Source organism: Pinus tabuliformis, chromosome J (assembly GCF_031772625.1).
Source record: "Pinus tabuliformis cultivar Carrire ecotype Pingquan chromosome J, CPIR1, whole genome shotgun sequence".
NCBI lineage: Eukaryota > Viridiplantae > Streptophyta > Pinopsida > Pinales > Pinaceae > Pinus > Pinus tabuliformis.
In genome coordinates this window covers 1389165884-1389237972 of record NC_142295.1, presented here as the reverse complement: position 1 = coordinate 1389237972, position 72089 = coordinate 1389165884, and the positions used below count along the sequence as shown (strand labels likewise).

Sequence of the window (72089 nt, the reverse complement as noted above, 5' to 3'; positions counted from 1 at the left end):
TACTAAGATCTGAACTCCGAAAGTCGCATTGGTTTACTCAAATGTCTTTGAAAATCCTATGTCCTAGTAATTAACTATTCCTAGTGGATTGTTTTCAATTATTGTTAGGCCAACCTTGCATGTTATTCTCTAACAATGGAACTCATCATTTTTCACACTATACTATTCTTTCCACCAGTGGTTTCAGTCTTTGTCAATAACATTATACTATGTATCTCATGCCATGCTTGAGGACTCTTCATTCCCTCAACTTTGATGATCCTTCCTATATTTACTTTAGCATGTGTATTCCATGGGAATTGCCTATAGGGTGTACACTGAATCCATTTTAGTCATTGATGGGTGCCTCAAATAAAGTATAGGAATACCTTGGTTCCCATCAAATTGGTTATTTGTCATGTGCTCAACCTCAACCCATTATAATATGATCAAGAATCATACAGTTAATGATCCATTTCTTCAGTAGACTGTACCAAAATTCACTCAACATGTGTGAGATGTTCGTATACCTGAGTAGGGGTTGGTACTTAGGTAGCCCTTCACATTCGTGACCTTCAACAATTCATGATTGAAGCTTAGATGAAGTTTAGTATATTTGATTGACTCGATATCTATCATTGTTAGTGCCCAAAACATAAGCCTACCTTAGTTGTATTATTCATATTTTTAGAGTCGCTTCCGATTAAACATGGTTTCTGAAGTTAGTATCACCCCCTCCCATTAGCATGGGGACATTTGGTGTTATCCACCCAAATCAATGGCAATTATTGTATTAGTCTTATCGATTTTATTTTAGGCACATGTTTATGGGACTATGTATTTGATTATATTATTTTCTTACCCATTGATGCCAACAAATTGATGTAATATATATTCTTTTATACATACCCATTTTGATAGAAACATCATTATTATTTATATTGAGTTATTGTGGAGGCTATGGGTAGTCCTCCCTTCCTAATTAACACCATGTACATCCAATTTGAGACACTTTTTTCATGAGTGGAAACTTCCTCCTCCTATTGTGGTTTGAATCCTTTAAAATATGCCCCCTGTCTCTCTGCATGATCACCTCTTGTATCTAGTGAAATAACACTGCAATGTTTTTTAGTCATACGGTGTGCTCCCAACACCCATACACTAGGTGGGAATATATTATCACACAAAAAGTGATCACATAGCCAAAATTATTAGGTGGATCAAAATACGTAATGTTACTATGGATTCTACAAATTAAAACCCACTTTCACCTAAGGAAATAGCCCAAGGAACCACTTTTCCTAAGTTATTTCCATTAATTAACACATTTACATTAGAATAACCCATAAATTCCTCAAATTTATATTATTCTCATAATTTTACACACTTAAAGTGAAAATAATTTAATATATTTTCACTCACATTATTGTTTCCTTATAAATAATTTAGTAAATAATTTATTTATTAATTATGTACTAGTCTTTTAAACATTCTTATGGAAACAAATTATTAAATCATTATTTATGAATTATTTCCAACCTATTTTTGCTAATAAAATGGAAATTATCTAACAAATCATTTATTTATGGATTTTTTTCCATTAATTACTTCAATAAATCACTATTTTTTAGTTAGTTACCTAAATAAACAGCAATAAGCATTAAATCTGATTTTTTCCTCTCACAAATAATAATAAGATACCAAATATCTTAATGTGATGTATTTGATAGAAGAATTTTTAAACAAATAGCATTTTATTGTAAATAGATAGGTTTTCTCCTCATCTCACTACAATTAATTTTCATCATCAAACTTTTGATCCTAAGCCATTCAAATCTTCTCCACTAGAAGCTCTTTATTTTTTCTTTCTTTTTCTATTTTGGATCACTTTCGCTTTGGAGAGAAGGAATCATTTTCTACAAAAAAAATATTTCTTACAAACCCTCCCAAGGATGAGGTCCTGAGAATCACAATTTATTCAAACCTTCTGAGAGGTGACAATATAATTAATAAAGCCTTTTCTTAGGATAATTGGAGCATATCATACATTATATTATCTTGTACTTTTTGTTTCGAGTTACTATTATTTTTTTGTATATTTACAAGTATAAATATCAATGAGTGACCATCATAGGGATTGATCATTAATCCTCATAATATTCTTGTTGGAATATTTGCAACCCATATATTAGATCCTTTTTCCTGACCTTTGGTGTAGAGATACATCCAAAATAGACACTACAAAATAATTGAATTTCCACTACACAGAACACACCACTCGAGAAGAATTTATCCCAGAATAGCAAACTCACTAAAGTGATATTGTTTTTCCTGTGGGATTAAAAACCATATTTTTTTCATTGTAAGTGGTGAATTGGTATCTTTGAAGGATTGTTATGGGTAAGTCCCACAATTAAATCACAATGACTACCACTATTCACCTCAATATCAATATATTCAAATTTCCCTACCCCTTTGGATTATGTGAATTACTCGTCATGATTATCAACATGTTTAATTTTTTTCCACACACGGTAACATATCTCCAGAGAATAGGACCCAAGTGGAGTGGGAATTAAATCGCTAGCTACCTTTAAAGCTATTTTCCTATAATAGTATTCAAAACCTTGACCAATAAATCTCTAATTAGTTTTTCACCAATTCAAACTATGATAGTTCCAAATGTCTCCTCTTTAATTCTAGCCAATAATTGACAAGGTATGAGTGACCAATCTTTTTTCAAGTGATTTTATGGTCACGTGATTTCCAAATACTTGTATGCATTACATAAATATTCTTTAAAATATTTGAAAGTGCACCCATGACCAATCTTCTTTTTTTAAGTGATTTTATGGTCACGTGATTTCCAAATCCTTGGATGCATTACATAAATATTCTTTAAAATATTTGAAGGTGCACCCATGACCAATATTCGCCAACCATGCATCACTCAAAGGATATATATCTTTTTCATGATGTATTGATCTACTTTGCACAAACATCTAGGGTTGAATCCCTATGTTGAGAAACTTGGCTACTTTTTGTATATAGTGTTTGGATCTAAATAATTGATATATAGATCCATGTGAGGAAACGTATATAGGAGGAAGGTAGCACTTTAATCAAGAAAAAAGGGCTTATCTACACAACACTACATAGAAGGAAACACCAAAAAGATTTTTTATACCCTTGGGACAATCCACACTTGTGGAAGCCATGTCCTATAGTAGTGATTCACCCAATATCATATGCCAAAGGTAAAAAATCATCATTTTTAGTTATGCCAAATTTACAAATAAAAGAAACATTATTATATTGTTAGTCATGAAAAGGTTTCTATAATTGGTAAATGGTTTCAGGTTGAATGGTTTTATATAAAGCATATCACAATGAAAACATTTTAAGCCCTCTAGAATCAAGTCTAAAAAGAAGACAAAGAATACGAAAAATGGGGCTAAAATTGGTTCAAGGTGTCAAAGAAGGTTGAAGGCTTTGTCAAATTAAGTCAAAGGTATCGTATGAATATCTTTTAAACACACATTGTGTGAAGAGAGGTGGTGGTTTCTTTTTGAATTACAAGTGCAATTTGGAATTGTGATGAAAAAAGCATAATAAGTCATATCTTTATTATACTTGAACAAACACTTTTATTATTACAGAGAGAGTATGATAATAAAATCATATTCTTTCGTTAATATCCCAAAATGCACATAAATTGAATAAAGGGGTCTAAGGTACCTTTTACTTGCTTGTTCAAATTAATTACAAGAAGATTTATCATAAAGTTACATGTTTGAAATTGAATAAGGAATTAAAGTAAGTGAATACATTGTAATAAATCCTTTAGGGTGCATGGTCGATAGTACCAAACACCCTAAGGTGACATTAAAACAAGTAACCATGACACATAAGCATATAATCAAGCAAGCATGGCATGTGAGCATGAGAAAAATGTGTAAGGGAGGAATGTTTTCACAAGAGGCATTTCAGGAAATGAAGGATTTGGGAGAATGAAACTATCAATTGCAAAAACAAATTAAAGCACTTGAGTGGGAATTAAAATAAAGAAAAACAATATTGATCACATGGTTGATATAGTACAATTATCAAATAATATTGAATGTGATTTAGATATGAAAGTTCATCTCATTAATGTTGTTCAGATAAAATTAGGAGAAAAACAAGATCAATTGATATAGCATCGACAACTAAGGTAAATGAAATTTGTGGCAGAAAGGACCTCATACAAAAATCTAATTTAGTTTTCGATACAATAATTTTGGTAATTGGTGTCACAATGAAGGTATCCTCTTGATTGGTGGTATAATAACTCACCGTCCCTAGCTAGCTAGCTAAGAACATATTATTTTAATTATACTCATCCCAAATGTTGATGCAAGTTATGACACAAAGGATTTATTAGAGAATATTGATGCAATGAATTATATAGAGGATCATATTGAAAATTTTGATGTAGCATGCAAAACAAATGAAATCATGCAAATGTTTGACACGAGTTGTGATACATAAGACATAATACAGGTTGTTGATGCTTACTATGATACTAAATATCTAATGTATATGGACTCATATAGTGAAGATGAGTCATCAAATGAATCACATAAAGACATCATGAAAAACAACAAAAGAAACTCTAAACAAATAAACAGGCAATTGAATGGTCCTTCTGTGATTCTTTTCATACCTTGGGAAGAGTTATCATTCAATACAAATTGACATGGCTTGAGATATGTTAAGGAAAAGAACCTACAAATTCCAAATTACTCCAAGTCAATTTATTTCGTGAGAAAATTATTTCTTTAATATGTTCATAATCTTGAAAATGAATGATAAATATTGTCAAATGGAGAGTTAGTGTTTTGATCTACATCATTTTCTTCATTGTGAGAAGAGAAATCACTTATCAAAAAACTGTAGAAAGCATAAGTAGGTTAATAAACTAGTTGATTATGGATCGAGAAATTCTTGGAGATGGAATCTATAGGTAAAGAAGCTTCATAAGTGTTACCACATATTCAAGGCAACGGTAAAGACACTAAAAAAAACAGAAATGGAAATAATAAAAACCTTCAAGCAATTGTTCCATATGATTTTGGGAATGACCTTGTTCTAGCTTTATATGTTCTCTAAAATAAAATATGTTACTCTCCACATCTCAAAGGGGGGTCAAAATGAAAAATGAAACTCCTTGATGCCTTCAGCAGGGGGCGGATAAAATGATCAAGTGAATATGGTTAATGGTAATTTAGAAACCATTGCATTATTCAAATAAAATTGGTTAATGGTCATCTAAACCACCAACTTATTCAGATGAAAATGTTTTGTGGTAATCTAAAACAACCACATTGTTCAAAAAAAATGATTTTTGTTCATCCAAAGCCACCAAAATGTTGAAAGCAAATTGGTTACTGGCCATCCAAAACCATCCCATTCCTCAAGTGAAAATGGTTAGTTGTAAACCATAAACCACAAGTTTCACATGAAGATGGCGAGTGGTAAAAAAACAAAAATACCACCTAAAGAATCCAAATCTCCAACATGGATCCTTTCAACATTTAGCCATTGAAGAAGAGGGGAATCCAAAGCCCAATATTGGATTCCTCAACTAAATTTCTCACCTTGCATGACAAGGGGGGATACTCGGTATTAGGATTCAATATTTGAAGTCCTATTAATTAATGACAAATTCAATGAGAATTACGAATTCTAGCATAACAACTAGTCTACTTAACAACTATTTCAATTTTTCATTGGGAATGTTTAAACATAACAATCATTCAATTCTATATATTGTGTCTTTTGTACATATATTCATGCTTAACTGAGTAGTTTTATATTGAAAATGAAAAAGAAAATGGTACAATTATTTGAACTTGTGATTGAGGAAGGGATGTTTAATTGTGAGTCCCTAGGCAAAAATAAAGTCTGATACCGCATAAACATGAGTTTAAAGCTTATCCTTGTTGAGGTACTTTCATGATCCACTAATGAGTTGTCAATAAGCTCTATGTATAGAATGGTCCAACTCATATACTATAAATTCATATCTTAAGATCAATACAAGGTGTAACAGAATATAGCTTAAATCCTTTTTGGCGAGTTATTCTTGTTTGCTTGCTTCTCCTACATTTATCACTATTTAATTCAATTTGCAAATTGTGTGCATGATAGTCCTTTGGCATCCTATTTGTAGCTGATTTTATATATTTATATATTTTTATTCATCTTTTGCATCTCACTTGTTCCTAACTAATTCCTTTTGAATCTCTTCTACATCCTCTTTGCATTTCTTTTTCTTTTTTTCAATCTTTTTCATGATTTTGTGGCTTATTTGCGTCTATTTTGCATCCTCTTAAATTTTTTTAGTGTTGTTTCGAGGTTGTTTTTACATTTATCTAAGACCATTTTTATGTCCTTTTGAATACTCTCTCGATATCGTGTTTCCTCTCTTAGATATTTTAAGGCATCTTTAATTTTTTCTCTCTATATTCTAGTTAAATTGTTTGTACATTATTTGAGCCACTTTAGCATCATTTAGGGTCATTTTTTATTTTCCTTTCATCCTTTTTACACCATCATATTATAGTGCATGTTGTAAGATTTTCAATTTATATTTAAATTTAAATTCTAAGCTACAAAATAAAAGTTATGGTTTCAAGAAGGTAATTGAATTATATTTCCACTTAAAATCTCACCTTCCTTTCATCATGTTACCATTATCGAGATTGTATATCAGAATTTATGGTTTGAAGTTCTATTAGTGAATGCCTTGGAAATTCTAGCATAGCAACTAGTTTTCTCAACATTAGGAATGTTTAGATGTACCAGTTGTTCACTTATCGATATTTGTGGTTTTTTAGGCATATCTTCATTGAAGCTTTATTGAGTAGTTTCATATTGACAAAAGTTACTGGTACAACTATTCAAACTTGGGATTGAGGGGGGAATGTTAAATTGTGAGTCCCTAGATAATCATAAAGTTTGACACCATATATACATGATTTTAAACCTTATACTTGTTGGGGTTTCAGCTATTTTCATGATCCATTAATGACTTGTCAATAATTTCTAGATCTAGAATGGTCCAATTCACGTATATAAATTCATATCTAGAGATTGATACAAGGTGTAATAGAATATGACCTAAATACATTTTCGCCTATTATTCTTGTTTTCTTGTTTCACCTAAATTTATCACTATTCAATTCAATTTGATTATGGTATGCATGACAGTCCTTTGACATCCTATTTTGTATCTCATTTTATATATTCTTTTCCAATTTTTTTCATCTTTTGCATCTCATTTGGGCCTACCTAATGAAATTTTGAGTCTCTTCTACATCCTCTTTGCATTCCTTTCTCCTTTATGCAATCCTTTTGATCTTTTTGTGTCTCATTTGTCTATTTTGCATTCTCTTTGAGCTTTTTGGGTGTTCTTCTTAGGCCATTTTTACATTCTTCTAAAAACATTTGTATGTACTTTTGAATACTCTTTGCATCTCATTTTTTCTCTCTTAGATATTTTAAGGCATCTTACATTATACTCTATTTTTTTGTTAAATTGTTTCTACATTGCTTGAACCCCTTCAGCATAATTTAGTGTCATTATGCATTTTCTTTCATCCTTTTTATACCTTCATATTGCATGTTATAAGATTTTCAACTTATATATAAATTTACAATTATAAGCTACCAAAAGAAAGTTATGGTTTCAAAAGGGTAATTGAATTATATTTCCACTTAAGTGTACCTTCCATTTATCATGTTACCATAATCACACATGATCTCTTAATGCAAAATTCTATTTCTGAAATTATAGATTGTTAATATTTTCATACTATTAAGATTTTAAGTTTCAATACTATACAACAATAATACCGATAATATTGAATTTTAACGGCGTAAAGAGTAATTTACTAAATTATTATGGCTTCTTATGTACTAATACTAACTCCCTACCACCATAAAGACACACTTTAATTTAATCAAATTAACACAATACAAAATCAAAATTTGAAATATAGATGTGGTATTATAGAAATTTTATCGATCAATACACTAAATATTCAAGCCCATATCATATCACATTAAAAATTATAGCCCGAATCACCTAATGACATAGCCTTAACGCATTTAACCACATCATACCTTGTTGGGTCCCTATAATACTAATGATTACTCCATTACTATTGTAGTTGTATCCCTTATTAATATTGTTGTGCCCCTATTGTCCCCATATTGTTATTACTGTGCCCCATAGAATCCCTCTACTGTTATTTTTGTGGCTTTATATTATTATTGTTAGGTCAACTGGGTTATATTGTGACTCCTTAGACTCCTATATATAGAAAGGAGGTTTTGTCATTTGAATCATCCAAGAATTGTCCATTTATGTAATCTAAAGGAGGTTTCCCCCTCGAAGAGGCTGAATTCTAAGGCGTTGATATATCTTTTCTATCTTTTTCTTGAGCTGGTTTCATAACATTTGGTATCAAAGCTTTGGATTCTAGGGTTTTGCTGCTCCAAACAGGTCATCGTGGAATTTTCGCTATAACTTTTTTCTGTGATGTTTCAGAAGCTAAAAAAAAAACCCATTTGAGAAGAAATCACGTTGAATCTCGGGTCTGAATTTCAGAACATTTCACGCTATATTTGGGGAGATATGATCTGAGGAAGTTGGTCTTTTTACTGACTGCTGATTTACATTCCAAACAGGTGACCTGGGGAAAATCGTCCTAAATTTCTCTCTGAGAATCGGATTGAAATTTCATAAGAAGATATGGAAAGAGGACGGATCTTAGTTTCTTTTAGATATTTTTCAGAGCCAAAGGTCAAAACAGTGACTTGTGGCACGTCATACAAGTTCGCTCTACTGAACTAGTCTATAATCAGGTCACCGTGGGAGATTTCGCATAACTCTTCCTTGGAGAATCCAATTTGGATCACACTGGTGGCATTGGAAAGAGGACATAGAGGGCTACTGCAAGTCGCAATTTCAGAACTGGATGATCCAAAAGTAAAGAGATACATTAGAGGTAATATCGAGCTCCTACAAAGTGAAAAAAAGGTGTGTAGATTTTTTTAAATTTTTTCTTAAGCTTGGTTTGAAAATTTATTTTGAAGGAATTCAAAGGGCATAGTAGAGCATTATTATTGGTAATTGATGCCCTGAGGAAGGAAAATGCAAACACTTAGTAAGAAACCTGAAAGCTCTAGCATGATTCATGAAGAAGAGGAAGAAATGCTACATGATATATCAAAATTACAAGACCAAGTGCAACAAATGTCACTCTCACAAAAGCTAATAGTAGCTAAGCTAAAGGGTGTGGGAGCTAAGATGGATGATTTGAAGATATATCTGAAGACAGATTTGAAGAGAGACATGGCAGATTTGAAGACAAATTTGACAAATTTTCTACAAGAAATACTTACTAATGGTGAAAAGGTAGTAAAGGAAACTCATGATGCGAACAAAAGAAATGTTAATCATGATTTCACAGACTCTAATGTGGGATCAAATACCCACCATATTCCAAAAATCGATATGAGGAAGTTTGATGGCAAGGATCCCGCAACATGGATATTACAGATGGAGCAATTTTTCGATCTCAATAATGTGCAAAACACACAAAAGGTACGTATTGCAACTTTATATTTGGAACCAAATTAGTTTGTATGGTATCAATGGCTTTGCTCTCGTAAACAAATTATCACTTGGGCAATTTTTACAGAATAATTGACAGCACATTATGAGGATACAAAAAGCAACACTTTTTTTAGCCAATTGATAAGTCTCAAACAAAAGGGTTCAATAATGGAGCGCATTGAGGAGTTCCAAAAATTGAACATAAGGTTTAAAAATATTCCAGAGGAGCATAGGATTGATGTGTTCATAGGGACTTTAAAGGATAATATCCAACATGATGTTCACCTTTGGGAACCTAATTCATTAGAGAAGGCATCCAGGTTAGCAAGAAAAATGGAAAGCAAAATTATGGCAACCAGGAAGCATACCACTCACAACTATAAAGATGGAAGTGTTGTTGCCCCTAGTCTTCCACAACCTATAAGGTTGACACCACAACAATTGGAAGAAGAAAGAGAAAAAGGGCTTTGTTACAGTTGTGATAGCAAATACACTAAAGATCATAAGTGTGCTGAGAAGAAATTATTCTACATAGATTGTGAAGAAGAAGAAGAAAATGAGCAAGAAAGGTCAAAAGAAGAGGATATACTCCAGGAACAAAGCCTAGATAAAGAAGAAATGAATCTGACCATATCTTGTAATGCATTGGTGGGAATTACGACTCCTCAAACCATCAAGATAAAAGGACAAATCAATAAGAAAAAGGTAATAGTGTTGATTGATTCAAGAAGTACCCACAATTTTATTCATTGTAAGGTAGCAAAAGAATTGAATTGCTTCTCATATCCAGCACTAGAGTGTCAAGTGATTGTTGCAAATGGAGGAACAATAAATTGCTCTGGAAAGTGCCATAATATCAAGCTATCCATGGGAGAATATGTATTGACTAGCCCAATGCTTTCCATTCCAATGGGAGGCGCTGATGTTGTACTAGGAGTCGAATGGCTACAATCCTTGAGTACTATAGCTTTTAATTTTCAAGAAATTTTCATGAAATTTTCTATGGAAGGAAAGGAAGTTGAATTAAGGGGTATTATAGGGAAATCGGGAAAGATAATCAGCTCTAATGGTATGACAAAGCTTCTAAAAAAGGAACAAAGAGGTGTAATTGCACAATTATGTTCGCTAGATGTTTCCACATTGGAATCATCTATTTCTCCAGATCTCCAAAAAGTCTTGGACAATCATTCCAAGGTATTTGAGATTCCAAAAGGTCTCCCACCTATTCGTGATCATGATCATGCTATTCATATGATTCCAGGAAGTGTTCCTCCAAACATCAGACCGTACAGATATCCCTATGCCCAAAAGAGTGAAATTGAACGTATGCTTGCAGAAATGCTAGAGGCTGGTATAATTCAACCGAGTCAAAGTTCTTTCTCTGCTCCAGTAGTATTGGTGCACAAGAAGGATGGATCATGGCACATGTGTCCAGATTATAGGGAGCTGAACAAGCTCACTATTAAAGATAAGTTTCCCATTCCTATCATTGATGAATTATTGGAGGAATTGCATGGATCAATTTACTTCACCAAGTTGGATCTTCGTTCAGGATATCATCAAATTAGAATGAAGACTAAAGACATTCTGAAAACAACATTTAAAACTCATGAGGGTCATTATGAATTTTTGGTCATGCCTTTTGGTCTTACCAATGCACCTTCAACATTTCAAGGTTTGATGAATTCCATTTTCAAACCATTCCTTAGAAAAATTGTGTTAGTATTTTTTGATGATATACTAATCTACAGCAAGTCTTGGAAGGATCATGTTGAACATGTTGACAGGGTGCTACAACTATTGGAGGAGAAACAATTATAAGCAAAAAGATCCAAATGTTCCGTTAGAGTACAAGAGGTGGAATATCTGGGTCATATTGTATCTCATGAAGGAGTTAAGGTAGACGCTAGCAAAATTAAAGCCATTAAGGAATGGAAAATCCCCACATCCATAAAGCATCTACGAGTATTTCTTGGGTTGACAGGGTATTATCGCAAGTCTGTTAAGAATTATGGGAGAATAACACCACCCCTAACAACATTAGTGAAGAAAGATGCATTCTCATGGACTCCAAAAGCAACAAAGGCCTTCGAACATCTTAAAGAGGCAATGTGCCAAGCACGGGCCTTAGCTACATCGGACTTCACAAAAACCTTTATTGTGGAATGTGATGCTTCAGGAAATGGAATTGGTGCTATTTTAATGCAAGATGAAATAACTATTGCTTTTGAAAGTCGTCCAATCAAGGGAAAGTTTTTACACAAAGCTATTTATGAGAAGGAAATGTTGGTAATACTCCATGCACTTAAGAAATGGCGACCCTACCTAATGGGAAGACACTTCAAGGTAAAAACGGATCATGATAGCCTTAAATACTTTTTAGAACAAAGATTATCCTCTGAAGAGCAACAAAAGTGGGTCACAAAGATGTTGGATTATGACTTTGAAATCATCTACAAAAAAGGGAAGAAAAATGTGGTGGCAGATGCACTCTCAAGAAAGGATGAGGATGTGGAAGCATTGTTGTGCGCCATTTCTATTATCCAACCAGATTGGATAAACGAAGCAAGGGAGGAATGGAAGAATGACGAAGAAGTGTGGGCACTTATTCAAAAGTTACAACAAGATTCCAGTACATCTGATACATTTAGTTGGAAAAATGATTCGTTATGGTACAAAGATCGCATATACCTCTGTGAGAATTCCCAGCTAAAACAAAATATTCTTATGGAATTGCACACTTCTCCCTTAGGAGGGCACTCAGGATTTTTAAAAACTTACCACAGGGTTAAGAAGGAATTTTTTTGGGATGGCCTTAAATCAGATATTCAAAAGTTTGTGGCTGAATGTTTGGTTTGCCAACAAAATAAATTTGAAACAATTAAGACACCAGGTCTATTACAACCTTTATCCATTCCAAGCCAACATTGGGAGGAGGTTTCAATGGATTTTATCACAAGTTTACCCAAGTCTGAGGGAAAGAGTGTTATCATGGTGGTAGTTGACAGACTTACCAAGTATGCAAAATTTTGTGCATTATCACATCCATTTAAGCCAACACAGTTTCTACTACATTTATGGAAACAATTCAAAAGCTACATGGAAACCCAAAGATTATTGTAAGTGACAGAGATCCCATTTTCACTAGAAATGTTTGGACAGAATTATTTTCTTGTCTTGGTACTCAGTTAGCTCATAGCTGATCTTATCATCCTCAATCTGATGGGCAAACTGAGATAGTAAACAAATGTTTGGATGGATATCTTTGTTGCTTTGTATCTAATAAACAGACACAATGGGTCAAATGGTTGCCTCTGGTTGAAAGGTGGTATAACACTTCCTTCCATACAGCAACAAAAATGACCCCATTTATGGCACTTTATGGATATCCGCCACCATCCATCACATCATATTTAAAAGAAAATTCTAAGGTTCAAGCAATGGAACATCACATCGAACATCAACAACAAGTCCTCCAACTCTTAAAGGATAACCTCGTGTTGGCACAGAATAGAATGAAACAACAGGCAGATCAACATTGCAGTGAAACAAGTTTTGATGTAGGTGATTGGGTATTCCTACGACTACAACCATATAAGAAAATGTCCCACAAGCAAGCGAAGAAGGATAATAAATTATCACCAAAGTATTATGGTCCGTACAAGGTGTTGCAAAAGATTGGTACTATGATATACAAATTGGAGCTTCATACAGCTTCTCGATTGCACCGAGTTTTCCATGTTTCATGTTTAAAGAAGGTTATACGCGACAAGCTCCCAGTTCAAACAATATTTCCAAAACTTGAAGAGGAAGGAAAAATTATATTGGAACCAGAAGCAGTCACAGAAACAAGAACTCGATAACTACGAAATCGATCAATTTTGGAGTGTCTTATCAAGTGGAAGAACTTATCCGCTAAGGATTCCACATGGGAGGATGAGAATTTTTTACAGATGCATCCAGAACTACTCAAGCATTGAGGACAACACTTTTTTGAAGGAGAGGGGCATGTTGGGTCCCTATAATACTAGTGATTACCCCATTACTATTGTCGCTGTATCCCTTATTAATATTGTTGTGCCCCTATTGTCCCCATATTGTTATTACTATGCCCCATAGAATCCCTCTATTGTTATTTTTGTGGTTTTATATTATTATTGTTAGGTCGGCTGGGTTATATTGTGACTCCTTAGACTCCTATATATAGAAAGGAGGTTTTTTCATTTGAATCATCCAAGAATTGTTCATTTATGTAATGTAAAGGAGGTTGCCCCCTTGAAGAGGCTGAGTTATAAGGCATTGATCTATCTTTTCTATCTTTTTCTTGAGCTGGTTTCATAACATACCTAATACATAAAACTAACATTAATCATAAATTCATACTATTTAAAATAAAATATAAATTCATATTATTGAAAACAAAATATTAAAATATTTAATGAGTGTCATTCTAAACAGTCAAAATCATTTCAACATTCTAATTCCAAATTTGTTTACATCAAGCATTACAAACCCATGCTACCCTATCCCTAGCTATCATTACCATTTGAGATTAATTAATCTCTTCAATATTTACACTTTTAGTATATTACAAAAACATTGTAAACTAATAAAAATATCATATAAGAATATGAAATCAATATATCTTTTGAAACATTATGAATAATTTTTCAGGATTTAGTGATTATTATATCCCAACACTACCCGTGGCTTTCTCAATGGCGTAACTCTAACCATGAAAACCTTGATCAACCCTCATTCGTTAACTCGATACCACCTACCTAAAATATTATGAAACTAAGAAGAAAAAAAATACAATAATATTATTTAAAATTCACTAATTGTTTTATTAAACCACAATGATAATATAATACGAAATTGATCATGCTATAAAATGAAATAAACTTAACTAGCAATTGCACCAAATGTTGTAAAGGAAACGCGGTAAGTCATCAATTCGAGAAGAATAGTAAGATTCGAGCGGAATGATGATCGAGAAGAATCGTGAGATACACCTTAAGTCATAAATTCGAGAAGAATTGTAAGATTCGAGCAGAATAATGATCAAGAAGAATCGTGAGACAAATCACTGAATATAAAAATTAGTAAAAAAATAAAGAGAAATCACTTACATTATGCCAAATTTGTAGATTCTATAATACAAATTTCCTTCCAATCTTCGAAAAGAATCATGAGATTCGAGCAGGATCATGATCTAATTTCCTCCCAATCTTTAAGAAGAATCATGAGATTCGAGCAGAATCATGATCTAATTTCCTCCCAATCTTTGAGAAGAATAGTGAGATTCTAGCAGAATCATGATCTAATCTCCTCCCAATCTTCGAGAAGAATCATGAGATTCGAGCATATTCGAGGATATTTTGTTTACCATTGATTAAATAATTCTTTTAGCTCACATAGAAACTTTAATTCACTATTTAGAAGTACCATGATGAACTCTTATGGTAGCATCCATGAGCTTTCCTTTATTGAGCATGATATTCTATGAGACTTCTATGTATTTGACCAGGCATGGGCCCATAAATAAACGCAAAAGGCTTTTTATGCCTCATAAAAGTGTACATTTGATGCTGAGATTATTTCCTTCCACTTTCTCCTCTCATAGTTGTTTTTGACCATTTTTCAATATTGAACTGTCTCACTTGATCAAAAGCTTGCAGTCTTTTACATTCTACCTGCACATAATTTGATCATGTACCTGCACATAAATTTAACATGTACCCATTTCATATTTCAAGTCTTCTATGATATCTATTTCCCCTAACTATGCCAAATTCCTACCAGTTACAACTCAAGCTTGTGTACCTATTAAATTATTTTGTGTTAATTTGGATACAACCATCTTATATGCAATTTTATTGAGGAAATAATTTCAAACTTAAGTGAAAATTTTCCTATTAAATTATTTTGTGTTAATTTTGATAAAACCATCTTATATGCAATTTTATTGAGGAAATAATTTCAAACTTAAGTGGAAATTTTCCTATTAAATTATTGTTTAATTTTGATAAAACCATATTATAAGCAATTTTATTGGGGATTTCAAACTTAAGTGGAAATTTTCCTATTAAATTATTTTGTGTTAATTTGGATACAACCATCTTATGTGCAATTCTATTGACGAAATAATTTCAAACTTAAGTAGAAATTTTTCTTCCTATGATATTGATTTTCCCTAACACTGGCAAATTTCTATCAATTATAGCTCAAGCTCATTTTCCCTCCCAAATTCCTATCATTTTTTATTCTGAGTAGGCATTTAAGGTAGGGATAAATAGGTATGAATCAACTAACATATACCCATTTCATATTTCAAGTCTTCTTTGATAATCTATTTCCCCTAACTATGTCAAATTCCTACCAGTTACAACTCAAGCTTGCATACCTATTAAATTATTTTGTGTTAATTTGGATACAACCATCTTATATGAAATTTGATATGATAATGAGATCTTAGTCAATTATTAACGTATTATAGTCTCATGTGAATGGATATGCCTATGTTACTTTGTGCAATGGATCGATAAGATTGCGAAATACATAGACAATGAAGCAGTTAAAGAACATAATAGACAACACACAGACGACACACGTAAACACAATAGTTTAATAAGGAGCTCACCCAACACTCCTAGGCTACGTCTCTTGGTCCAGCCTTTAGTGGTGACCTCTCTATTATGTCTTCAAAAACAGATTTTTACAAAAGTATGAGCTCAATTTGAGTCTCACCACACAACAGTTAAAAAACAAGAGTTTTTCTTGAACCCCTCAAGCCTCTCTCAGTACACAAACTCTCTCTATCACTCTCTGTCTCTGTCTTGGCTCCGTCTTAGCACTACCTACCCCTGTCTTTTGTCTTCTGTGGCTTTAAAGCCAATTGGCGCTGTCTGTTTGTTTCTCCTTCTTGGCTCTCTGACTTCTCGGCCTTTGTCCGCTCAGATCCCCTTCTAAGCATTAGCAATCATTTCTAAATGGTTTCAGGGATGGTGGCCACCTGTTCTATAATGGAATGGGTCATCAGGCCTTTGAAATCCCAAAATTGGTTGTTTTCTATTTACACAGTGAAACACTGCAAAACACGGGAAAATCTGCCAAATCACTATTCATCGGATTTGAAATATTATAACTTCCACCTTATAACTCCTATTTGGTCCACCTGTATATCGACATCGCATCTCCACTGTTGATATGGGAGATCCAGATCCAATGGTTGTGGTTCATTTCGAGTGACTCTTCCATACGGGGGTTAATTGCCCGATGAGGGTGGTTTTCTCTCTCCTTAGCCTGGACACGTGGCAGCCAATATATGGGATCAAGTGGAGCTCGACCCAAACCACTTACTGCCTTTGGTCCTCCCGAAATCCCGCTTGTTTACTTTGTATTAAAAAATACATTAAACACTGAAAAACCCTGTAAAATGGCTTTATCGGACTTGAAATCATATATAACGGCATTAATAAACCCTTTCGAGTCTGGTTTCATAGCATCAACGCTTTTTCCTTTGTATTTCGTTTATTTAACGAAAATGCAAAAATACAATGGAAAACCATGTTTTCCAGATCTCAAAATATATATAATATCATCATCTATATTTTCATCGGGTCTGGCTATCATGAATCATATTTATATCGGCCCCGCTGATGCGATGTTGCGATTGTATTCACATATCACACATATCCCGGGCGATTGTAATCGCTCCTCTGTGTTTGCCAATTGCGATATCGCACATTAACGTGGGCTGTCAATCTGCGTGCTTGATCGATGGTCCTCGTTGACCCGCGCTAATCATGATTGCACTATCATGTGATAGCCTCCGATTGCCTCCGCTTGCCATCGCTGATTGCGATTTGCTGACCGGATCTGGACCGTTGATTGGCCAAATCCGACAGCTCCGATACAAAGTTGTTTTAAGCCTCCGATAAGCCTGTTTTCACTGCTTTCTCCATGTTTTTGCCTCCCGATAGCGTAATACGACTTTTTAATAGGTTCTTCTTCTGTGATAGTTTTGAATGTTTGAAGACTTAGAGGATTTTATAAAATCCATTTGGATCACAATTTTATTGAGGAAATATTTTCAAACCCAAGTGAAAATTTTCCTATTAAATTATTTTGTGTTAATTTTGATAAAACCATTTATATGCAATTTTATTGAGGAAAATAATTTCAAACTTAAGTGGAAATTTTCCTATTAAATTATTTTGAGTTAATTTTGATAAAACCATCTTATATGCAATTTTATTAAGGATTTCAAACTTAAGTGGAAATTTTCCTATTAAATTATTTTGTGTTAATTTGGATACAACCATCTTATGTGCAATTTTATTGAGGAAATACTTTCGAACTTCAGTAAAAAAATTTCTTCCTATGATATTGATTTTCCCTAACACACCCAAATTTATTATAGCTCAAGCTCATTTTCCCTCCCAAATTCCTATCATTTTTCTTTTTATTCTGAGTAGGCATTTAAGGAAGTGATAAATAGGTATGAATCCGCTAACATATACCCATTTCATGCTTCAAGTCTTCTATGATATCTATTTCCCCTAACTATGCCAAATTCCTACCAATTACAACTCAAGCTTGCGTACCTATTAAATTATTTTGTGTTAATTTGGATACAACCATCTTATATGCAACTTTATTGAGGAAATAATTTCAAACTTAAATGGAAATTTTCCTATTAAATTATTTTGTGTTAATTTTAATAAAACCATTTAGATGCAATTTTATTGAGGGAACTAATTTGAAACTTAAGTGGAAAATTTTGGATACAACCATCTTATGTGCAATTTTATTGAGGAAATAATTTCGAGCTTAAGTAGAATTTTTTCTTCCTATGATATCGATTTTCCCTAAGACTCCCAAATTTCTATCAATTATAGCTCAAGCTCATTTTCCCTCCCAAATTACTACCTTTTTATTTTTATTTTGAGGAGGAATTTAAGGAAGGGATAAATAGGTATGAATCCGCTAACATATACCCATTTCATATTTCATGTCTTCTATGATATCTATTTCCCCTAACTATGCCAAATTCCTACAAGTTACAACTCAAGCTTGCGTACCTATTAAATTATTTTGTGTTAGTTTGGATACAACCATCTTATATGCAATTTTATTGAGGAAATAATTTCAAACTTAAGTGAAAAATTTCTTATTAACTTATTTTGTTTTAATTTTGATAAAACCATTTATATGCAATTTTATTAAGGAAAATAATTTCAAACTTAAGTGGAAATTTTCCTATTAAATTATTTTGTGTTAATTTTGATAAAACCATCTTATATGCAATTTTATCGAAGATTTCAAACTTAAGTGGAAATTTCCCTATTAAATTACTTTGCATTAATTTGGATACAACCATCTTATATGCAATTTTATTGAGGAAATAATTTTGAACTTAAGTAGAAATTTTTCTTCCTATGATATCGATTTCCCTAACACTGCCAAATTTCTATCAATTATAGCTCAAGTTCATTTTCCCTCACAAATTCCTATCAAATTTTTTATTCTAATTAGGCATTTAATGAAGGGATAAATAGGTATGAATCCGCTAACATATACCCATTTCATATTTCAAGTGTTCTATGATATCTATTTCCCCTAACTATGCGAAATTCCTACCAGTTACAACTTTAATGAAGGGATAAATAGGTATGAATCTGCTAACATATACCCATTTCATATTTCAAGTGTTTTATGATATCTATTTCCCCTAACTGTGCCAAATTCCTACTAGTTACAACTCAAGTTAGCATACCTATTAACTTATATTGTGTTAATTTGGATACAACAATCTTATATGCAATTTTATTAAGGAAATATTTTCCAACTTAAGTGAAATTTTCCCATTAAATTATTTTGTGTTAATTTTGATAAAACCATTTATATCCAATGTTATTGACGAAAATAATTTCAAAATTAAGTGGAAATTTTCCTATTAAATTATCTTGTGTTAGTTTTGATACTCAAGATCGCGTACCTATTAAATTATTTTCTGTTAATTTGGACACAACCATCTTATATGGAATTTTATTGAGGAAATATTTTCAAACTTAAGTGAAAAATTTCGTATTAAATTATTTTGTGTTAATTTTGATAAAACAATTTATATGAAATTTTATTGAGGAAAATAATTTCAAACTTGAGTCGAAATTTTCCTATCGGATTATTTTGTGTTAATTTTGATAAAACCATCTTATATGTAATTTTATTGAGGATTTCAAACTTAAGTGGAAATTTTCCTAATAAATTATTTTGTGTTAATTTGGATGCAACCATCTTATTCGCAATTTTATTGAGGAAATAATTTCGAACTTAAGTAGACATTTTTCTTCAGCAATTTTATTGAGGAAATATTTTCAAACTTAAGTGAAAAATTTCCTATTAAATTATTTTGTGTTAATTTTGATAAAACCATTTATATGCAATTTTATTGAAGAAAATAATTTCAAACTTAAATGGAAATTTTCCTATTAAATTATTTTGTGTTAATTTTGATAAAACCATCTTATATGCAATTTTATTGAGGAAATAATTTCAAACTTAAATGGAAATTTTCCTATTAAATTATTTTGTGTTAATTTGGATACAACCATCTTATATGCAATTTTATTGAGGAAATAATTTCGAACTTAAGTGGAAATTTTCGAGTCTTCCTATGATATGATATCAGATTTTCCCTAACACTGCCAAATTTCTATCAATTATAGCTCAAGCTCGTTTTCCCTCCCAAATTCCTATCATTTTTTTTATTCGCATTTAAAGGAGGGATAAATAGGTATGAATCAGCTATCCTATACCCATTTCATATTTCAAGTCTTCTATGATATCTATTTCCCCTAACTATGCCAAATTCCTACCAATTACAACTCAAGCTTCGGTACCTATTAGATTATTTCATGTTAATTTGGATACAACCATCTTATATGCAATTTTATTGAGGAAATAATTTCAAATTAAGTGAAAATTTTCCTATTAAATTATTTTTTGTTAATTTCGATAAAACCGTTTATATGCAATTTTATTGAGGAAATAATTTCGAACTTAAGTAGAAATTTTTCTTCCTATGATATTGATTTTCCCTAAGACTACCATATTTTTATCAGTTATAGCTCAAGCTCATGTTCCCTCCCAAATTCCTATCATAGAAATTTTTCTTCCTATGATATCGATCTTCCCTAACACTACCATATTTCTGTTGGAAAGAATACTGAGAGGGGGGGTGAATCAGTATTATCAAGTCACTTATTTTCTTTTTCAAACCCAGATCATATACGCTACTTCAATTAGATAAAACCGCACATATACGCAACTACAGAGAAGGAAACCCGCGCATGCAATGTAGACTTATAATTTAATTTATCTTACAGATGTTGATCATTAATCCGTGTATTAGAATCAGATAAAGAGTAACCAAAAACAGTAAAACGGAGTTGAAGACAATCACACACAAGAACACAAGATATAAGGTGGAAACCCAATGTGGGTGAAAACCACCTGCTGCAATTCGTCTCTATCTTCTTTTAATTAGAAACTTCTTTTTACAATGTACTGGTGCAGTCCTTTACCAGTATGTAGGCTGCAACCTGCAGAGAGATACAACCCTCTCTCGTTCTCCAGCTTCTTCTGGAAGGGAGCTACAACCCCCTTAGCTCTTGCACTAGCCAAGATACTAGTACGTAGGTGCTGGCCTACAGAAGGCTACAACCTTCTCTTTCTTCAAACGACCACGTTTCATAAATTTTCAGACTAGATCCATGAACATCAATCAATCATAAACAATCTCCTGTTCACCAATTAGAACTAAATCAAGTAGATACTTCTTTGACGGTTGTACCAAAATACAGTAACAGTAAACACACACCAAATTTTGAACCCATAACACTACAGCAATAAACAGAAGCAGCTAGATCACAACTCAAAAGATATACACTACTTCAATAACCTGAAACCTGTGTGCATATGCTTCTGTGTTTGCACCAACCTGCGTATACACTGTTTTTATTCACTGAACTAGCATGTATACGGGTCTTCGCTTCACTGAACCTGCATACAGATCTATAAAGGATAATTCACTCTTTCAAATATTCAGACACTAATTAACCCAGATTATCAGATTTATAGATCAAGCATGCACCACATATAACAGATCAAAATCATACAAAGATACTATCATTCAAGCCTAAAGATTATGACCCATCAATAGAACTTATGCTTCTCTTTGTGCTAAGGTTCCTCCTTCATTCAGATCCAGATCTGCACCATAACCCCAATCACCAATACTTCAGATCCAACACTTATTAGATATTCAATTAATTCAGATGATCCTTTGCCAAACGATCTCCTTCCTCATTTATAGTCTTAGGCCTTTCACAATACCACGGTCCAAAACAATACCATGGACCCAATACTTGGGATCAACGCTTCTAACGAGATACCATGGTCCAAAACCATAGGTTCAAATACCAAGGACTAACTACCACGGACCAAAAGTAATTTCTCCAACATATACGCGCTCTTCCTTGCGTAAAAGTGCGTGTATATGCATACGCGCCTTTGTAATGACTAGCCCACATGTATATGCGCCTTCGTCTAGGTGAACTTGCGTATATATCTTTTTCCTTCATTCTGAGAGCCTGTACTTAGATCTGTCACCAAAGTGAGTTGCCATCAAGGACAACACCTGTGCCATAGCTCTAAATCAGTGCCACAATGCCAACAATCTCCCCCTTTGGACTTGATGGCAACCCCAAGATCTTGAAAGTCATTCTCCCCCTTTGTCATCAAGGGCAAAGGGTTGTGCTCCGCCTAAGTACATGCTAAAATCTTTGCTCTGTTGTGCTGACCATGCTCCCCCTGACTGTAGGCAAGATCTGCAAAAAGATGTTCTTCAAGAAGAATCATGACTTATACATCATAAAGGACCTTCCTATCACCAAAAGACTCAATACATACATCCTTCACCCAGCCAAGTGGGGATCATCCATCCAACCAAGTGGGGATACATCAGATATTTTACATATGACAACCAAGTACATTACATCTTCATCCCAGGCATAGTGGGGAAACTAAAATAGGCTGCTACATGACCTTGACACCACAAAAGAGATACATGACATAGAGACAAAATATCTAGAGCAAGACCTATGAAAGTCACCAATAACTGATATCAACAGCATCTGTCAATCACCCTTTAGATCAGCAACCAAGGTTTCCTTCTGTTCTCCCTCTGCCTTTGTTCTACCTGAAACCAACAACAGCTGTGAACTAGAACCAAAAGCTTCTAAGATAATGCCAACAATGCATCATTAGAAGTTTATCCGCTCCCCCTGAACCTGTGCCAGATGGTCTCTGTTAGACCCATATCAGACTATCTTCAACAGAGCCTATCCCTACTGATATCCATCAAGCCTCCATATATGCGACTGTCTCTGCACAAACCAGCGTATGTATGCGGATCCTCCTCAGGAAACTAGCGTACACCCATTTTTCTCAGAAACAGACAAGTTTTAGCGGCAAGATGATACATCAACTACTCCCAGCTTCTGTCTGAGGTATTCAAAAGTTTCCTTGGGTAGTGTTTTGGTGAGTATATCAGCAACTTGTTCCTTGGAGGGAACATACTCCAGCTTGACCTTTTGTTCCAGCACTTGTTCCCGAAGAAAATGATATTTGATAGGTATGTGCTTGGTCTTTGAATGCATGACTGGGTTCTTTGAAATGTTGATTGCACTTGTATTATCACATAAGATGGAGATAGGTTGTGTACAAGTGATTTGAAAATCCTGCAAGGTTTGCATCATCCAAAGGAGTTGAGTGCAGCAAGATGCAGCAGCCACATATTCCGCTTCAGCTGTAGATAAAGCAATCGAACTCTCTTTCTTGCTGAACCAAGATACTAATCTGGAACCCATAAAGAATGCACCACCACTTATGCTCTTTCTGTCATCCATGCTTCTAGCCCAATCTGCATCTGTATAAGCATGAAGAGTGAGATCTGTATCTCTAGGATACCATAAGCCATAGTTTTGAGTTCCTTGAAGATACTTGAAAATTCTCTTCACTGCCTGAAGATGAGTTTCCTTTGGATTTGCCTAAAATATTCCAACCATTCCCACTGCATGCATGATGTCTGGTCAGGTACCTATCAGATAAAGCAGACTTCCAATCATGGATCTATAGGTTCGTTGATGCATTGTTGCTAATTCATCATTTGCACTGAAGCTGCATCCTGTAACCATAGGGGTACATACTGGTTTTGCATCTTCCATGCCATATTTCTTCAAGATCTACTTGAGATACTTGGCTTGAGACAAAAGGATACCACCTTCATTTTGTTGGATTTGCAATCCAAGAAAATATGTCAGTTCTCCAAGCAAAGACATTTTGAATTCTTTCTGCATCACCAAGGCAAAGCTTTGACTCATAGATTCTTCATTGTTGCCAAAGATAATATCATCTACATACACAACAAGTATTAGCAATTTGTCATTTTCAATTTTTATATAAAGATTGCTATCTGCTGATCCTTTTGCAAAACCTTGTTGATGAAGATATTTGTCCAAACGGTAGTACCAAGCCATTGGAGCCTGTTTAAGACCATAGAGAGCCTTTTTTAGTCTGCATACAATATTTGGATCATTCCCAAGAATGAAACCATCTGGTTGCTCAATGTACACTTCTTCTTCTAAGTCTCCATTCAGAAAGGCTGATTTCACGTCCATTTGAAATACTTTGAACTTCTGAAAGCTAGAGAGAGCAAGGAACATTCTGATGGCCTCAAGTCTAGCAACGAGAGAAAAAGTTTCTTCAAAGTCTATTCCTTCTTGTTGAGCATACCCTTTACAGACAAGTTTGGCCTTGTTTCTAATCACTTCCCCATTTTCATTCAACTTTCTTTTAAAGATCCATTTTATCCCTATGACATTCTTATCTTTTGGTCTAGGAACCAACTCCCAAGTGTTATTCTTTTCGATCTGCTCAAGTTCTTCATCCATTGCCTTGACCTAGCATTCATCTTTGCATGCCTCTTTTACATTTTATGGTTCAGTGGAGGAGAGCAAAGCCAAATAGCTTGAGGCTTATGCAATTGTTCTTCTTGTTTGTATACCTGCCTCTTTTTGACCCAAAATTTGAGATTCTGGATGATTCTTCCGAACGTACCTGGATGGAGTCTTATCTTCTATCCTTATTTGTTCTGCTGGTGCCTCTTGAGCTTCTTCTTCATCATAGTTCTGATTTGATGTTGAAGGATAGTCCTCATCATCTTCGAAATCTTCGGAATTCACTTGCCTAGGAATGTTTCCTTCTTCATCAACCACTACATCAATGCTGTCAACAATTCTTCCAAGTCTTTTGTTATAACACTTATATGCTTTTCTGTGGGGAGAATAACCAAGGAGAATGCCTTCATCTTCTCTGGGTTCAAACTTGCCAAGATTTTCATCATTATTTTTAATATAGCATTTGCTTCCAAAAATTTTGAAATATTTTACTGAAGGAGTCTCACCATACCAGAGCTCATGAGGAGTTTGAGTTCTTTTCACCCGGACATTTGTCTTGTTGAGAATAACAACTGCAGCAAATGCGGCTTCACCCCAGAAAGTTGCGGGAGTTCCAGACTCATCAAGCATTGCACGAGCCATTTGTTGAACCATTCTGTTCATCCTTTCCACTACTCCATTTTGCTGAGGAGTCCTAGCTATAGAGAATTCCCTTCTTATTCCATGTTCTTGACAAAAATCGAAAAAGTCATTCGAGGTAAATTCTCCTCCTCGATCAGACCTGAGGCATTTGATTCTGAGATCTGATTTGTTCTCCACCAAGGCTTTTGAATGATTTGAACTTTTCAAAGTCTTCATCTTTGTGCTTCATAAGTCCTATCCAACACATCCTGGAATAGTCATCAATGAATAATATAAAGTATTCTTCTCCTTGAGGTGACCTTTTCCTAGTTGGACCACAAACATCAGTATGGACAAGTTCAAGTGGCCTGCTGGCTGATCCTTCCCTTTCAGGGAAGTTAGTTCTAGTTTGCTTACCAAACTGACATGATTTGCATATTGTATTGTCTGGGATTATGATGTCTCGAAGACCACGAACTTCCTGGTATTTGCATGCTTTCCTTATCTGTGAGAAACTAAGATGCCCCAATCTTCTGTGCCATAGCCAGTGTTCATCATTCTTGCTCAGATAGCATTGATGTTGTCCTTCTTTGAATATGTATAAATTATTTGGAGTCCTTACGCCTTTGATTACTGTTTTTCCTGTATCAAGATCACGAACACTACATCCATTTGATCGAAATATTACCTCAGTTCCTTGATCACACATCTGGCTGACACTTAATAGATTATGCTTTAAGCCATCAACATACATGACATTTCTAGCTTTGACCCTTTCTTTCAACTGAATGGAACCTTTACCTTTTATGAGAGCAGGGATGTCATTTCCAAGAGAAACCTTCTTCTCCTTCTCTAAGGCACTATATGACTGAAGTTTTTCTTTATCACCTGTCATATGTTTCGAACATCCATTGTCGATGTACCATTGATTTTCTTGCCCTTCCACATATAAGGCTATACCACATCTTTCTGGTTGGGGTTCTTTTATTCTCCATGATTTGGCACTTGAGGCTTGCTTCTTCTGAGTTGTCTGTCGAAACTTGCTCCTCCATTCAGAATCTTCATGACCGAAATTGTTACAAATAGAACATTCTATTTCATTTTCAAGAGCAGAGAAGTTGTTGTAAGTTATTTTCATGATCCCAATCATACTCCTCTATTTATGAGCTTCTCTAGTCATGATTGTCTTATAGGCAACACATTGAGTTGCCTTGTGACCAAAGTTATGACAAGAAAAACATTGGCCATTAAAGAAACTCCTGTGATTATCAAATCTACCAGCGAAATTATTATAGTTCCTACTGACATCCATTCCTAAGGAAAATTGAGAAGTTTTTACCTGTGGCTGGTTGTAGCTTCTGTTTTTCCTTAAAGTAGATTGCCCCCGATTTACCTAGTGACTTGCAGCATCAAGATAACTCTTGGAGGTAGATGGTTTCTGCGCTTGAGTTGTTTCTTCATTATATCCCAAACCTGTCTTGATTAGTGGAGAGTGCTGCACTTTGATAATTTGATTTAACGTGTCAGATCCTTTAACAAATCTAAGATTAAGAGCTTTTGTTTTCTCAATCTCTTTTCTCAGTCCCACAATTTCACATTCTAACTTTTCATGATGTTTTTCCTTTTCAGCGAATTGGAATTGTAGAGTATCTATGATCACATTCTTCTCTTCTAAACAAATTTTGAGTCTAGAAATCTCTTCATAAATACTTTCTTCATCTATAGCATCCACAAAATCATCATCTTCAAAAGCCATTAAAAGTTTATATTTATTACCTTATTCATCTCCGTCACTATTTGAAAGTCCATCACTATCTTCATGAGTGCAATAGCTTTTCTTATTTACATTTTGTTTCTTGTTCCATCTAACAGGTTCCTTACCCTTGTCAATCTTATCCTTATGGGGACATTTGGCAGCATAGTGACCGGATCTTCCACAAGCAAAGCATTTGAAAGGTAACTTACCTATGAATCTTCCAGCACCCCGTTGAAGGTTCTTGACAAAATTTGATTCTTCCTCTTCTTCTGACACATTTCCTAACTCATAGTAATCTCCTTTGCCTGAAGCCTTGAAAGCAGTTTCTCTCCTGTCTGATGGTCCTCCTTTCCTCATTTCATAAGCAGTCAGAATTCCATGCAGCTGTGACATGGTAAGGTTTCGTAGATTCTTTTTTTCTTCTATTGCGGAAACTTTAGATTCAAACCTAGGGGACAAAGATCTTAGAACCTTTTCAACCACAACAGCCTCTTTTATTTCTTCACCCAAGTTTTTCATACAATTAACAATCTCATCTACACGAAGGAAATATTTAGCCACACTTTCATCATTGTGCATTCTGAGATTTTCATACTGAATTCCGAGGGTTTGAAGTTTTGCTCGTTTTACCTGTTCATCTCCTTCATAGCTCAGAACAATCTTGTCCCATATTTCTTTTGCAGATTTATACTGCATAACCTTGACGAATTCTGATTCAGATAGACATCCTAATAGAGTATTGACAGCCTTTGCATTTGTGTCATATTGCTTCTTACTAGCCGGATCTGTAGGAGTTGCTAAAGGAAAAGTGTACCTTGTATCTATGATATCCTAGAATTCAGTACCAAGAGATTGAAGATAGGCTGTAACTCTTACCTTCCAATAGACGAAGTTGGTCCCATCAAAAATTGGTGGCATGATTGATGCTTCTCTCTCGTAGTTGCTCATGATGATGGATCTTCCTTCAAGCGATCAAGCTTCTTCAGAAGGACCTGTTCTGATTCCAATTGTTGGAAATAATACTGAGAGGGGGGTTGAATCAGTATTATCAAGTCACTTATTCTCTTTTTCAAACCCAGATCACATACACTACTTCAGTTAGATAAAACTGCGTATATAAGCAACTACAGAGAAGGAAACCCGCGTATGCAATGCAGACTTATAATTTAATTTATCTTCCAGATGTTGATCATTAATTTGTGTATTAGAATCAAATAAACAGTAACCAGAAACAGTAAAATAGAGCTGAAGACAATCACACACAAGAACACAAGATATAACGTGGAAAACCAATGTGGGTGGAAAACACCTGCTGCAATTCATCTCTATCTTCTTTTAATTAGAAACTTATTTTTACAATGTACTGGTGCAGTCCTTTACCATTACGTAGGCTGCAACCTGCAGAGAGCTACAACCCTCTCTCGTTTTCCAGCTTCTCCTGGAAGGGAGCTACAACCCCCTTAGCACTTGCACTAGCCAAGATACTAGTACATAGGTGTTGGCCTACAGAAGGCTACAACCTTCTCCTTCTTCCAGGGACAACGTTTCATAAATTTTCAGACTGGATCCATGAACATCAACCAATCATAAACAATTTCCTTTTCACCAATTAGAACTGAATCAAGTAGATACTTCTCTGATGGTTGTACCCAAAATACAGTAACAGTAACCACACACCAAATTCTGAACCCAGAACACTACAACAATAAACAAAAGCAGCTAGATCACAACTCAAAAGATATACGCTACTTCAATAACCTGAAACCTGCGTGCATACGCTTCTGTGTTTGGACCAACCTGTGTATACATTGTTTTTATTCACTGAACCAGCGTGTATACGCACCTTTGCTTCACTGAACCTGCGTACAGATCTATAAAGGATAATTCACTCTTTCAAATATTCAAACACTAATTAACCCAGATTATCAGATTTATAGATCAAGCATGCACCACATATAACAGATCAAAATCATACAAAGATACTATCATTCAAGCCTAAAGATTATGACCCATCAATAGAACTTATCTTTCTCTTTGTGCTAAGGTTCCTCCTTCATTCAGATCCAGATCTGCACCATAACCCCAATCACCAATATTTCAGATCCAACACTTATTAGATATTCAATTAATTCAGATGATCCTTTGCCAAATGATTTACTTCCTCTTTTATAGTCTTAGGCCTTTCACAATACCACAGTCCAAAACAATATCATGGACCCAATACATAGGATCAACACTTTTGACGAGATACCATGGTCCAAAACCATAGGTTCAAATACCAAGGACTAACTACCACGGACCAAAAGTATGTTCTCCAACATATACGTGCTTTTCCTTGTGTGAAAGTGCGTGTTTACGCATACGCACCTTTGTAACAACTAACCCACGTGTATACGTGCCCTCGTCTAGGTGAACCTGCGTACATATCTTTTTCCTTCATTCTGAGAGCCTGTACTGAGATCTATCACCAAAGTGAGTTGGAAACAAGGACAACACTTGTGCCATAGCTCTAAATCAGTGCCACAATGCCAACAATTTCTATCAATTATAGCTCATGCTCATTTTCCCTCCCAAATTCCTATCATTTTTTTTATTCTCAGTAAACATTTAAGGAAGGGATAAATAGGTATGAATCAGCTAACATCTACCCAATTCATATTTCAAGTCTTCTATGATATTTATTTTCCCTAACTATGCCAAATTCCTACCAATTACGATTCTTATATGCAATGTTATTGAGGAAATATTTTCTAACTTAAGTGAAAATTTTCCTATTAATTTATTTTGTGTTAATTTTGATAAAACCATTTCTATGAAATTTTATTGAGGAAAATAATTTCAAACTTAAGTGGAAATTTTCCTATTAAATTATTGTGTTAATTTCGATAAAACCATCTTATATGCAATTTTATTGAGGATTTCAAATTTAAGTGGAAATTTTCCTATTAGATTATTTTGTGTTAATTTAGATACAACCATCTTATATGGAATTTTATTGAGGAAATAATTTCTAACTTAAGTAGAAATTTTTCTTCCTATGATATCAATTTTCCCTAACACTGCCAAATTTCTATCAATTATAGCTCAAGCTCATTTTACCTCCCTATTATAGCTCAAGCTCATTTTCCCTCCCAAATTCCTATCAATTTTTTTAATTATGAGTAGGCATTTAAGGAAGGGATAAATAGGTATGAATCCCCCTAATAGATTAATTGATCAAGCTCATTTTCCATCCCAAATTCCTATCATTTTCTTATTCTAAGTAGGAATTTAAGGAAGGGATAAATAGGTATGAATCCACCTAATAGATTAATTGATTGGTAGGTCGAGCCAAATTTACAATCTGCCATTGTAATAATAAAAAACACAATTTTGCAGGATTCGCCATTGATTAGATTGATTTAACTCTAGAAACAAACTTGAATTTTAAGAAATATCAAGCTCATTTTCCCTCCCTATCAATTATAGCTCAAGTTCATTTTCCCTACCAAATTCTTATCATTTTTTTTGTTGTGAGTAGGCATTTAAGGAAGGGATAAATAGGTATGAATCCCCATAATAGATTAATTTATTGGCAGGTCTAGCGAATTTTACAATCCGTCATTGTAATAATAAAAAAATACAATTGAAATATCTTACAACACTAAACACAGAAAATACATTGAATCACTCAAAAAGAGTTATTCTTTAGACCTTGAATCAGTCAAAATAAATTATTCTTTAGGCCTTACTACTTAAATGTATAAGGTCAATAATATTCATCTAATACATTAATAATTTAGTACTATCAATTCATAAGGTGAAATGGTACACTCCCATACAAAAATTATATATATAACTAAAACATATTGAATATATATCATATTCATAACATATTGAATTTAAAAATAAAAATAAATAACATATTTTAATAGATAATATAACTATAAATATAAATAAACAACATATTTTAGTAATATAAATAGAGAAGTAAAAATATCAACATTAAATGATTATATAAATTTATTTTAAAAAATTAAAATGATTAATAATATCTTAATGATAATTTTTGAAAAATTAAGATTATATTAAATTTTCCTAATAAAAAAAATAAATACTATTTTAAAAAATAGTATAAATTAAATAGAAAATTAGAAATATCAATATCCAATATAAATGAAAAGATTAAAATGAATTACTTAAGTAATTTTTAGAACATATATTGTTAATATTATATTAACTTTTTATAATAAAAATAAATAAATTATTAATAAATATTATAAATAAGTGAAATTTCAATATTAAAAGATCACATAAAAATATTTTATAATAAAACTAATTGATATTAAATTAAATTAAATATTTTATAATAAACTAATTGATATTTTATAAGCCATATAAATTAAATATTTTTTTTTAAGAAAAATAAATAATTTTATGAAAATGAATAAAAAGATTAAAATAAATTACATAGATCATTTTTAAAACATATATGTTGTTAATATTATATTAATTTTGCCCATGAGGCTTTGGATTGACAGTGAATGGGTGCAATGTTAAGGAACTCTTTACAATAGGTTACTAGTTCAAAATCCCGTGTAGATGATTACCTACCAAAAATATATATTATACTAATTTTTTATAATAAAATATGGGTACTTACCAACCAATATATATATATATATAAATAATAAAATATGGATGCCTACCAACCAAAAATATATATATATATATATATATATATATATATATTAATTTTTTATAATAAAATATTAATAGATATTATAAATTTCAATATTAAAAGATCACATAAAAATGTTTTATAATAAAACTAATTGATATATTTTAATAAGCCATATAAATTAAATACAAAAAATATAAATCTATAGTCATAAATGATATAAACTTAGTTCATTATTTACACCGATAATAAAATAACTTTAATAAAAATCATGGGAGTAATTTTATAATGAGTACCTCGAACTGGAATAGTCGTAGAGCTTCCCGTGGAAGAAAAAGCTAGGGCTATATCGGCTTCACATAGAATCGACAACTCTTGAGCTTTTTCAAACACCCCCCTTGTAAGGACCTGCGGTCCTTGGCGCGTCCGCCCGAAGTGCGACCGCGGGTAGGCAAGGTGCACACACGGTGAAACGACAAATGAGTGATGTGCGAAGTACGGTTGAAGTGTATGCGAAGTTCTCTTCGAGTATTATGCGACATAATGCGACGATATGGAGAGACTTGGCGTATGTATACGCATGAAGCATGGAGCGATATGTTATGGAGGCCGACCTACGGTGGAAGGCAAAGCCGACGGTGTATAGTGGAGCGTTTGCGATGGAGAAAGGGGCGTTGGGCGAGTCGGTTGGGCAGCTGACTACGCCCTACACTTGGTATAAGTTGCAAATGCGTGCAGCTCATTTGGAGCATCATTCGATCACACACATCTTCGCTCTAAGGAAGAAGTGCGCAGTTTTCTAGTGCGCAGTTCAAGAGGGGAGGCGCACATCTCATGTGCCAGTCTTGGGTGAATGCACGGTGAAGGAAAGTCGTACTTGGTGTTGGGCGAAGGTGTGGGCGAGGGTGCGCCCGGTGGTTGGGCAAGGCGTGCACGGTGAACGTGTGGCGCCCATTTTGTGCGACGACTTGGCGTGGGTGTCTTGGCGACTCAGGTGAGCGCCCGCCCACCGTGCAAGTGTGCACGAAGGTGAGACGAAGGTTGGAACCGGAGGTCGTAGAGTTGGGTAGGTGGTACTACGTGCTGTTCACACGATTTGGGCGTTTGCCAAGAGTTGGCAAGTGAGACTGCGTGTGGGCAGGTGTACACGGTTTGGGCGTTTGCGACCAAATGAAGAGCGAACTGGCAAAGATGTGCGACGAGGCGAATGACAGGTTGGTGAGTCGTGCGGAGGCGCCGACGAGATGGGCAACCGAGTTTGCCGAAGTTGTGAAAATTGACTAAGTGTAAATTTGGGGTTTCCCAAGATTTAGCTTGTACATTGTAAAAGTGATGATTATATAATATATTGATTCGGGCAGACTCATATTGCAGGGAGTTGCCCCTCCCCTTTATACTGTGCAATTGTCTTCTTGTCTACAATTGCTGTTGATAATGAATGAGTATGGGTGTTCATTGGTATAAAGGCTAAACACATAATAATACTTAGTTGCGAAACACAAACTAAGTAGGAGAAAGTGAATTAGGCGTAGTCCACGAATATAAGTATTGGTGAAAAAAAAGTGTTTGGTGGTGCCGCACCTCGTTATAAGAGGTTGAAAGACTACCGCAGGTGTAGGGGCGTGACAGTTGGTATCAGAGCTCGGTTGGAGCTGGTGTTAGAGCAGGGTTGCTCGTGACGAAGTGCAGGTGTGGGTACACTTGGAAGCTTGACAGTTGATGACAGTGGAAGCAGGTACTTGCAGGTGAAGGAAGCTAGTTTCACATACAAGTGGAACAAGGGCTAGTTCATGGTTGCAGGGAACTTGGTGAAGTTGGTGAATGGTGAAACAAGTTTAGCAGAGGTGAAGCTTCTTGCTTGGGCCAAGCTGAACGACAAGGCATGGCAGGTTTGGAAGAATGTGAAGGGAAGCTCTTGCTTACCTTATACAGGTTGAAGCGGATGAAAGAAGAGAATCCCCGGATTCGAGAGAAGCTTGAAGTCTTGGAAAATAATGTTGAAGACGAACTTCTTCAACTTGGTTGGACAATGGAGCAAGATGAAGTTGCAGATTGTGCTATCAAGGAAGAGGAAGCCGTGATGATTGAGGATGTTGCAGACATGACCATGATGGAGGATGAACTTGAGACTGATCAAGTTGGACTAGGATCGTGCAGTTTGCAGACATGGATGAATGAGGATACTCATTTGGAGGAACCTCATGATGATGATGAAGAGCAAGGATTGTTGATTGTTGCAGGACTTGTTGGGGTTGTTTGTGGCCTTATGATGAAAGGTGCAAAGGCCCGTGACAAGGGAGGAACATGATGATCGTTGTGGAGGAGTGGGTCATGTTTTAGCCACTTTGGCTAAGTGCCCGACATGACTCATGGACAGATTGAAGGGCACACTCTTGAGGTATGATGATGCTTGGGTGGACTTCTCATGGCCGAGACCAAGAGCAAGTCTTGGTGGAACCTTTAGTGGGGGAGCTATGATGGAAGGGACTCGTGATGATGATGATATGGTTGGGTGACTGAGTTCACTAAACCGAAAATTGCAGACTTGGATGAGGATGACCGATTGTTGTGATGGGTCTACTTGGTTGGACTACATGGGCAACTTAGTCATGGACATCAGGTTGGAGACATGGAGCATGGCAGTCTTATGCAGGGACATTATGCAGGAGCACTTGTAGAGGTGTCACTTATGGGCATCCAATGAGGAGTGCTAAGGTAGGGATGTTGTGCAGATGGATTTGCTGATGTGACATGGAGATGTTTTACTTATGAGCCAATGGAGAGCTTGTGCACTCTTGTACAACAAGACCATGGACTTAGATGGAATTGTGAGCAGACTATGGAGCATTCCTACTACATGGAGAGCTGAGGCATCTTGCAGAGACCTTTGGGCCGAGACTTGTATGCTTGCTGAGATGTTGGTTGGAGATGGCTCATGGAGCTCATGATGACATGAGGTTGTGACTTTTAGGGACTTCATACATGGTGGACTTAGAGGATTTGATGCATTGAGGAGTTGAGGTCAGAGACTTTGATGCAGGATGGGGTGCATACTTTCAAGTACATGTATGGGAATGGCTTGAAAGAGTGACTTGATGTGGAGGATCGATATGAGACACTTTGGAGTGATGGAGTTACGACGATGATGATGCCTTGGTGACTACACTTGGGCATGGGTTGAGCCGAGACTCAACTACCTTTTGACATGGGAGCTAATTGATCTACGATCATGAGTAGCACATGGATAGATGAGACAAGTAGATACTTGTTTCTATGGCAGACTTTAGGGATGACACATTGCAGATATGATGAAGGTTGCTTCATGGACCTGGATGTGGCACACCGAGAGTTGAATATTGATGAGATGATCTCTTCATATGGAGGAGATACACATATGGATGATGTTGGGATAGATATGGCTGATTTCATATAGCACATTGACACCAAACATCATGGACAACATGTTGTAGATGAGATGAGGCCTACTTCATGGAGCTGAGCATGGCTTATACTTATATGGAGATGGATTCTTGATCGAGTTGAGGATGTGACAGGATGTTTTGAGAAACAACTCATGGTGACATGAGGATGTGCATTCTCATGGTTTGGGCATGACAGTTGGACTGATCACCCAACTAGTTCAGACATGGGGGTTAAGAGTGTGTAGAGATGTGTTAGCATTATGTTGGAGCATCATGGAAGCAGTTCACATGATGACACAAGATGAGGTCGACACGGCATGTTGCAGTGGACATATAACTTGATGGAGGGACCAGCGTTCCACGATGAGGAGCAGCATTGTGGAGATTGTGATCATGGATTGAGATGATCTCTGATGGATGGCATATCGATGGGTGTATACCTTGGTATGGTGATCTTGGTGATAGATGGTTGCCGAGGTGAGACATGATGGAGACAGTGGTTCTACATATGTTGCAGAGATGGTTGCAGTATGTGGAGGAGTTGATACCATGGATATTGTTGATCTTGGTGGATGACTACGAGGATGGTATGTTGTCGAGGACGACAACGACTTCAGGTGGAGGAGGATGTAAGGACCTGCGGTCCTTGGCGCGTCCGCCCGAAGTGCGATCGCGGGTAGGCAAGGTGCGCGTGCGGTGAAACGACGAACGAGCGATGTGTGAAGTGCGGTTGGAGTGTATGAGAAGTTCTCTTGGAGTATTATGCGACATAATGCGACGATATGGAGAGACTTGGTGTATGTATACACATGAAGCATGGAGCGATATGTTGTGGAGGCTGACCTACGGTGGAAGGCAAAGCCGACGGTGTATAGTGGAGCATTTGCGATGGAGAAAGGGGTGTTGGGCGACTCGGCTAGGCAGCTGACTACACCCTGCACTTGGTATAAGTTGCAAATGCGTGCAGCTCATTTGGAGCATCATTCGATCACACACATCTTTGCTCTAAGGAAGAAGTGCGCAGTTCAAGAGGGGAGGCGCACATCTCATGCGCCGGTCTTGGGTGAACGCATGGTGAAGGAAAGTCGTACTTGGTGTTGGGCAAAGGTGCGGGCAAGGGTGCGCTCGGTGGTTGGGCAAGGCGCGCACGGTGAACTTGTGGCGCCCGTTTTGTGAGACGAATTGGCGTGGGTGTCTTGGCGACTCGGGTGAGCGCCCGCCCACCGTGCAAGTGTGCACGAAGGTGAGACGAAGGTTGGAACCGGAGGTTGTAGAGTTGGGCAGGCGGTACTACATGTTGTTCACACAATTTGGGCATTTGCCAAGAGTTGGCAAGCGGGACTGCGTGTGGCCATGTGTACACGGTTTGGGCTTTTGCGACCAAACGAAGAGAGAACCAGCGAAGACGTGCGACGAGGCGAACGACGGGTTGGAGAGTCGTGCGGCGACCATGCGGAGGCGCCGACGAACTGGGCAAATGAGTTTGCCGAAGTTGTGAAAATTGACTAAGTGTAAATTTGGGGTTTCCCAAGATTTAGCTTGTACATTGTAAAAGTGATGATTATATAATATATTGATTCGGGCAGAATCATATTGCAGGGAGTTGCCCCTCCCCTTTATACTGTGCAATTGTCTCCTTGTCTATAATTTTTGTTGATAATGAATGAGTATGGGTGTTCATTGGTATAAAGGTTAAACACATAATAATACTTGGTTGCGAAACACAAACTAACTAGGAGAAAGTGAATTAGGCGTAGTCCACGAACATAAGTATTGGTGAAAAGAAAGTGTTCGGTGGTGCCGCACCTCGCTATAAGTGGTTGAAAGACTACCACAGGTATAGGGGCATGACACCCCTCCTCTTCGAAAATGTGACATACACTTTAGCTATTCTCTTAATTTCTATTTTCTAGCGGGCAATGTCACTCCAATTTGAGACTTACAAAAATGGTAAAGTTCTCGCACGATTAACATACAAATCATTGACAGCAAGGGCAAAAACAAAAATTCTGTCATGCAGGCTAGACAATTCAACACGGAACTTGGAGAGTGATATGTGGTGCACAAGTTCGGTATTTGTGTTGTTTAAACAGGAGGAAATAGTTAATTAAACATGCAGAAGGGAAGTTATCTGCAGCGCAGTACATCGGGCCCTAATAATGAAAAGCAAATAGTGTCCTTCCTCGGCTTACACTCCAAATTTCTCAAAGGGCCGCGATTCGGCCGGTAAAAGCAAAGCTCTAAATGGCACAAATCCGATAAGAGCCCTTCAATGTATGGCGAAGACGAGGATGAGGACGGAGATCATTTCTACTTCGCCGAAGTCCATCATTCTGTAATGCAGTTATGCCGCTGTTTAGCACAAAAATAACAGCTCACATGTATGAATTATCTTCATCGTCACCTGTGTGTGGAGACAGCAACTTTTGCATGGCGCATCCTACTTTCCCTGGTTTGGCACAAGCGCGATATCACCTTACCTGCAAAAGGTTTCCAAACTACTAACTTCGCCAGCTACACCCACTTAATGGACAGTGATGCCTATGACGGTGTGCTATAGTCATTGTTAAATCTAGCAAGAGCATGCATATGAAAACATAAACAAAACCAATGAACAAAAATAAGAGAGACAGATTCTCAAATTCTCAATCTATGAGCTGAACTTTTATTGGCATCTCATATCTTCATAGGATCAATGAATACATTATTATATAGCCCACAAATTTCTAATTTCATTATCCATTATCTGACTAATCTACTGTCCCTAATAATTTCCTGAATGATAACTAAGTACATCTATAAATTTGTTGTGCTAATTCTGAGGAACACAAAATTTGCTGACTAATTTGTCAGCAATTAAATAACTTTATTTTAAGCATTATCCTTCATAGGCATAAGCCGCCCAGGACACAAAGAGAGGTTCCAGTTTGCTGCACTAGACTTTTGTTATTCAATCTTATTCCTAATTGTAACTATAATACTGAATTGTAACTGTAATAATTGTTTTCAAACTCATGGTTTAGGTTATTTTAATAGTCTAACACAAAAGTCAATGATACAGAATCGTACAGGTGGCATGGGAGTGGAGTTGATTTCAAAATAGAACGCCTTACGGCGTAAAAATATGAAATAAATAAAATCGACAAATAACGTTCGTAACCTAATTATATATTTACAGTGTGGCATCACACCAAAAAAAATATACATTATCCTAAAAGAATTATGTCCCATCCATAATACTTAGACCGCAAGTACATTGTTATCACTGGAACTACCATGGTCTTCGTAAATAAGCCCATCCTTCCTTGACTGCAGTGTTACCTCGAGCCCATGCTCCATGAACAGAGTGGGTCCAAAATTTGGCTTCACAGGACGCTCAGGGTCGATTCTCACACGATAACGAAGAATAATATGAGCAGCCACACACTTCATGTTCAGGTAAGCCAAATCTCTTCCCAAGCACAACCGAGGGCCAGCATTGGAAACTGTTGAGGTCATAATTCCAACTGTGCAACCGTACATCCCCAAAACCACTCAGCAAAACCATAAACCATTTTATGCATATCGGACCGCTTTTGTGTGAAAGTGGTTTCCGTATTTTTGACTCCGATACGATTTGGTGCAGACACGTGGCTCTCCCCATACGTCATCATCTCTGACATATCGGGACGTAAAGTTCAACCCAAAATTGCCTTCCGATATTCTCCTCCACCGTCAGATCTGCTCTCGAGCTCTCCATCGTCGATTACCTGAAGATGCATACGAGCCAACATTTAATATTTACGTGGATTTGAAGATTGGTTGACTGCGGTAAAATAATTAACGAATTAAATGTTCCCGTAGAAGTATTGGTAGGGGCTTTAAATTTTAATTTTTTTTTATACGCACGAAGGTATGGTGAATTTAAAAGAGGCATGGTCATTTTGTTATTATATTCACGCAATATCCAAAAAATATAGAAGCTCGTACATTATGTAATTTTGTTTGGTTGACTTTTTTTTTGTGAAATGACTCGAGGTTTACATAGTAGTGAATATGAAACTGTTGATGTATTGTAATGTAAGTTTTAATATGTGAGAGCTCGGGGGGCAGCGAAAGAGAAGAGAGAATTTGCACAGAAGTGCATGAAGAAAAGAACAGAGAGGAGCGCATTTGTTTTGTAAGCATGTGTAAATTTTTGTTTTTACAGCAGTATGTAAAAGAAGGTTTTACACCAATAAGTAATATGTTTTCATAGTAGTGAATGTAAATGAGAGTTTTACCCAGCAGAGTAAATTCTCATGTGGAGACAGCGTAAATGTTTTTGCTTGAATGTATTTTTGTGGTGAATCCCTCTCAGCAAAGAGGATGAATATGTATCAGGCATATATTTTAATGAATAGAAATGTTTTTATGGTGGTGAAATACTTTGTTCCTCAGTAAAAAAAAATTTAAGCTTTCCTGTGCAAAAAGATCCTGTGGAGTTGAAACAGAGCATTGCCTCTGTGGTGTTAAATTTTTTTTTGTTTTTGGGATTTTATCAGAAAAATCCCCAACAGTGGTATCGGAGCCAAGTTTAGGCTCTTTGAAGGTGACAAAGAAGCTGAAGGGAGGAGCTTGTTGCAGCAGTAAAACTTCTCAAGCAGAGTGAAGGCTCAGTCAAGAAAATACTCAGGTATTTCACAAAGTTTTTTTTATGTGTTGCTGAAGAAGCAGTCAGTTGTTTTAAAATACACAGTCAAGAAATTGAAGCATAGTTGAGGCTGCAAGAATGGCTGGCACAAGCACCAGTAATAGCATGGGTATGCAGCTCCCATTATTTGATGGTAAAAACTATGACTATTGGGCAATAACAATGAAAGCCTTGTTTGCTTCCCAAGACTTATGGGAAATAGTTGAGGAAGGTTTTGAACAACCAGCAGATGAAAATGAGTTTAATGCATTAACTCAAGGAGAGAAGGATCTATTAAAGAGCTGCAAGAAGAAGGATTCAAAAGCCCTTTTCTTCTTGTATCAAGCAGTGCATGGAAGCATGTTTCTAAGGTTAGCAGCAGCTAAGATATCAAATGAAGCATGGCAAACCCTCAAGATAGCCTATCAAGGCATGGAGAGAGTGAAGACAGCAAAACTACAATTGCTGAGAAAAGATTTTGAGAATCTGTGCATGAGGGAGTCAGACAACATTGACTCATTCTTCACACATGTAATTGGTTTGGTCACACAGATAAGGACTCATGGAGAAACCCTTGAAGATAGGAGGATTGTGGAGAAAATATTGAGGGTCTTACCCTCAAAGTTTGATGTGATTGTCACCACCATTGAAGAGACAAAGGATCTCTCAAAATTTTCAGTTGATGAGCTACATGCATCACTGATAACACATGAGCAGAGGTTGAGTAGGAATGAGAACTCATCTCTAGAGCAAGCCTTCAAGACCTAGATGTCCTTTGGAAGAGGAAGAGGTCAAGGCAGAGGAAACAAAAGAGGAAGAGGCAGAAGCCAGAACAGAGGTGGAAGGAACAGCCCAGCAAATGCACAAGGAAGAGGCAGCAATCCAAATCAGAACCAAGGCCAAGGTAGCAGCCAACAAAGAGGGCAACATCATGCTCAAGGACAAAGGTATGAAAAATCCAATGTCGAATGCTATTATTGTAAAAGATATGGGCATTATGCCTGTGAATGTAGGAAGAAACAACATGATATGAGTAATAGTCAAAATGCAAATGTCACTAGAGAAAACATCAGCCAAAATAATGTGTTGTTAGCTTGTAACATGGCTGAAACAAACAGTGAAGACATATGGTTTTTAGACTCAGGTTGCAACAACCATATGACTGGAAACATAGCCTTCTTTTCTGCCCCAGATAAAAATGTGAAATCAGAAGTCACACTAGGAACTCATAGTAAAATCTCTGTTATGGGAAAAGGAGAGGTAAAAATATTTACAAAGCAAGGAGAAAGGAAAACCATAGCAGATGTCTACTATGTCCCTGGAATGAGATGTAACCTCTTGAGTATTGGACAGCTTGTCCATAAGGGGTACAATGTTTTCTTTAAAAATGATGTATGCACCATCATGGATATAGCACCTAGCAAAAGATGCATTGCTGAAGTAAAAATGACAAGGAACAGGATGTTCCCTCTTAGGATCAGGGCAGATTTGAAAAACAAAAATGAAATTGCAGCAGTCACCCAAGAGGCTTTCCAAAGCGTGCCAAAATATGAGAATTGGTTGTGGCACTTGAGATTTGGACATCTCAATTTCGGAGGTCTAAATTTGTTGAGCAGGAAAGGAATGGTAAGAGGACTACCATTGATAGAGAAACGAGACAGCCTATGTGAAGGTTGCATTTTGGGGAAACAACATAGAGAAAGTTTTCCATCAGGGACGAGTATAAGGGCAAAGACACCCTTAGAGATCATCCACTCAGATTTATGTGGACCAATGCAAGCTCCATCATTAGCAGGCAGCCAATATTTCCTAACATTCATTGATGACTTTACAAGAAAGACTTGGATATATTTCCTTAAAAACAAAAGTGAAGTGTTTGAAAAATTCCAAAATTTCAAGGCATTTGTGGAGAACCAAAGCGGGCTGCATATAAAAGTTTTGAGAACTAATAGAGGAGGTGAGTATATCTCCAAGGAATTCCTAAGATTTTGTAGAGAAAATGGAATTCACAAACAGTTTACAGCAAGGTACACCCCACATCAAAATGGAGTTGCTGAAAGGAAGAACAAGACCATCATGGATATGGCGAGGAGCATGCTGAAAGCAAAGCATTTGCCAAATGATTATTGGGCTAAAGCTGTAAATTGTGCAGTGTATATTTTGAACAGGTGTCCTACAAAAGCAGTGATGAACAAGGTGCCAGAAGAAGCATGGAGTGGGAGAAAGCAAGGAGTCACCCACATGAGAGTTTTTGGATATGTGGCCTATGCACACATACCAGATCAGCTAAGGAGGAAGTTGGACAGCAAAGGGGAGAAATGTCTTTTCATTCGATACAGTGAGGAATCCAAGGCCTACAGGTTGTATATCCCATCCACTAAGAAGTTTTTTGTCAGCAGAGATGTTCAATTCATTGAAGAGGAAGCTTGGGATGGAAGCATAGAGAAAACAGTGAATGTTAAAAGCTGTTTGTCTCATGATGAAGATGAAGAGGAGGTGGCTGAAATGCATCCCCAAACAGCAGCGCCAACACAAGGACAGCAAGGGACACCATTAAGGATAAATGAAAGTGCTTCTCCAAGCACACCACAAGGAGGAAATTCAAGTGCATCATCAAGCACTTGCACACCAAATGAAAGAGGTAAGAAATTTAGAAATCTAAGTGACATTTATGATGAAGGAATGAATTCCTTATTTTCCTTGTATTGTCATGTTGATGATCCTATTCATTTCGAAGATGCAATTAAAGATAAGAAATGGATAGAAGCTATGGATGAGGAAATGAATGCCATAGAGAGAAACAAAACATGGGATTTGGTTGAGCTACCAAAAGGCAAAGAAGTCATTGGAGTCAAATGGGTTTACAAGACCAAGAGCAATGCTGAAGGCAAGATAGAAAGACACAAGGCAAGGCTGGTTGTCAAAGGGTATAAGCAGCAGTATGGGAGAGATTATGAGGAGACCTTCGCACCGGTTGCAAGAATGGAAACCGTGAGAGCAGTGTTGTCCATAGCAGCTCAAAACAAATGGAAAGTCTACCAAATGGACGTGAAGTCAGCATTCCTAAATGGAGTGTTAAAAGAAGAGGTGTACATTGAACAACCTCTAGGCTATGAGAAGAAAGGTGAAGAGCACAAAGTGTGCAAATTGAAGAAGGCTTTTTATGGGCTAAAGCAAGCGCCAAGAGCATGGTACAGCATGATAGATTCTTATCTATTGGATAATGAATTCGACAAGTGTGAAGGAGAACCCACCGTCTACATCAAAGAAAAAGATGGTAAAATTTTGATTGTTGTCTTATATGTTGATGATGTTATTTTCACAGGAAATGATGATCAGCTCATTGAGAATTTTAAATCAGTCATGAAAGAGGAATTTGAAATGACTGACATGGGTTTCTTGAGATACTTCTTAGGCATAGAAGTAGATCAAAATGAAAAAGGAATTTTTATCTCACAAACTAAATATGTAAATCAAGTATTGGGCAGATTTAACATGCAAGAATGCAAAGCAGCGATCACTCCCACAGTAATGGGATTAAAACTCAGCAGAGAGGACAACAGCAAGGATTTTGATCCTAGTTTGTACAAGAGTATTGTTGGCAGCCTTATGTATTTAACAGCAACTAGGCCTGATATTATGTATGCTGTTAGTTTAATTTCCAGATTCATGGAGAGGCCAAAGGAGGCACATTGGCAGGCAGCAAAAAGAATTTTAAGGTATGTCAAAGGTACTAAAATGTTTGGAATTTTATATAATGTCTCAGAATATTCAGATTTGGTTGGATACACAGATAGTGATTGGGCTGGAAGTGTAGATGACCGGAAAAGTACTTCCGGTTATGTTTTTCATATGGGTTCAGGAGCCATTTCATGGGCTTCTAAGAAGCAGTCCATTGTAGCATTGTCTACAGCAGAGGTTGAATATGTGGCAGCTACAGCAGCAGCATGTCAAGCAGTGTGGATGAGAAGGATGCTGAGAAGCTTAGGCCAAGAGCAGGCAAAAGCGACAGTAATTTTTTGTGACAATAGCTCAGCTATTGCATTGTCAAAGAATTCAGTGTTTCATAAGAGAACGAAACACATTGATACAAGGTTTCACTACATCAGAGAATTGGTGAACAATGGAGAAATTGTCATAGAACATTACAGGACTCAAGAACAGGTTGCAGACATCTTGACAAAGCCTTTGGATCAGAAAAGCTTTGAATTTTTGAGGAAGTGTCTGGGTATGACTGAATGCCCAGCAGTTGAAATTAAAGGGGACTGTTGAGGTCATAATTCCAACTGCGCAACCGTACATCCCCAAAACCGCTCAGCAAAACCATAAACCATTTTATGCATATCGGACCGCTTTTGCGTGAAAGTGGTTTCCGTATTTTTGACTCCGATACGATTTGGTGCAGACACGTGGCTCTCCCCATACGTCATCATCTCTGACATATCGGGACGTAAAGTTCAACCCAAAATTGGCTTCCGATATTCTCCTCCACCGTCAGATCTGCTCCCGAGCTCTCCGTCGTCGATTGCCTGAAGATGCATACGAGCCAGCATTTAATATTTACGTGGATTTGAAGATTGGTTGACCGCGGTAAAATAATTAACGAATTAAATGTTCCCGTAGAAGTATTGGTAGGGGCTTTAAATTTTAATTTTTTTTATACGCACGAAGGTATGGTGAATTTAAAAGAGGCATGGTCATTTTGTTATTATATTCACGCAATATCCAAAAATATAGAAGCTCGTACATTATGTAATTTTGTTTGGTTGACTTTTTTTGTGAAATGACTCGAGGTTTACATAGTAGTGAATATGAAACTGTTGATGTATTGTAATGTAAGTTGTAATATGTGAGAGCTCGGGGGGCAGCGAAAGAGAAGAGAGAATTTGCACAGCAGTGCATGAAGAAAAGCACAGAGAGGAGCGCATTTGTTTTGTAAGCATGTGTAAATTTTTGTTTTTACAGCAGTATGTAAAAGAAGGTTTTACACAAGTAAGTAATATGTTTTCACAGCAGTGAATGTAAATGAGAGTTTTACCCAGCAGAGTAAATTCTCATGTGGAGACAGAGTAAATGTTTTTGCTTGAATGTATTTTTGTGGTGAATCCCTCTTAGCAAAAAGGATGAATATGTATCAGGCATATATTTGAATGAATAGAAATGTTTTTATGGTGGTGAAATAGTCTGTTCCTCACTAAATTTTTTTTAAGCTTCCCTGTACAAAAAGATCCTGTGGAGTTGAAATTTTTTTTTGTTTTTGGGATTTTATCAGAAAAATCCCCAACAGAAACAGGATACCTGTAATCAGATTCTTTGATACAAACTCCATATTTGTTAATCCATCTCTCTGGCTTAAACTCTCTGGCATCCTTACCCCACACGCTCTCCAGCCTGTTGGTGGCGTAAATAAGAAACAGAATCTTTGAGCCCCTATTTACAAACGTCCCATCAGGCAAAACGTGGTCTCTTAATGCTTCTTTGTAATTGACAGGGACAGCAAGGTAGAGCCTCAGAGATTCACACAAGGCAGCCTGCAAATACTGCATCAGTTTCAAGTCATCCATACTGAAACGAACAGTATTGACATCAGAGGGCTTGATACCATATTTAGTCTTCAAGATGTGGTACAACTCAGAGAGAATTTTTTGCTCTACATTTGGGTATTGGTCTAGCAGCCAAAAAAGCCATGAAATCTGCAATGCAGTAGTATCTCTGCCTGCTAGAATAATGCTGAGGCTTAAATCCTCCAATGACTTATCAGAAGCATAACGCCCTTCTTCTGCCTCTAGTCTGATCCAAGCAGACATAATATCTGCACACTCTGACCGCTTTTCTTCCTTTATATTTTCTAACTCTGCACGTCTGGCTTTAATTATTTTTGACGCAAATTCACGCACTGTACCCATGACTGTGCTGTGTTTTCGCTCGAAGCTCACGTTGAAAAATTTCATAAGTTTCCATAATATAGGAAAAAAATTCAACCTGTATGTGCACGATTCAATGGCTTCGTCAAAGGCCCTTACGAAGGGTACCTCTGGGAAACCGAGACTCAGGCATCCGGGGTCCCTGCCAGATATGATATAACACACATTATCAAAGCTCAACCGCAGAAACACATCCTGCAGATCTAATGAAGTTGTTAACTTCATGCGCGAGTCCTCCAGCACTGGAATCAGTCTTTCGAGGAATAGTGTTTGAATTGGATTTATATTCTGTCCTCTTGAATTCCCGCTGGCCAGAACCATGGCCACGGCCTTCCTCTGACGCTTCCAGAGCTCTCCATCCACAGTGAATAAACCGTCTCCAAATATGTCGAAGTAGACAGAATTGAAATAACAACCCTTGGGGAAACTAGGGAACTCGGTTTTCAGAATGTACTCTAAATTTTGCGGGCTGCGTGTTGCAATTTCGAACAGAGAATTGCTTCCCCATGGGCCTTTGAATCTGAATGTTCCGTTATTTCGGCTCAGTATGCCCGTTGCCCACTCGTATCTGTTTCTCATATTCCACAGCAACGACGGCAGCATGCCATACACGGTCCAATTCACCGGGTCTCCCTTGGTTCTCTTCAGCTGCGCCAAATACCACGATAGGATGACCGTAACTAATAGTCCCACCAAGCAGATTATCTCCATCTCTACAGTTTTCTCATTCAACCGCAGAGCGAACCATCTAATCGTTTATCAACGTCGGAAAGGATTAAAGTCCTTTGAATATAGATTTCATTCAATCTCATAATTATTATTATTTACAAACAATTTCATGCACAAATCTTCAATTCAACGAATCTCTTATAGTCATTATTTATTAGGCTATATGATATTTAATGCGGTCCCGGTTAAATATTCTATAAACTAATAAATATTGTGCTTGACATACAGTCATCGAGTTTCTTGTCCTACAATGTTCGGTTTCATTCGTTTTGCTATAAAGGTGATTGGTGACATTTTAATTTGTTTGGTCGATGCGAAGCTCTGATTCACCTGAAATGCTAGCTGCCAGCTGACATTTCCGCTGCCCAGGGTTTGCTGAAGGTATGTCATGAGCATGAGCAGGGGAGCTTGGAGATACTTTGGCGTACCCGCAGAACTGTGAGCTCAGATAGCATTTAATATATAGGTGTGGAGTGATCGCTAACATTTAATACAAGTTTCACAAGTTTGTAAAAAAATATATATTTTAATTGTGGGACAGATTGCGTTTTGGTTTCTTTAATGTATTGGTTTTTTTTAATGGTGAAGCTTCACAATCAATCACAAATACTTAGTTAAATAGATTATTCCAAGAACTAGTGGCTAGAATATCTGCATAATTTTCCAAGTTGTCATTGAAATTCTTTAAATTTAAAATGAAATGCTTTTCTGTTTTCCGTTTTAGTGAAGAACAAAAAATACATACTCTTTCTTGGCACACTTCTTTTTGCATTTTGGAGGGCCATGTTTCACAACAGAGTTGATGAGAATTAGTGGTTAACTGACCAATAAGAATTTTGCCTCTCCAAAAAATATTAACCTCTATGTAAGCTTTTTTGTTGACGACTCTAGTGGGATTAAACATTTCAAGAGTAAGAGTAGTTTTACAAGGCCATAATATTGCCCAGAAAATAGTGGAAATTTAGCTAAGATTTTGACCAAAATTCCATACAATTTTTGAGAAATGTAAATCACATCTGTCAAGTTTCAATATGTTCCATGTCTCAAGGGTTTTTGAGTTTTTGTGGTCAATCCATTTACACCATAAAAAACAATTTAAACACTCCTAAAATGTTTCACCCATTTTCAATCATCGAAGATATATAATATATAGGCTTGTTGAATAGTATAAGTCAAAATTTGATAATTATTATAATTCCTTTTTATTAAAATTGTGAAGTTTAAATTTATAATATTTTCTTTACATGAATTAACCTAAATTAAATAAATTCAATTTCTATATAATTTATAGTTTAATTATCTAAATTAAATGTAACTGTCATTTTTCATTTTATTAATTAAATTGATAAAGTAGTAAATAATTTTATTAAATGATTTAAGTGAATGGTTTTATAAAATTTATAATATAATAATAAGTTGAATATAGAGAGTTGTTGCTTAGTACCAGCCTCTTATGCAAAAAATAATTGATAGGAGAAGCATGCAAATCTTAAATTTTTTTTAATTATTAAAACTTATGATTTGCAAGTTCCATTTTGTAAGCAACATTATAATACTTTAGATCTTCTTCAACTATTGAATTTAGGTTTCTAGTTTAGAATATTAAAACAAATTTTCAAAATATTAAAACAAATAAAATTGTTAAAGTTTTTATGTAGGGAGATTTTTATAGTTGAATTCACAAATTTAAGATTCATTAAGTGTTCCATTAAAACAATGAAATTTCTATTTTGCATTAAAATCATTTATAACAAAAAATTACACACCAAATGGCATCAATTGAGTTATGTTTGTTGTTTATATCCGTAGATAACTAATGCATCTACACATGCTAATAAGTCTTTACCTTGCATTATTTGACAACTTGATATTCATGACTCCTACATAAGTTTTCCATAAATTCAAGCTAGCTATTAAATGTAGGTAAAAATGTTTGTAAGAAAAATATTATATAATATTAAAAGAACACATAATTAATTATGAAAAGGCATGTTGGGTTGGGAGCATACCAAAGAACTATAAATATTTATAATGTACTAGCCATTGTTTTTTCTTATCAATACATTATATTATTTCCAAATATGTAGTGTAGTTTAAAATGTTTGAAAAATATTAAATAAACATATAATTAATTATGGAAAGGCATGTTGACTTAAGGGAATACCAAAGAGCTATAAAAAATTATAATAGAGGGGGCATTGTCTTTTTTATCAATATATTATATTATTTTGAAATATGTTGTTAGTAAAGGAGTAGTTAAATTTTAGACATTTTATAATTTTATGAAAAAAAATAGAAAAATATTTATAAGTATTTAGAGACTTTAAGTTAGATAGATGTCTTTTATACATAATCAATATTTGGTTGAGCTTTCGAACCAACTAATGTGGTCCATCTATGATGGACAACATTAGTTGGTGCGAAACGTGCACCAAATTTTGATTATATGATTTATCTCAAAGACATATATCTACATTATGGATCACAAAAGTCTTAGATCTAAAAGACTTTAAGTTATTAATAGATTAGATAGGAAATAAACTTAAAATTTAGACTATAATGGGAAACTTATAAGTATTGAGACTTTAAGTTATTCTTATATTAAGTACATTATATATGTTAATATCATAAATAAAAGTGAATCTATATATAAAGTAATTTCACATATATATATTAAATGACCAAAAGGAATATCATTAAATAAAATGTGTTTGTTAAAAAATTTCAAAAAACTTGAGCAAACTTTGTAAATTATTTTCAAAAATTACACAATAATTAAAAGTCAATTATTTTAAAAAATTACACATTAATTAAAAGTCAATCATGAGTTTGACGCACTTATTTAAAAATAATTTTTTCATAAATATTGAGATTTTATGTGTGTACTATTTTGAATAAATATTGAGATTTAATGTGTGTACTATTTTGACACTTGCTCTCATACAATTTTTTTTTAATAAATAATGATTTTTTCATAAATATTGAGATTTGATGTGTCTACTCTTATGATATGACACGTAGTGGTATATATAATTTTTTTGATTTTTTATTTTTAAAATAATTTTTTTTCTAATAAATTCTATTTATAGCTCCATAAAGTTACTCATTTCAACTCTATGAGCCAATAAGAAAATAGAAATTCAAATTTCAAAAAATAATTTTTATTTTCAAAATATTCATTTTAATAGTTATTTTTTTCAAAACCTTAATAGACTTCATAAAATCCTTTTAAAAATTTTAGAACTAACTGAACGTCAAAGCATTTTGATTATAAAATGATTACAATATAACCTAGTGGGTAACAAAAACAATTTTAAGATTGTTGTCAAACTAAATATCAAACTGGTATATTAGACAAGTTATTTATGGAAAATGGACTCTAAATATTATTTAAATGTAGGGGAGAGATGTCTAATGTTCTGCAAGGACTAGTAATTGATATAGTACTTGCCCCACCAAACCATTAGAATTCGAGACTTGTGCAACCAATATTTAACCAAAAATAAATACCATTAAGTGCAAATATGTTTTAATTTATGTCCGAAATTTTCCAAAACATTAATTGGGCCCACAAGTGTCCATAAATAGTATCTTAATACTTAAGAGTACAAAACATATTGACCCAACTAGAAAACAAATAAAACCATAAATCTTTCCAAAATGGTCTATTCCAGAAGTACAAAGTAGCAATCACTTGAACCCCCACTCATGAGAACTAAAGATATTTAGTCCAAATAAATATTCATACATGCAAATAATAAAAGTGAATCTATGTCATCCATAACTGCTATGTTGTTCAACATTTAAGCCTAATGTGTTCAATAAATGGCACCCATCCCAATAACTTCAATAAATGACACCCAACCCATTCTATTTCTCATTAAAATAGATCAAAGAACATTGATCAACAAATAACAAATTCTGAGCCATTGGATCACATCAAATTAAATCGAGATCACACATTTAAAATGAAACCATTGCAATCCATGCCCATGCTTACCACCATTCAAATTCAAGTGTGAAAAAACTATAAAAGAAGTTCAACCACTCCTGAGGTCGCATGTTATGCATTCAAACTATTCACTAGTCTTGGAGACAAACCGTCACATAACATTTGATAGTATATTCAGGTTGGTTATTTTAATTACAACACACTTTTCTTACAGTTCTATTTTCATTTCTCACTGTTTATTTCATTTCTTACAGTTTCATTTCCATGAAAATATATATTTTTTCATTTTTCTATATTCTCAATCATTTTAAAGTTGATTGGAAAATATGACACAACCATAATGAAGACTATTGGCTAGTATGGCTAGCTACAGATGAAAAAGAAGAGAACAACTGAAATCTTAGTGGAAGTATTCTAACTTTTCTAAGCAACTGCAGTTCTGTCGAGGTGTTGTCCATTGCATACAACGATCTCACTGGTCCAATCCCCTCTCTACCCTAAATCTGGCTGAAAATAGCATGATGGGTACCATACCTGAAGCTATTGGCAATTTGACTTGGCTCATCTACCTAAATATTTATCAAAATAACTCTACTGATAGCGTACATCAGGCCATAATAAAATTGAGACAACTAGCCAGCTTAACTAAATAAGTTCAAACAACGGTGACTACAAGTAATTCAAATGTTCCAAATATTTCTAATTCAGCCTTAGCAACGAAGAGTGGCCCATGCCACAAGTTGTTGAATCAAAAGGTTAGGGAAAATACTATCTTTAAGAAACATAACTAATAAAATGTGTTAGATTGTATTTTACACTAAATGTTTTTATAATAAATTGAGACGTTAATCTTGTGTTGAATATTTGAATGAAATGTTATGTCTTCCTCATAAAATTCTGAAGTATTACAATTAGATTGAACTTGGTCAATTAATGTTCTCATCATTCCCTTCAATATGTTCTCAGGTTGGTTATGGTAACTAAGACCATTATTGTTGGCACAAGATAGAATATATGAAAACACCAAGATAAGCCTACAATATTGACACTAGCAATCTTGGATCAAATCTTGCAGGAGAAACTTCTACTACAATGGAAGTTTCTTCAATAGTCTTTAGACAATCTAATCCTGATTACTCTAATGAACTTTTGAGCCATGAAAAATAGGTAATTTTCTCTTATCCATAGAATTTAATATTGATGGCATTATTCCCATATTCAATAACTATATTGGATATTTCTCTAATCTAATCTCATATCTTGATATTTGAATGGCTAGGAGAATTTTGCAGCTTTTTGAGTTTGTTGACAAGTACTAAGGAAAGTATGACAAATTTATTACAACGGTGAGAGAATATTATGGGTCAATTATTGGATATGATTTAAGTTCTTTTCAACTTGAAAGAAACATAAGGAAAACACTACTTGAACTACATTATTGACAATGCGGGTCCACTTCGTGAGACAATGTGGGCCATGAATGAATTCAATTGCAATAACAAACATGAGTCTAAACAAAATAATTCAAACAAAAACAACTACCATATCAACATCTTAACCAGAAAAGGAACTCGGTGACACTTTTTATAGTTGAAATTCCTCTTATATCTTCCTTCATGTTTGAAGAGTGTTAACTATTGGAATAACAACAGTATTGACATTAGGTCTTGAAGTTGCCAAAGAACAAAAATGAGAATTCAAGGATAGCCACAAAGAAAAAAAGCAATGCAGAAGTACCTAAAGCATTACAATCAACAATAAGTATAGGGGTCTTCTCATAGTACCAGAAGAAGGTGGAAACCTAGGGAAAACAAGCAATGCAGAAGTTTATGAAGCATTACAATCAACAATAAATAGATGGGTATGCTCAGATGACAAGAATGTAGAAACTAAAATGATCTTTTGGGAAAATTAAATACTAAAAGCATGCAAATATGTGAGTAGAGGTAGACATGGCACTTAGAGAGCTAATGAAACTAAACAATATTCACAAACATGAGGATAAACAATTGAATTTAAATAACAGTTTATAAAAAATAGCTAAACTAACTATTTATAAAATAAGAGTTGAAATTCCTAGGATGTATGTGAGTATCTCCAAAATTGTGAGACTTTACATTTTTCAACATTTAAGGATTAAGTTTAATTGAAAAAATAGTAAGCGAGTGCACTTTATAACTAGGTCCAAGAACACAGCTAAGGCTACCCTCAGTGGCCAAACAACTTGCAGAATTACCATGTCTTCCCAATCCAAACCTAGGATGTTTGTGGTCACTATGAATAACAATAAACACAAACATGAGGCTAAACAAATTAATTCAAACAACAATAACTACAAGATCAACATCTTAACCATAAAAGGAACTAGGATAGAGCCAATAGAAAATAATCCTCACTCAGAAATTTATGAAGCATTAGAGTCAACAACAAGTAGAGAGGACTTCTCATAGTACGAGAAGAATGTGGAAACCGAAAGTAGTTTTCCAAGTACAAATACAATCATGGTATTTTAAGTGTAAAAACAAGTTATCAAAACAACAATCACTGATAATTTTGAAGACATAGAACAAAATGATTTTGTAGATTTGATTTTTCAAGGATACTAACATACATGTTGATAATTGCCTATAATAAAGTAAGAGCATTTTTGCCTTGTATGAAAGAATAATTTTCAAATATTCTTAGCTAAATGCATGCAATAATTCTCCAAGTTGTTGCATCTATGGAAAGAGTTAGTAATGTTTCTTGTACAAGGAGAAGTGGCACGAGAGTGACAAGGGGTTCCCTGCTGCGATGCCCATCATCAGATGAGGATAGGATAGGTGATGTGAATGTCAACAATGCCCTAAGAAACATTGTTGAGGATGACCGTGCGACTGAAGCTGATGTTGTCACACCATCACCCACAGAGCCACCGTCAACAATAGTCCAATGGGCATGTTCAACTAAAAAGACCAACGCTATAACAGGATGGAAAAAAGAAGAAATGTTAGTTGCAATTTACAACACAGAGTTTAATGGATACTTAGTTCGGGCATCTGCGAAAGAACATGGTATTCCTCCCTCATCAATACATTACTGGATAAATGGACTCACTCATACAAAACGTAGAGGGCCTCTTACAGTTATGACTGAAGAGGAAGAGGCCAATGTGGTTGAGTGGTGTAAAGAGATGACCCAATTGGGACATGGGCTAGAGTTGATACAACTCAAATCCACAGTTGTTCAAATTTGTCAAGGGAGGCCAAACCCATTCAAAGATGGTTTTTGTTGTAAATCATGGTGGTTTGGGTTTAAAAAAAGGCATCGAGACCTTTTATTGCATACAACTGAGCGCCTTGACAGAGACAGAGCATTAAATTTGCGCGCTGCAGTTGTGTAGCATTTCTGTGACACTCCTTCTAGTGCTTGTGATAAACATTCTTATCATGCAGACCATATATGGAACTATGATGAAACAAGTTTACAGGTAGGGAAAAATTATGGCATGCAGGTAATTGCCAAAAGAGGGAGCTGAAATGTGCCAAAGGTTTTTCCTAAGAGAGAGGAGTGGATAACTATTTTATGTTGTGTCAATACAATTGGTACTTCAATCCCAGGATTTTATCTATTCAAAGGTAAAAATCAAATGAAAAACTATATACAATACTGTGAACCAGGTGCATGCATGGTTGCACATCCCCATGCATGGATGACTAAAGAATTGTTTTTAAATTCGCTTGTCACTTTGTTGCATCTGTACCAAGTGGCATCTCACCTAATAACAAATAGCTATTAATATTAGATGGCCATGGAAGCCACATGGCTGCACAAACAATTAAGGAAGAAATTTTTTTTGGCATTGAACTATTGACATTACCTGTTCATTCCACTGACAAATTACAACCCCTTGATGTCAGTGTGTTTGGCCCTTTCAAAAACTATTTCAGGTCAAAGCGTGTTGCATGGATGACAAAGAATCTAGGGGTTTAGGCGAAAAGGTTTTGAGCTAGCAGAGATTGTAATTAAAGCTTTTAAAAGGGCTCTCACACCATCAAATATCAAGGCTAGCTTTAGGAGGATAGGTTCAATCTGGCCACTAAATTATGCTCTTATGCATGATACTAGTTGTAGTCAAGCATTTCATGTGGATGGTCAGGAAGAAGGGCATGTCCAAACAGGTGTTGAAGTGCAAGAAGTAGATGAACAAGATGATGTGATTGAAGTGGGTAATATGATTTCCCTCTCTCAAGGACACTTATATAATGAACATGATGAAACTATATGTGAAACATGGTATAATAAGGAACAAATTTGCAATAACATCGAGATCGTTCTACCAACTCAAGAACACGAAACTTCTATTGTTGATATTGTTAATGACATTGTTGAACATGTAGTTGACAATGACTAATTGACATTGCCAAGCCAAGTAACCCCACCGTCATGGTTGGCAGAAGCCATGATTAATATGAATGAACATAGTGTCTCAACAACCATTGAACAAAACATGAACATGCTCTCACAATCAACAAAATTGAACAGTGAAACTGTTCATTTTTTTGTGGATAATAGATCAATGGAAGAAGATGAAGCACATAATGACGCATCAAATGAAGATTACAACATAGTTCAATCAGTTGTCTCAGATACTAAAAGGGAAGTACCAAGCAATTGCATGCAAGTGGGAGGGGTGGAGAAGATACTTGGTCAGTTCCCAAAGCTACCAGTAGAGAGAGTATTAATGAAAAAAAACAAGGTACACCGGGTAGCCTTCGTTTGGGTCGAAGTTCATAGTTACTCAACTCAGAAGACTATATAAACCTATTAGTTGAGTCTAAAAAAAAGAAATTTGAAATGCATGAATTAAAATAGAAAAGGAAGGATTGAGACAAGGAGAAGAAGGCATCAAGGATTGTTGCAACACAATGTCAAGTAGATGAAAGGCTTGAAAGAGATAAAGAAAGGCAAGATAAGGACCAACAAAAAAAATTGTGAAGACAAGAAAAGGAATCAAGAAAGGCACAACAAATGGTTGAAAAGGAAAAATGGATAATGTGTGGCCTGAAATTACTACGGGGGTTCAACCTCATTGAATCTCTCGTACATTCTTTACCCCCGCAAATTTTAAAAGAAATAACTTATTTTATTTAATTGACGGCTTTTGAATGTGAGAAACCTGCAAGAAGATCTAGGTCGTCCGATCAACAGGCCACAAATCTGACAACAATCGCATGGAAAATTAGAACAAAGTTTATTTTAGAAATCGAACGTGATAGTGTATCAAATATAGTTTAATTCACTAAAGTCTGGGCCAATCGCAGCCGTTCATCGAAACAGACGAGATCCGACGGATATCGGGTGCAAAAGTAATCGGGTTTTATCTTTGAAATCAGACTCGATAGATCATTAACTGGAAGTTTTTATTTCTTATCGGGTCTATATGGGAGTCAAACAGGCATTAAAAAAGTGGACTCGATAAGGTTTAGTTCAAACAGGTTTAAAGTTTCAGGAGTTCCGAAGGATCTGCCTGTTTATTGAATGAGTGGTCGAACGATGATCACTTACAGCTCAGGTGGACCCGACAGGTTTATGACCTAGACTGTTAATCCTTTTTAGTTCCGTGGTAAACTATGTTCTGCGTAAATTAGCCAATTCCGTTGTTTAATCAAAATAACCAAAGTTAGAGGGATATGATCAAAACTTCAAAAGGATGGTGACTGGTCGGGTTTCATTATGTTTTGGCCAATCAAAACACTCCTGATACATACGTGTGCCCAAGTCCATGCACGGGGTTTTTTCAAATACAATTTGTTATGTTAAAACAGTTTAACCATTATTAAAGAATCTACAGAGAAAATTCATCAACAACCAAGCAACAAATCTGAAAGAGAACAATCATCATCATTTTTCTAAATTCTGTTACTTCTTGTTATTTTATTTATGAGGTGTCTTTTATCCTCTGTGTAATATTCTGTAATAACTTTCACTTTAGACACTTAGGAGAATAGTCAAGTAGTTTGACAGTTTTGGTGATTACCAACTAACTCATAATGTATAAAAAGAGGAATTTTTATAAAGAAGGGGTTCGAATTTTGGAGAACCTGGGAATACTAGGCCACTAAATTCCTGATACAGTTGTTGATTAATGAAAGAATAAGAAGTTTTCCTTACATTTTTGGGTATGATTTTGTGACTTCTTTGTTATGTGTCATCTTATATTTTCTTCCTTTAAGTATGGTAATGAAGTTGCAGGTCTTATTTTCTTATGTAAATGAAGTTAAAATCCCTTAAAAGAGCACTCCTATACTTGAAGTTCCCACCTCTGCAATTCTTCTAAGTTACAGATAGTAGTTTCTGTGTAAGACAACATATTATCTTTAACTTCTCCAAGTGTCACAGATAGTAGATTCTATGTAAAACAACATATTGTCTCTGACTTCTTCAAGATTTCTTCATTCATCATTTATATTCAACAATCAAATGGAATTCTGATGTTTTCATGTCACCTAAGTATTAAGGGTTAAAAACCAAGTCTTTCAGGTCTTTCATTTGAGAATACAACATACAATTAAGTGACAAACAAGTGACAATAATTATAAACATTAATGTCTTAAGCACAATTTCTACACAACCAGGAAATTGGTTTCTTAAGGTAAAACATTAATTGGTGCCATTGCCGGGGAGAGAAGACAATAACACTTTTCCCTAGGTTTTCAATATTTTCCTCTAGTTTTTCAGTGGGGAGGAAATATTTTCCTATTTTGAACAAAAGTAATAACTCTGGCTCCAAAGAGACCCCATACAAGGTCAGATAGCTCACAGCAAAAATTTGAAGCCCTTTTAGACCCTTGTAGCTATTCATCCTTTTTCTTCATAATTTCTTTATTCCTTTGTGCCTCCTCTTCTCTTTCCCATTCTTCTTTTAACCGTTTTTCTCTTAGGGAATCCATCATTCTCTTATGAATCTTGAGTGGAGTCACTCCCTCCTACAGAGAGAGTGCCAACTACTTCCATTTTTACAGGTCTGCCAATAACAACGATTTCTCAGAATGCCATCCTTCAACAGGACCCGACGTTCCCCAGCATGCATCACAAATTAAAGGTGTAGCAGCCTCCTAAGGGCAAAACTCTCTCACCTTAGCTACTGGTTCTTGTGTAAAAAAAACTTCGTCAGTGGGTTTTGTCACAGTTTCTTTGTTTTCCTTGTCAACTTCCATTTTTACTGCTAGTTCTTGTGTGGTAGTAGTAATATCCACAAGCTTTTGTTCATCATTTTCTTTCAGACCAGCTTCAATCTCTGCTGCTGGTTCTTGTGTGACAACAACAGTGACCATCGGCTCATGGATTTTATCTTTTTATTCCTCCTCTTGGTTGATTTCCTCCTCCACTGTTGTTCTTGGTGAAATAGCAGTGTTAACCAAGGGTTCCTGTGTATCCATTGCTTGATCACTCTCTGTGGATTGTCCTGTCTCGGTTGCTTGTTCTTGTGTATGAACAACGTCCTCGACAAGTTCTTGTGTAACAACTTCCCAAATTTCAGTTTGAATCCCCCTCGAGGTAGTGTCTACTGCACAGACTTTGAATCCAGCTTCCACCAACTTCTCAACACAGGCCATGCACAAAGTGCCCAGGATTTATCCCCATCTGGCCCTGTCCACGACTTCTGCCAAAGTATCTAGCCCTGGGGCTTTTGGCTCTACCTTTTCTACTGCTATCTGTTCCCTCAATTCTTTAATTTCCTTTTCTAAAATTTCAATTTTCGATAGCAAAGACTGCATTTTCCTCTTACCAGGTGAAGGAGGTTTTTTTGCCTGAGCTTGCTCGTCGTCCTTCTCCTCGACTGCCTCTTTTTCCTTTCTCGACATGGATTGGGACTATGGGTGCCTACTAATCCTTATTCTTTGCTTTGGCCTTCTGTCACCAATTGGTTTATCAACCGACTTCTTGCTGACCCTCACTGTCGAGGATTGGGGCTGCTCCTTTGTCACCTTTGGAGTTTCCCTAGTCATCTCAGTTTGCCTTCTGCAAGTAGTCCTAGGCCTTTTCCTCATGAACTCTTCCTAATTCTTGCCCTGTCAGCTCAAGGCATCTGGCACAATGAGTTTAATAAGGCCATGGTTCGTAACACACGTTTCTGGATGTGCAACCATTTTGACATCCGTAGTCATGTGCCTAATATTTTCCAGCAAGAAATAAGGAAGGTTGATCATCTGCTAACAGTGGAGATGGTTCAACAATGGGAAATGGTAATTAAACACAATTGTTTCTCTTCCCTCACAAGTAATGTACTTAATGAGGAAGAGAGAAACATCCGCCCATGGCTGGGGGAGTGACAACCTATCAATTCCCCTGCCTTTCTTAACCAACGACTCGCTTTCTTGAAGAAAATCCCCTTTCAGTGAGGGGTCATTAACCTTCCTAGTAAACCATCTCTTACCTTCTGGTAGCAATCCTATTACTTTGGTGATAACTTCTTCCGTGAGCTCCAATTTCAATCGTTTGACTTCTGTCTAGTTTCTTTCCAGGTTCTTTTCAAATTCCATGGCCACAACATTGTCTGATCCTTCCAATCTCTGGAAGAATTCGAACCATACTGCATCTATGAAAACCTGGCATGCTTCAAGGTAATCTTCCAGGGATTTTGTAGACCCTGCCTCGTGCCGTATTGCTGATCCTCCGATTGCCTATGCAATTTAGTGCTATTTCACTTGCTTATCCTTCCCTCCAGCACACACTCTATATGTTTCAGTATGTCCTACTATCTTCCTCCTCTCCAAACACTCTGAATGGGGATTCAGAGCTTCCAACAGGGGTAGATGGTAGGGTGTCAGGGTGGCGCAGGTGAAGATTTTGGATTAGGATTTGGCATGCATGGTTCGTACTGCTCAATGATTTTTTCCTTAATGGTGAGTCATGGGGAGGTCTCGTCAGTGGTGCCCTTACCCTTTTTGGTATGATTCGGTATTAAGTAACAATAACTACCAAGTCACATGCCTTAATTGCTGGATTTTTCAAATAATTACAAATCATGTGATGGTCATGTTGCAATGTGATTCGTTCCCCCCCCCCCCCCCCCCCATCTTAATTATGGCAGTTGTCCTCAGCCATCAATAGGCATGTTAAGTTGCCATAATTACAAAATGAAATGAATTCAATATTACCTTTTTGATGACGTACCTGGGTGACGTGGGACAAATTAATGGGCGACGCGACGTCGACTCATACTCTGGCAAAGAGACGCGCGAACTTAAATCTGATGACGAGGTGCACGATGATGTTTTTGCTGTTTATTACAATAGAATATCTCATTTTATTCTTGAAAGGTCATCGATTGTTACAGGTGTAACAGCCAAGACGACTGATATATATTAATTTAATTTCTTCAAAAAGATAAAGAACAAAAGATCGTGTAACAACATTTATCGCATGATATACTTTGGAATATCAAATTCTGTTACAAAGGTTGTAACAGCCGCCACCAGGTGGTTTTTAATTGCTACTAAAGTTTCTGTTTACACCTGAGAAAGGTTTTCACAACATATTATTGTTATTATTATAATGATTATTATTATTATTATTATTATTATTATTATTTATTTTTATAGTTTGACGGTGTAACAGTTGCCACCATGTGGTTTTCAACTGTTACACTTATTGGAAAAAATAATTTTTTTGTGGCATAGATTGGCTTTCCCCTGTTCCGGTAATCTGTAGATCTGAATTTGTGAAAATGTTGACAAATGAATCCTTTGAGGTAGGTTTGTGATATAATGGAAGATAGTGCCCATTTGCAAGTAATGGTGTCCTTGCACTGTCAACGGTTACCAAATTTATAGTCCCATTGTCAAAGATTGCATCTACCTCATGAGGACCTAGCCATCTGGTGCAGAGGTTACCCTTGAAGTATTTAAACCTTGAGTCGTATAAGAGAACCCAATATCATTTCTGGAAATGTTTCTTCTTTATAAATCTATCATGCCACTTAGCTCTCTGTTGCTAGATAATCTCTGTTTGCTGGATAGCAGCCAACTGTTTCTCCTCCAATTCATTGAGCTGGTTCAATCTCTCCCTTTGCGCTATAGGTGTAGAGAATAGTGTGCACCATGTTGGGTAAGGGGGATATAGTTGTTATAGATTGCTGTAACAACAACCTGTAACAGCATCCAATGTGTAACAACAATCTATAACAGTAGCAACCTGTAACAGCACCTTGTATGTAGCAGCAATTTGTAACAGCACTCAGGGTGTAACAGCGAACCATTCTACCCTCTCCTGTAGTTAATCCATGCTACATGTCTACTCCATAGCTTCATTCTCACGAGCCAACACCTGAAAAAGATGAACTTCCCAACATACTCCTTCAATGCTCTCCAGTTAACCAAAAAAAGGAATAAAGCCTCGTATTATTCGGTAAAATACAACAAAGTAACATGATAGTAAAATGGATTAAAAAGGTAAGAAAATGGAGAGTTTGGTCATATAAGGGCACAGGCTTGGAGGACCGAAATGTCAAAAAATGGGAAAGAATGTGCAGAAAATAGGTAAGAAACCACACCAAACATGGTGCACACTATTCTCTATGCCCATAACACTTTTGGAAGTTTGTCATCCTAATTTCTTTGATGACTAGTCATAGTCTTAGTAAGGATCCCCTCAATGAATTTATTAGTGCTTTCTACTTGGCCATTTACCCGTGGATGGTAAGGCCTTGTTATTCTGTGATGGATTTTATATTTTTCGACCAACTCCTGGATCTTATGAGATGTGAATTGCGGCCCTCTGTCTATGACTATCTCCCTGGGTATGCCAAACTGGACGAAGATGTCTTCAAACAAAAATTCTGAGACAGCTTGCTCCATGTCTATGGTTAGTGCCTTCACCTCGACACATTTGTGACATAGTGAGTATAAAGCAAGATGTAGGATCTCTGTCTAGATGAAGGATTGGTTTGTCCTACAAAATCTAGAGCCGACTTCTCAAAAGGTTTTCTGATGATCTAGGGTTGTAATGACATCTCATCTGAATGCAGTGGTTGGCCCATCCTTTGACAACTATCACATCCCTTCACAAACTTCTTGGCATCTTGAAATATTGTCGGCCAGTAGTACCCTGTTGAAAGGACTTTGTATCCTGTCCGTTTGTCTGTGAAGTGTCCTTCACAAGGTTCCTCATGGCATGCTTTGAGGATATCAAAGACCTCGTCCTCTCTAACACAGTGTCTGATCTAGAAATCAGGTCCAGTGTGATAAAGGTTCCCATCTATCCAAGTATATGTAGCACTTTGTTGTATGATTTTCCTTTTCTCCTTGGAGGACAAATACTGGGGAAACTTCCCTGCAGCAAGATAATTGGCTATATCTACATATAAAGGTGAGTAAGTAGAAATAGAAAAAAGATATTCATCAGGGCAAGAATCTTTAGTAGGAGTGCAATTGTCATCAATAGTTAGCCTAAAAAGAAAGTCAGCTACTACATTCTCTTTTCCAAGATTATCTATAATAGTGATATCAAATTCTTGTAATAAAAATAACCAACATTTAATCCTACCATTTTTAATTGGCTTGTTCATTAAAAAACGAATGGCAGAATGGTCAGTGTGTACAAATACTTAATATCTGGTGGTGTAATGCTGGAATTTATTGATGACGTGCACGAATACTAAGAACTCCTTCTCGGCCACTATGTAGTTGAGCTCAGCATTAGATTTTTACTTATGTAGTAAATAGCGTAAGGTTTCTTATCCTCCAGTTGGCTCGAAACAACACCTACAACAATATCCGATGCATCTGTAGCTATGTGAAACAACAGTTCCCAATTAGGTCCTCGCAAGACTGGAGCTGCTGATACATAACATTTCAGCTTTAAGAAGGCCTACTCACACTTCCCTGTCCACAAGAAATCAACATCCTTCATGAGCAAGGAAAATAATGGCGATGCAATTCTTGAAAAAATTTCTATAAATCTTCTGTAATACCCTGCATGCCCCAAGAAACTACGTACCTCTTTCTGTGTTTTCAGGGTTGGAATTCTTAGAATTACCTCTATTTTTATAGGGTCTACCTTGATTTTGTCAGCAGAAATGTAATTTCCAAGCACGATCCCTTCAGTCATCATCATGTGACATTTCTCAGTGCTCAAGGCAACATTAGTCTATACACATCGTTCTAACACTTTTTCCAGATTAATTAATGTTGCTTCAAAAGCATCTCCATAAGCTGTGAAATCATCCATGAATATTTCTAGATAGTCATTCAATAAGTTAGAAAAAATTCCCAGTATTTCCCTTTGAAAGTTTGTTGGTGCATTACAGAGCCCAAAAGGTAGCACTCTATATGCATAGGTTCCCCAAGGACAAGTAACAATAGTTTTATCCTGGTCTTCCAAGGAAATCTGTATCTGATTGTAGCCACTAAATCCATCCAAAAATGAAAAGTGTTTCTTTCCAGAAAGAGTATCAAGGATCTGCTTTATAAATGGTAATGGAAAATGGTCCTTCTGAGTGGCCTTGTTGAGTTCTTTATAATCAACACAGACTCTCCAATTGTGGTTCTTTTTAGGAACGATGACAAGCAATGACACCCATTGACTATCAGATATTGGGTAAATAAAATTAGCACTTAGGAGTTTTTGGAGTTCTTCTTTCACCACTTCCTTTAGTGCAGGATTCATGCAGCATTGTGGTTGTCTGACAGGTTTACAGCCATCCTTCAAATAAATATGGTGAGTGAATACGTTAGGGTGGATTTCATATCCATATAATCCCATGCAAATGCCTTTTTATACTTTTGTAACAGCTATAACAGCTGTTGATTCTGTTCAACAGTCAAATGGGGATTAACATTCGAAATTTTTCCAGATTCAATCTCAATTGGGCTGTTAGCAATATTTGGAGTGGTTCTCATTTGTTCAAAATCTATATCTTCCACTTCTTCCTCCTCATTTGTATTTTTAATAGAAGAAACAAAAAGTGAATTACTAATAAAACCGTTAAGAACATCATCTTCTGTCTCATCTTTGAAATATTGGGCTTTCCCCAAAGTGAGGAGTGGTAGGGAAAGATCTGACTCAGGCTCAAACTCATCCCACCAAGGGTTGTACACATCCATATTTCGTTTTGGAGGATAAAGATTAAGTTTTTGCATTGCCTGGCCATCCGAGATCACCATGGATCCCGTCCTGCACCCTATAATGCATCTGTAGTGGCTAGCCAAGGTCTCCCTATGATCAAAGGATTCCCCCCCAAATTGGATTTGGGCTGAAGGATAAGGAAATCAGCCAGATATCTCCACGAAGCTATTGTAATCACTATATCTTCTAACATCCCCTTGGGTTTAACACGTGACCTATCTACCAATTCCAGCATAGTAGGAGTGTGTTTGAGTCCCCGTAGCCCGAGAGAAATAAATAGATATTTCATCATTACATTAATAGTAGCCCCAAGATCAATCAATGCATTGGCTATGGGCTGATCATTAATGTAGATGGCGACTGTGGGATTTCTTGGATCATTGTACTTATTAAGGAGAGGCTGAGCAGACATTAATTCAGATAACTTTCCCATCACATGTATGGTGGCAGGGTCTTTAGGCTTCCTCCCAGGATTCTTGATGCACAAATCTCTCATTGTCATGGCATAGATGCGTACTTCTTTAAGGGCTTGCAATAAAGAAATTTGTACATACAAATTTTTCAACTCCCTAAGGAAATCAGATTCAGGCTGTGAAGTCATCCTAGGTTCAGCCAATCTTTGAGGTCATGCGGGATCTTGCGTAACAACAGTTGAATCTGCTATTACAGTTGTATCAACCTTCCCCAAATTAGATGTTATAGATGTAACAATTATTCACGGGTTGGATGTTACAGATGTAACAACTTCCTCTATATTAGCTGTTGTAAATGTAGTAGCTGCCTTAGAGCCTCTGACTTCTCCTCTTGATGGTTCACAATCCTCCTCTGTAATGATAGGGGAGTGACTAGGGTTAATTATTGTGCCTGATCGAAATTGTATTTCATTAAGTTCCATGAGGGTAGTAAGGTAGGTTTGGAAGGTCGTAGGAGCCTCTATGCCCTGAGTTGCTTTATTGTTTGAGTTTGGGTTAGGTTGCATAGGTAGTTGCGGTCGCATAGGTAGTGGAGGAGCAAGAGCTTTGAAAGGAGGTAACTGCAGTTGTTGTTGCATGTGTGGTGCAGGCAGAGCTGAATTCTAGGAATTTCTTCTCCAGTTCTGGTTCCACGGGTGTGGTTGGGGTTGAGGATATTAAGCAGGAGGAGATGGAGACCATTGGTTCTAGGGTTAAGGGAACCGAGCTGAAGGAGGGGAAGAATATTTCCATGCATATGGTTGGTTATTATATGCATTGTTCCATGAATTGAAAGAGGAAAAGTCTTGAGACATACCTGGAGGTCGCGGTTGCCATGTACTCCTTCGTGCGATGAAGTAAGAGGACCGCACCTCTTTGCTTGTTTCTCTGAGCACTGCCTTTAGTCTAGGAAGCTCCAGACACTTCTCCGTTGAATGCTCTAGCTCGCATATGTTACACAGGCTGATGCTATTCAATTCACATTCCCTGTAAGGATGTTTCTTCCAACAAGTTGGAAAGAATACAACTAGGGGTGTATCAGCTTTTTCTTTTGTCTTTTTGATCTGTGATTGTTATATGGGCTGAGAGGGTACTGAGGATATCGGTCTTAAGCTTTTCCAACAAATTTCTGATCTCCACACTGTTTACTCCTCCGTTTGCAGATTTTTGTATGTGAACAGAGGCATCCCGAATTGTACTCCTTCCTCTAGATGATCCTCGAGAGCATCGTAGGCAGAGCTTTATAATTTCAACAAATGGCTCTTGTGATATATCCCCCTTGCCTAATAGGTTCCAGGTGTCTAGCCAGTCATTCCTCATCCCTCTGATGAATATAGTCTTCAAGATTTTCGGGTCTAAATCGTTGTTTTTAGACCTCTGCAGATTGTAGTGGAACCATTCCACATAATCTTTCAGGCCTTCTTCCTCTTTCTGTGCCATTCTAAATATCTCTTCCCTTAAGTCCCTGGTCCTGCAATAGTCCTGGTACTTTGACAAAAATGTCTCCTTCATAGCATTCCATGTTGAAATGGAAGCGGGGCCTAATCCCATGAACCATCTCAAGGCTGCTCCTTTTAAGGTAGCAAGAAATAGCTTTAACTTCTGAGCATCTATTGTATAATCATAACTTCTGCACAAGACATCAAACTCAAATAGAAATGTATCTGGATCTTCCACAGTCATCCCCTAAAAGGATGGTAAGGATGATAGAGGAATATTTTTCATAGGAGCTTCACCTCTGATATTCCCAATTGGGAACTCAAAGGTGGTGGTAGTGGTGTCTGTTTTAGCATTGTTATCATTGTTGTCTCCCATGATTAATTCTTCTAACCCTTTCTGTAGTAGATGTTATTCGAGCTGTGTTTGTGATGGCCCTACAGACATGATTAATGCCTCCGATACCACTGGGGTTGGCTATTTCACCACACTACCTGTATCATGATATTGATAATCAACAAGTGCTTCCTTGCTCAGGTGTCTGTTGTTCCCCCTCGGTTTCCCCTTGACCCTTGGTCCTCAAATTCTGGTTACTGACTTCCCTTTCTTACTCATAAATCAAATTCTTGATCTTGGGGGTATGAGTGCTAGCCTTAGAATGATACGGTCCCATGATGGAGGGACTAGAGGTTTATTCTTTCACTATGGGAGTAACAACCTTCTGCAGCCTTGTTTTCCCTACATTCCTTTGAGAGCTGGACTGTTATTCTTTTGCTTTGTAGATTAATTCCTAGATTGTAGAAATTCTGACTGTAGATTAACCTGATAATTCACTATACTAAAGTAAAATACTTAATCTACTTCTACAATCAAACTTGCGGAAGCTTAATCGATTTGAGAAAGATCAAACAGAACACATATAACATAGAAGAAGAATCAATACACATGAAACATAGAAGAATACTCTGGGGAAAGACTTAGCTAAAAACCTCACCATCTGTATTATCATACAAGTGGAAATATCTCAGGATTACACACAGCTTTAGCTCTCACAGCTATCCAGCTCTTAGTACAATCCCTCACTGCTGCTCATAGATAGAATAGACAGCTCATATGCCTTTCCTCTACCCTCCAAGCCTCCTATTTCCTTGCACAGTTTTCCTTGGGTGTTCTTGTTGTAACCTTGTGTGACACTGATCTCACACATTGCTCCAACACACTGTAAAACTGCACAAATCTCAAGGAATGAATTCCTTCTGCATACAAGAGATTTTCGTTTAGGAAAATTCTTGTAAATGATAGTACATTGTCCCTGCCTTTAATCTCAACAGGGTCTTTGTCTGAACTGACATGCATGAGTTATTTATGAGAGAATATTCAGTTATCTGGAGTACACTAGTTTCATGCATGCATGCATTAACTGACTGAACTCACAATTAGTTCCTCCAACAGTTTGGAACTAATTTAACTGGACTTAAATCAGTTAACTGAGCTAACTAATTACAACTCATCCTTATCTCCTTAATTAAGGGATAATATCCTAAATCAAAGTAATAACTATTGTATGACTTCACAAAGACTTCTAGCTTGAATTTCTCCAACTAATTAATCCATAATGAGCTAATTAATTATTTTTGAAGCAGCTGGTGAGACCAAATTCGAATTTGAATTCTCAATTTTAATTCAAGGAAAAATTAAAATTGGAATATTCTTGTTGCCACATTTCAACACTCCCTCTCAACAAGAAAGGGATTATCTGCCACCTCGATCGTGTCTCTATTGAACTCAAATTTACACTTTGACAGTGCCTAAGTCAAGATGTCAGCATCTTTCTCCTCAATCGAAATATACTGCAACAACATGATCCTCCTTGCCACACAGTCCCTGAGATGATGATATCGAATGTCAATATGCTTGAACCTATCATGAAATACTGGATTCTCAAAGAGTTTGATACAACTCTGATTACCACAATAGATCACAGTTGGATCCATCCTCTGATCAAACGAACGAACTAGAATTTTCCGCATCCAGATGGCCTCACATGATGCCTGACTTGCAGCCATGTATTCAGCCTCTGCTGAGCTGAATGAAACTAACCTTTGTTTCTTACTGTACTAAGAAACTACCACTAACCCAAGGTTGAAAATTCCTCCTGATGTGCTCTTCTGATCTGATGGACTCCCTGCCCAGTTTGCATTAGTAAAGCCCTGCAACTTCACTCCCTCTGTCCGTCTATACCATAATCCATACTAAGATGTGCCTCTGAGGTATCTCAAAACATGATTAGCTTCCTTCTAAAACAACTTGGTAGGCTGAACCATAGCTTGACTCAGTTGGTTCACCACATAGCACAAATTTGGTTGTGTGTTCACTAAGTAGATCAGTGAACCCACAAGTTGCCTATACACTGTAGCTTCTACTACTTCTCCTGAAGTAGAATCCTCCTTCCTCTAGTTACCTGCTAGAGGAGTCTGCATGGGCTTGCACTTCTCCATGTGGAATCTCCTGAGTATCTCATTGGCATAGTTGCCCTGAGACACAAACAACTCCCCGTCCTTCTACCACACTTCCATGCCAAGGAAATAGTGCATGAGACCCATGTCTTTCGTCTTGAATTCTCTTACAAGGTCCTCCTTGCAATACATGATCAACTGATCATCACCTGTCAATATGAGATCATCAACATAAAGAACAATGATCAACTGCTTACCTTCCACCATGATGTGGTACAGGTTCGCATCTGCTTCACTCTTTGTGAAGCCCAACCCGGTGAGGTAGTTGTCAATCCTAATGTACCAAGCATGAGGTGCTTGCTTCAGCCCATACAAATCTCTCTTGAGTCGGCACACATGTGGCTCATGATTAAAGATCTCAAAGCCTTCTGGTTTCTCTATGTACACCTCCTCCTCAATCTTGTCATTGAGGAATGCAATCTTCACATCCATCTAATGGATCTTCCAACCCATCTGTACTGATAGTGCCAACATCGATCTGATAGATGAGTACCTTGCTACAGGATAGTCGATCCCCTCAACCTATGAGAAACCACAGGCAACAAATCTCCCCTTATGTTTCTCCACACTACCATCAGTAGCTTGCTTTACCTTGTAAAGCCAATGGGAACTCACAACTGACTTGTTCTCCAGTCTTTGAACCACATCCCAAACACTGTTCTAAACTATGGAGTCATACTCCTCCACCATAGCATCAACCCAAATAGGCTGTTGCACTACTTCCTCAAAGGAATATGGCTCAGTCTCAATACATTCCCCAATAAGGGCCATTTATCCAGTGTACTTGTTAGGTGACCTCCCCTGTCTGTGCCGAGAAGATGGTTCTCCCACATTCTCTCTCGCATCCAACAACAATCTATTAGCTTCTCTTGAGCGCTTTCACCCATCTCTGGAATACTATACTTGAGTGGATGCCTCCACTCCTAGAACCTCTACATGCGGCTACTTCGCATCAGTCTGAGGCTCCTCCTCCTTAGGAACCAAAAATTCCTCCACAGCCTATAGTTGGAGCTCCCTCTCAAGGGAAACTCGCATGGAATTTTTCTCATCAAACTTTAGATATCTGCATACCATTTTCCTCCAACTGGTAGGCAAGTACACCCAATAGTTGTGAGGTGTATCAGTGTACCCCACAAGTATCCCTAACTCTGCTATCGGCTCAAGTTTCTTCCGAGCATCCTTGGTCACATGGAAAAATACCGATGAGCCAAAGATCCTGAAGTGACTCACATCTGGTCTCTTCTCAGATAAAGCTTCTTCTGGTGTCTTCATCCCAAGTATGCGATGCGGGCTTCTATTCTCCAAATAAACCGTTGTGTTGCATGCCTCAACCCACAAATGATGTGGTAGGCCTTGGTCATGCAGCATCACTTTAGCTTCCCTCATAATCGTTTTGTTCTTCCTCTCGGCCACCCCATTCTGCTGTGGGTTATGAGGTGTTGTCAATTCCCATTTAATTCCTTCCGCTGCACATAATTCCTTAAACTCTTCAAATACATACTCTCCACCATTATCACTTCTCAAGGCCTTGATATTCCTCCCTAATTCTTTCTCAACCAAAGCTTTGAACTCACAAAACTTTGAGAAGGTTTGATCCTTATTTTGCATGAAATAAACCCAACATTTACCAGAAAAATCATCAATGAAAATCACAGAATACCTTTGCTTCACGGTGGATGCTGTCGAGAATGGTCCACACACATCCGTATGAACTCACTCTAAGACCGCCTTAGCTCGACTGTCTCGATCATGAAAGGAAGACTTGGTGTCCTTTCCCAAGATACAACCTTTGCATGTGTCCACATGCTCAAGTTTACCTTTGGGAAGTGCGGTAGATATCTGCTACATTATCTTCAAGGCCCCGTGATGCAAGTGGCCCAATAATCTATGCCATAAATTGCCAATGTCTTGGCTTTGCACCAATTCTACTTTTGAACTCAATGCAACACAGTCATCTACCTCTAGTTTGTAGCGATTCTTCACTCGAATCCCAATCCTCTTGGTCTGGCCCATGGCTATGTGTCTCAGGAACGCCTTTCTTTTACTAAAGACAGCATCATAGCCTTTGTCCTCCAACATCATGACCGCTACCAAGTTCTTCATCAGTCCAGGCACATACTTCACATCGGTCAAGGTGAGAGGAGCTCCATGCTCCCTCTGAAAAGTAATCACGTCCGCTCCCGAAACACTGTACTTCCTATCATCACCCATCTCTATGTGCATCTTGAGGTCTTTCTCCTCAAGGTACTAAATAGACTCTTATCTCCTGTCATGTGGAATGACGCTTCACTGTCAAGATACCAAACACAACCCACCATCGATGAAACCATACATGCGATGAGGGTAAAATCCAATTGAAATTGAGATGCTAATGCCTCACGTTCTGATCCTTTCAAGGACCCCTTCTTTTATTTCTTAAATGGGCAATTAGTTGCATAATGGCCCACCTCATGACAATTAAAGCATCTCACTTTAGATTTGTCAATCTTCTTCCCTCCATGAGAAGAATTCGATTTGGAATGGGAAGCCTTCCCTTTCCATTTCCTTGCCTTACCTGCTAAGGCTATATTTTCTTCATCATCATGCTTAGATGAAAAACCATCTCTGGTGCTCCTCCTGATCTCCTCGTACATTAGATCTGACCATAATCGTTCCCAATGCGGAAGTTTCTCTCTTCCATTCACAGAGTCCTAGTAGTTATGCCAGCTCTTAGGAAGACCGAGGAGAGCAATACTCGCCATATCATCATCAGCTGTAGTTATTCCTACACTACCAAGTGTATCTATGCAAGTGGTGAGCTTGTTCAGATATGTAGAAATAGTATCACCCATTTCCATCTTGATTTTCCAAAGCTTATCCTTGAGCGCCAGTTTCCTCTGGTCACTACTGTTTTGATAGAGGTCTTTCAATGTCTTCCACATTGAGAACAGAGTCTCCTTCCCATGGAGACTCAAGACAATATGGTATCAAACTCCCTCCAGAAGAATCTGCCTCACCTTCGCTACACACTTCTTCCATTCAACCAATTCTTGTGCATTAGTTGCAGCTGGCTTGGGGATTCCTTGATCAATGAAATCCTTCAAACCATTGTCTTCTAATACTGCTTCCATGCTATCCTTCCATGTTATGTAATTCAAGTTGACATCCAGTGCATACTCGAGTCTCAAGCCATTGAACCCCATTGATCAACTTAGAGGTATGATAAGAATTTGATTTAACTCCTCCAACCAAGAACATTAAACTTCGAACTGTCCCTCCTATAGTATTCTGTTTACTACTTCGATCACCTTTTCTCCGATACCATGTAGAAATTATGATTGTATATTAACCTGATAATGCAATATACTAAAGAAAAATACTTAATATACTTCTACAATCAAACTTGCGGAAGCTTAATCGATTTGGGAAAGATCAAACAAAACACACATAACAGAGAAGAAGAATCAATACACATGAAACATAGAAGAATACTCTGGGGAAAGCCTCAGCTAAAAACCCCGCTATTTGTATTATCATACAAGTGGAAATATCTCAGGATTAGACAAATTTTTAGTTCTCACAGCTATCTAGCTCTCAGTACAATCCCTCATTGTTTCTCATAGATAGAATAGATAGCTCATATGCCTTTCCTCTGCCCTCCAAGCCTCCTATTTCCTTGCGTAGTTTTCCCTGGGTGTTCCTGCTGTAACCTTGTGTGACACTGATCTAACACACTGCTCCAACACACTGTAAAACTACGCAAATCTCAAGGAATGAATTCATTCTGCATGAAAGAGATTTTATTATAGGAAAATTCTTGCAACTAATAGTACATTGTCCCTGTCTTTAATCTCAACTAGGTCTTTGTTTGAACTGACATGCATGAGTTATTTATGAGAGAATATCCAGTGATCTGGAGTACACTAGTTTCATGCATGCATGCATTAACTGACTGAACTCACAATTAGTTCCTCCAATAGTTTGTTACTAATTTAACTGGATTTAACTCAGTTAACTGAGCTAACTAATTACAACTCAAATACAACTCATCCTTATCTCCTTAATTAAGGGATAATCTCCTCAATCAAAGTAATAACTGTTGCATGACTTCACAAAGACTTCTAGCTTGAATTTCTCCAACTAATTAATCCATAATGAATTAATTAATTATTTTCCAAGCTACTGGTGAGACTAAATTCAAATTTTAA

At 36.4% G+C, this 72089-nt stretch overlaps 1 protein-coding gene across 1 annotated transcript; it reads right to left on the bottom strand.

The window, feature by feature from the left end:
* Positions 1-38808: 38808 nt before the first annotated feature.
* Positions 38809-57703, bottom strand: LOC149232537 (cytochrome P450 86B1-like). The gene is made up of 4 exons (XM_089381936.1): positions 57506-57703; positions 45081-46354; positions 44233-44311; positions 38809-38880 (listed from the first exon to the last, which is right to left on the bottom strand). Exons 1-4 carry the CDS (start codon positions 57701-57703, stop codon positions 38809-38811), a joined length of 1623 nt encoding a protein of 540 aa, XP_089238062.1.
* Between the last annotated feature and the right edge of the window lie 14386 nt (positions 57704-72089).

Excerpts from the sequence above, each read along its gene's own strand:
- LOC149232537 (XM_089381936.1), bottom strand. The coding sequence starts at position 57,703 with ATGGTCACTGTTGTTGTCACACAAGAACCAGCAGCAGAGATTGAAGCT. Across the intron at positions 44,312-45,080 it reads ATCAAAGAATCTGATTACAG|GCAATCGACGACGGAGAGCT; the intron begins GTATCCTGTTTC and ends ATGCATCTTCAG. Across the intron at positions 38,881-44,232 it reads AATTTTGGGTTGAACTTTAC|GTAATCGACGATGGAGAGCT; the intron begins GTCCCGATATGT and ends ATGCATCTTCAG.